The 70,525-nt window shown below is 49.9% G+C and overlaps 2 protein-coding genes across 3 annotated transcripts; both read right to left on the minus strand.

The window, feature by feature from the left end:
• Positions 1-5,747: 5,747 nt before the first annotated feature.
• Optc (opticin) lies at positions 5,748-18,803 on the minus strand. Of its 2 annotated transcripts, none has more exons than XM_052200066.1 (7): positions 18,012-18,803; positions 13,817-14,096; positions 12,160-12,292; positions 10,561-10,719; positions 9,597-9,799; positions 6,510-6,605; positions 5,748-6,114 (listed from the first exon to the last, which is right to left on the minus strand). In XM_052200066.1, exons 1-7 carry the CDS (start codon positions 18,050-18,052, stop codon positions 5,944-5,946), a joined length of 1,083 nt encoding a protein of 360 aa, XP_052056026.1. In that variant the 5' UTR covers positions 18,053-18,803; the 3' UTR covers positions 5,748-5,943. The 2 variants fall into 2 exon arrangements, with proteins under 2 accessions (XP_052056026.1, XP_052056025.1); XM_052200065.1 differs by lacking the exon at positions 18,012-18,803 and adding an exon at positions 15,606-16,974.
• A 102-nt stretch (positions 18,804-18,905) lies between these two features.
• On the minus strand, positions 18,906-30,055 carry Prelp (proline and arginine rich end leucine rich repeat protein). Its single transcript, XM_052200067.1, has 3 exons — positions 29,883-30,055; positions 22,908-23,881; positions 18,906-21,387 (listed from the first exon to the last, which is right to left on the minus strand). Exons 2-3 carry the CDS (start codon positions 23,863-23,865, stop codon positions 21,212-21,214), a joined length of 1,134 nt encoding a protein of 377 aa, XP_052056027.1. The 5' UTR covers positions 23,866-23,881; positions 29,883-30,055; the 3' UTR covers positions 18,906-21,211.
• Between the last annotated feature and the right edge of the window lie 40,470 nt (positions 30,056-70,525).

Genomic DNA, 70,525 nt, shown 5'->3' on the forward strand with positions numbered 1-70,525 from the left:
CAGGACACAAAATTTCTTCGGCTCTCCAAGAGAGACATAACTGCTTCTGCACGTGCCGGGCTCCAATCCTGGTCAGGCTGCGGGATCCCTCTTCCTGGACTACGTGTCTTCACCAGGAGGTGTATCATTCAGGCATGGCTTCTGGGGTTGCCAGGAGCAAGGAGCAGGGTTTGGTTGTTTCCTCTTCAGCACAAGGCGAGAGATGGGTCCAGGCCTGCTGCAAAGCCAGATGGGGGCTGGAAGGGCTGGCCAGCCTGGACAAGGATGAAGGCGGAGGAAGAGGTCTGAGGTGGGCATTATTATAATAGCCTGGCCAGCCCTCAGCTTCGATGGAGGGAAGAAGGAAACGTGGAGCACACACTGGCATCCTCCTCCCGTAGAGAAATTCTTCAAACTCTATCACATCAAGGGGAACCTGGGAGCTGCTGGAGACATGGTGTCTGTGAGCCAGGCTAGAGATGACCTTGAGAGATCTGGAGTGGGGGGGGGGAGCAGGAAGAAGGAAGGGCTGAGAGGATGCAGATGGGAGGGGGCAGGGCAGAGGCAGGCCACTTGCATCAGTCTGCCTGCCTGCCTCCTGGCGAGGAGACAGACACAGGCACAGACACAGGCGAGTGTGGCAGTGGGCAGTTGGGGACAGGGTGTCCTTGAGCCACAGGGCTCTCCTGAGATGAGATGCGTCACGGTGTTCCCCGAGGATGTGGACCCTCACTGTGCACCCCCTTTCCAGTGTGAGGGATGTGCTCCTCAGCATTTGTTCCTTAAAGCACCTTGAGGGATTGGGGATGTGTTTCATATGGTGGAACTATTGTTCTGGGTTTGATCCCCAATAGATCAACAAAGTGCTTTGGAGGGCAGGGGATGGGAGCTGGGGGCATTGAGCCACCTAGCTCCAGGTGCAGGAACTTCTGAGAAATGGTAGCTTCCCTACAGCCCATCTGACTTTTTGTTTTGTTTTTCTTGTGTGTGTGTGTGTGTGTGTGTGTGTGTGTGTTGAGACAACAGCGTTTCAGGTAGCCCAGGCTGGCCTCAAACTCACTCTGTAGCCAAAGATGACCTTGAGCTCTTCTTTCTCTGTCTCTCTTCCTGTCTCCCGATCTCTGTCTCTCTGCCCCTCCCTCTCTGTAACAGAGTCTCATCATGTAGCTTTGGCTGGCCTGGAATTTGCTATTAGATGAGGCTGACTTTAAACTCACAGAGATTCACCTGCCTCCGTGAATCCCAGGCAGTGCCAGGATTAAAGGCACGCTGACTTTGAACTCTAAATCTTCCTCCTGGGGGCTGTGATGACAGGCACAGGCCATTAAGCCTGGCTTCCTATCTTGTCTTCATAAACCCTGTGTTGTTTGTCCTCGTCGTCTCCACCCAGCGCATGGCCTCGCAAAGTTGGAATAGCAATTCACCCCTCTCAGAGTCAGACCATGGAGTTAGTCCCCCCCACCCCCCCACGTGTAAAAGAACTCTGTAAAGTTCACATTTACAGCGTGAGCAACACACAAGGGAGAAGGCCAGAGGAAGGGGGAGCCGGAAGGAAACACAGGCGAGGTCAGGGAGGAAACCTCCTCAGTTCCAGTTGGCTCTAGCCCCTTGCAGTCTCTCCCATCCTGCCTCCTTCCTCTGGCCCTGGGCCCTGCTGGGTAAGCTTTGGGGAAACCAAGGACTGTGGAGTTGAGGACAGCGCGGAAGCTCAAGGCACTACAAGCTCACCTTTGCTGAGAGAGGAGAGGCCCTGCCCTCCTCTCTGCCTCCTTTCTCCATATTCTCAGAGCTGGCAAAGGGGGATTTCCTGAGGTTAGACCCTCCTGAAGGCCATGGGCCAAGGAGAGAGGTGTTGCATTTCCTTCACAAGTGCTTTTGCCAGGATCAGATGGAGTTCAGTCAGATGGTGGCTTATGCAGAAAGTTAGGCGGGCACTGTGCCTCCTGGAATCTGGCAGCAGCTCGATTGCTCTCTGGTGTGGGCTTTTGGGTACCTGGGCTGGTGGCCATGCCTGAGGGACATGAGGACCCTTCCGTTTAATCCATCATGGCTGACTGGCACTGGTCCTCCTGACTGGTTCTCACAGCACTGCCATTTGACAGGGCAGGGCGGGGTGGGGGAGTGATGTCACTCTAGCTTGAGGGATGCTCCCTGCTTGCCCTGCCAGGGCCCAACCCAACTCCTTCTGGTCAGGACAACCCCAGTTTGGCTAGTTCACAGAAGACAGAGGCACAGCAGCTGCGGGGAGCAAGCTGACCCCTCCCCCAAGCTTCTCTGCAGCAGAGGGACAGATGCTCCACTTCAAAGGTCTTCAGGGAGCCAACAAGGGCATTCTTTTTGTGTTCTGGGCTTCCCTAGCCAAAACTAGGAGATGAGTCAGGAGGCAGCTGCAGAGGTGTGGCCTCGGGGAAATCCTATCCCGTGCACAGGATAGCCTCGGGTAAACAGTTTGCCTGCTTGACCTGCACTTGACCATAAAGACTGTCCAAGAGTGTGAAGTAAGAGCTGGCTGTGGGGTCCTGGGTAGATGGACCTGGGTTGGAGATCTGAATGGACCTTTTTTTTTTTTTCCAGTTTGAGTGCAGGCTACTTTCTTTCAGAGACCTGTTTCCACATGGGCTTCAAGGAGATGAACCTCTTATCCAGTACCACATCTGGGATTAAGACTGTGAGGGGCTTAAGGTGTCCATGGCACCAAGTAGCAGGCTCCAGAGCCCAGGAGTTGCCCACCCTCTCCTCTTACAGAACAACAGTGGTTAGAGGATTTTTCTGTCAGTACAAATTCATTGTAGGTGTGTAGACACCTAAGCCATAGTGCTTAAAAGCATAATATATGTATGTGTGTGTGTATATATATGTATGTATTTATATATGTATTTATGTGTGTATACCTATGTATATATATATATATATATATATATGCTCTATTATATATACAAATACCATTTATTAGTGGGTCCCTTCAATGCATGGTTTCTTACAGCTAGGAATCTTCAAACTTCAGCTGTTGGACACCTAAGCTTTTTCAAAATCCAGTAAAGGACGGGAGATACAGGATGTGGGTCTGTGCAGGATTGGAAGAGCCAGAGAGAGGTCAGGGGATAGGAGGTTCTGCAAAGGAAGAACAGGGGTGAGAGGCTGGGAAGGCCCAGTGAAGCGCTGAGGTACAAGCCTGAAGACCTGAGTTCATCTCCTCAGCACTCATGAGGGGAAAAGAGTAGCTCAGGCTGGAGAGATGGCTCAGTGGTTAAGAACATTGGCTTTTCTTCAAGAGAACTTGGGTTTGATTCCCAGAACCCACACAGCAGCTCCCAGCTGTAACTCCAGTCCCGGGGAGGGGCTCATACACTCTACTGTGGACTCCACGGGTGTCAGGCTCACACAGGCCCCACATGCATTTAAAAGCCCCAAACTTGGCTTTTAAAAGATGATTTGTGTATATGGGTATTTTGACTGCACGTATGTCCACGCATCATGTGCGAGCCTCTCCAGGAGCACTGTGGGAATTTCTAGCCAGCCAGTCTAATCAAACCGGTGAGTTCCCAGTTCAGTGAGAGATCCAAGCTCATAAAATAAGGTGGAGATCACTTAAGGAGACACCAGATATCATCTGACCTTCGTGAGTACCCAAACATGCGCATGCCTCTGTCCATACCTCAGCCACATGCACACATGTGAACACAAATGCATCCAAGAGACAAACATGCATATGCTTGTACACACATACACAACAGAGAAAGAGGAGGGTGGGGAGATCTGTTGTAGCAAACTCCTTGGGAAACTAGTGAGAGCTTTAGTGTCTCTAAGAAGAGCTCTTGGCCTTCAGGCTTCTCCCGTGTTGAGGTGTGCTGGGACCTCTAGGAGAGAAGACAGAAGCCTCAGCCAGGCTAAGAGGGCACCTCTCAGTATTTCCCGTTATCATCCCAGAGTCAGTATGAAGAGTCTTGGTCCAAACTTCAGGAAACGTGGGAGACAGGCAATTGATTTATCTTCTTCAGGACTCAATTTGTCCATTGGAGGAATTGGGAACAATCATCCTTGACATGTCTGCTCGAAAGATTGTGTAAGCATCCAAAGTGCTTGGTGAGGTGCTACCCGGGGTGAGGAAAGCCAGATGAATGGCTTCCCTCCCATGTGGGCCGCCATAAGCACCTCTCCCTTCAGGCTCGGAGACCACCTGGGATGGTTGCCTTGACAACTCATGGCTTGGCTGGTTCCCACTCTATCTTTGGTTTCAGCTTAAATGCTAGCCCTGCAAAGAGGCCCTCCCAGACTCTAAGACACAGTCTCCTCTTGCCAGCTCCTGTCGCTTTCGGGAATTCCCTTTGTAGCATGTCTCAGTTGGATAGTGCAATTGACTGAGTGATGACTTACCTTCTCTACTGGATCTTAAGCTCCACCAGAGAAGAGAAGTTTCTGTTGCACACCCCTCTGCCTTATCAGCGGGAACACTGCCTCAGGCACTCGGCAGAGGCAGGTAGCTGTTGTCTAAGATCCTGCCCAGAGAGAGCCAGGGCGGTGCCTGCATCAGGCCCCTTTCCGTGCCTCACCCAACACCTCGGACGCAACCACTGGGGCTCAGTGCCATTGATCACACTCCCCGCTTAGAAAAACTGTGGTAGCAGGGCATGGTGGTACACACTTGTAATCCCAGCAGTGGGGAGGCTGAGGCAGGAGGATGGTAAATTCGGGGCCAGGCTGGGATACATAGCAAGACTCTATCCTTTAAGAATAATTTTTATTTTAAGGTAACAGGAAGGTTGGTTCTCTCTCTCCTCTCTCCATTCAAGGAAGAAGCTGACTAGATACCAGCTGCTGTTGCTTCCTCTCTCTCAGCACCTCGGGCCCTGCCCAGGACCCAAAGCGGGAGGTGATTGCTCTATTTATTGATTTTTGCGCAAGGCTGCCCTCTGCTGGTTGTACATACAGGAGTTCAGTGGCCAGAAACCGGGAGTCTAGGCAGGAGCCAGGAAAGAGGGGAGTGCTAGCCAGAGGGCTTGCAGGTGAGAAGTTAAGCCAGTTCCCTCCTTCTGGGTGGGTCCCTCCGAATGAAACAGGAGAGCGTTTTCCATTGTTAGGAAAAGCAAGAAATGAACGGGTGTACCATATGGGACTGTACTCACCCGCCACGGTAGCATGAGGCCAGGGAGGACTAGGTGACTAGTTTAACCATAGTTCTTTGTCCTTAGGGGTGTGCTGGCAAGCCTTGTAAGAGCTAGCTCTACACACACACACACACACACACACAAACACACACAAACACACACACACATACACAACTAGTTTGGAGCATTCATAGATTTGCATGCTGTAAATCTCCCACTATGGTCAGTTTCAAACACCAACACGATGTAGCCAAATGATGATCTGGGGCACCTGAGAGTTCGTTCCAGTTGTTTTCAGAGTAATAGATTTAACTGCAAGGTTATATAATTTAATTTTTTCATAATGGCTGTGTTTAACAACTGAACTGCAAAATTCTGGAAAATGTTAATTATCAGTCCTGTCAGCCTACCAGTCAGAAAGACCAGGCTCCACACACTGATGGTTCTCCTGCCCTCCCCCTGCCCCTCCATTCTAGCTTCTGTCCCTCCACCGCCTCCTCTTCTTCCTCCCCTTTCTTTCAAGGTTCTCCTGGAATTCTGTGTGGGAAGCTGGGTATGGAGAATGTGGAAAAGATCTCTGCTGTGGATGCTGCTGTTCTCTGAGTCAGGAACCATAAGGAGTAAGGAAAGAGGAGGGAGAAATGCAAATTCTGTGGCTAAAGGCTCTCTCTCTCTCTCTCTCTCTCTCTCTCTCTGTGTGTGTGTGTGTGTGTGTGTGTGTGTGTGTGTTGTGAAACTTTGTAACTGAGGCTCACAGGCTGCCTGGAACTTGGGCTGCAGATAACTTCTTAGGTGCAGGGAGATAATGCTCTCTCAGTGAGCCCCTGAGCACAGTCTGGAAAGAGAAGACAGGTGGCAGCTAGGTGAAGCGGCCCACGGGGAGCCGTGGCAGGCAAAAATAGGCCTCTGGGAAAAGGCTCAGATTGATGGGGTTCCCGTCCAGGCGGATGTCTTCTAGCTGCCGGCGCTCATGTCTGTGTTCCCTGGTGTCACAGAAGGTGTCGCTTTCCATGGTCTCGATCATGTTATTCTGGAAGGAATGGCACACACTGAAGGCTCACAGCCTCCTTTGCAGCTGGAGAAGCTGAAGGAGGTAGAGCTGAAGCCACACAGGGTGAGAGAAGCGGACACTTGTGGAGAATGAGGTGAGAGTGAAGAAATTAGAAAAGTTAAGTGTGTGTGTGTGTGTGTGTGTGTGTGTGTGTGAGTGAGGGGGGGTAGCCGGGAGGCCTTAACAGGATGAGAAGAGACGGGAGGCGGGCAAAGCAAGGCCTCTAAAGCAGGTGAAATACCTACTGTAAGGGAAGGTGATGTTCTAAAAAGGAGCAGAGAACACCATTTCTATGGCCACGCCCTGAATCCCCCTGTTTTCTGCCTTCTGCCCTACACACTACTTTTGCCCTTGGTGTGACCGAGGCTCCTGACCTGCAGGTGCAGGGAGCGCAGGCTGAGTGGCAGAGGCCCAGGGATGGAATCCAGCAGGTTGTCTGCCAGGTAGAGAAACTGCAGCTTCTCCAGCGCCTGTGGGAACACAAAGAATGGGAGATCAGCGGGTCATGTCAGGCTCTTGGCGTGAAGAAGTGCCCCAACAGGCCAGCATCAGGTGGTCCCATTCGTGGGGTGCAGTTGTCTCGGCCTGTCTGTCTATCTCTGTGCCTATCTCTGTGTCTGTCAGTATCTCTGTGTCCCTGTCTTCTCCAGAATCTTACTTTGTACCTCAGGCTGACCTATATATATGGCCTCAGTCTTGTGGTCCTCCTACTTCATGTTTCTGAGTCCTACACCACCAAGCCCAGCGAAGGATGCTGGCTCTTTAAGAAGCTTGCAGATTCTAACTTCATTTGGATGCGGAAGGGAAGCTGCTGTCCTTGAGTGTTGGCGGCTGGGGAACATAAAGGAGCGGTTAGAGCAGGCTGGGAGGAGCCGACTAAGCCAGGATCAGGTCAAAAGAAGGACCATGGGGCATATGTCCTCAGTCTCAACTTCTCTGTCACCGGTGAGAAGTCTCCCAAATGCTCCACTCAGACTGGCTGTGGAGAGTATACTGGCTGGTTCTGTGTGTCAACTTGACACAAGCTGGAGTTATCACAGAGAAAGGAGCTTCAGGTGAGGAAATGCCTCCATGAGATCCAGCAGTGAGGCATTTTCTCAATTAGTGATCAAGGGGGGAGGGCCCCTTGTGGGTGGTGCCATCTCTGACTGGTAGTCTTGGGTTCTATAAGAAAGCAAGCTGAGCAAGCCAGGGGAAGCAAGCCAGTAAGTAACATCCCTCCATGGCCTCTGCTTCAGCTCCTGCTTCCTGACCTGCTTGAATTCCAGACCTGACTTCCTTTGGTGATAAACAGCAACATGGAAGTGTAAGCTCAATAAACCCTTTCGTCCCCAACTTGCTTCTTGGTCATGATGCCTGTGCAGGAATAGAAGCCCTGACTAGGACAGAGAGCAAGCTCGGAGGGTGCCAGCGCGACACAACAGCCTGAGACACACAGGCACACGGAGCATGCGCGCTTAAAGGCACTGTCAGAATCAGGAAGGGCTGATCTGCAAGGACCATGGGGAAGAGATCAGCCTGTGAGGGCTCAGAGAACAGTGAGGTCCAAGCCACCTCTTCCCAGAGCATCCACTGCCTGCATTTAGTCATCCTGTGATCTGTGCAAGTGCTGTGTTCAGCCTTGCAGCACGGCAGGGTCAAGTGGCCTCATCAGCCTCATTTTGTAGAGGAGGGAACAAGATCAGAAGTGACTCACTCGGTGAGCTCAGGTCCTCGGGCTGCAAAACCCCTGCCTTTCCTGGGCCAAAAAAATAGGACTGAGCGAAGGCAGAGAAGCAGCTCCTAATATGGAAATGGTCGAGGTTTCCAGGGCTGGAACAGCCAGAGACCTCCCCGTCTGACAACCCTGGCACTTCCAGCACAGCCGAGAAAGCTAATGTGTGCAGGTTCTGCATCCCACCCACCAGGGGCACGGATACTGTTCTCTGAGACCTCTGTAGGCCCACAGCACACAGGAGACTGGGAGGTGGGGTGGTGTTTCTGAAGAACAGCGGCAGAGCAAGCACACAGCTCTTGGTGAGTGTGGTGATGACGCACTGTCATTTCTGTACTCGTGGAGCTGACGTGGAGAAGAATGAGTTTGAGGGCATCCTGGACTACATAACAAGACCCTCATATGTACACACACACACACACACACACACACACACTATATCTATCTATCTACACACACACACATATATTTACTATTTATCTATTTCATGCGTCTAAGTATGAATTTGCTTGCAAAAATGAGCCTGCACAATTGAGCATTGCTTAAGGACAGGGATGCATTCTGAGAAATGTGTTATCATGAAATTACGTATACAAACCAAGAGGGCTACAAATTTGTAGGTGATTCTATCTTAGGGGGCCAGCACCATGCATGCAGTCCACTATTGATAGAAATGTCTTATGCTTTGACTGTACTTGAAATAGACAGAGGCTGCACATGAGCAACTGGTTTGAAGGTCCTTCCCTGATGCTACAGCCAGCACGTTGGGATGTTTCAGTCTTGTTTATTCTCTCATTGTCTTCAGTGGGGGAATATCTTGGGCTCTGACCAGCCCTGTTCTTTGTATAGCCCTATAGAATTATAGTTGTGTCAAATCTTTTCATCGAATCCTGCCAGTAATCCATTGTGGTAGTTTGAGCAAAAATGGCTCCCATAGGCCCATAGAGAGTGGTGCTATTAGGAGGTGTGGCCTTGTTGGAGGAAGTGAGTCACCGTGGGCTTTCAGGTTTCAGAAACTTAAGCTAGACCCAGTGGCTCATGCTGTCTTCCTGCTGCCTGCCAATTTGGATGTAGGACTCTTAGCTCCTTCCCCAATACTACGTCTGCCTGCATGCCACCATGTTTTCCGCCATGACAACAGATGGACTAAACCTCTGAACTGTAAGCCAGCCCCAATTAAATGTTCTCCTTTGTAAGAGTTGCTGCAGGCATGGTATCTTCGCAGCAATAGAAACCCTAATTAAGACACTCATCACACTGTATCTCTTGTGAATCTGACCATAGAGAGACACTGGCCATTTAGTGGTGAATTTCAAAACCATTAAGATTGTTTGTAGGAGTTGGAGTCAGAGTGAGCTCCACAGACAAAGCGGAGTTTTCAGGGGCAGAGCGGATGAGCTGCTCTACGGAGAGGAGCTGATGATAAAGGTCACCACTAGAGCGGCGTCATCCTCACAGAGGGAAGGAGGAGTTGCCAGCATTGGCTTCTAGTGTTCTGCCCCCATGAACAGGATCCTGGGGCCCGATGGCACCAGGTTTCCTATTTGCAGAGGATGCAGATGCTACCAAGATGGCATGATGTAAAACACCCTTTTCTAGAGAATGTTTAATAAGCATACTGGAAAAAGAAGAAGAAGATGGGAATTGATGTTTGGCTCCAGACAGGAGTTGAGCGCGAACAGCTGTGAGGTCAGGGTACATGGGTATGGTGCACTCTGTACGGCAGCAGACTGACGTCCTGACTCACCACGAAGGCCTCAGGCTGTATCCCTGAGCTCTGCAGCCGATTCAGGCGGACATCCAGGAACTCGATGCCACTGGGCAGCACAGGCAGGGCTGCCAGCTGGTTCTCTGGAAGGATCAGGTCCTGCAGGGCAGGCAGCAGGCGGAGGGCATCGCTATGGATGAAGGAGATGGAGTTGCCGGAGAGGTCGAGCCTTCTCAGTTTTGCTGGTGGATGTTGAGAAGAGAACACTGGATGAAACTGGAACAGACATCCCTCCTGGCCTAGTGTGGCCTGTGCTTGTCTCCATAACTTGGCCCATTCTTTTAAAGAGAGTTCTAACTAGCTCACCTCCTGCGCCAAGTCCAAACCACATGAAACAAGGCCAAATCAGATCTCCTTTAAAAACCATGGCATTCCTCAATAGCTTTCTCAAGAGCTTTGGTTCTATGGTAGTTAACCCACCTTAAACGAGTTGTTCTCACCCCCTAACTTCCACCCCCACCTGCAAGGACAGTAATGAACAAGTTCAGGACTTGCTGCGTTCATCCGGTTCCCCCTCCCCCTTACTTACTTTACACAGAGGATTCCGAGGACCCAAAAGGCTATCCAGCAATTCGAGATAGAAGCTAGAGGCAATCTCCTGCCTCTCACTTCAAGCAGAGAATATGGTGGGAAGTAGCAAAACAAAAACAGTAGCAAAAAGCTCTTTAAAGGCATCAGGGCCATAGAGAAGAGGGTTTAGGGGAGTCTTTCCCAGAGGCCAACAATGCTGGGACATTTTAGAAATGTTGCCTTGAGCAGACCTTCCTTTTCCTGTGCTCTAGATCCTTCATGAGAAGAACTGGCTACTTCTGCCATTTTACAATCTTAAAGGAGAGGAATGGGAAGGATTGGGGCCTCTGTCCCTTGGGCAGCCTGGAGCTTGTGTCTGTACCCTGGCAGTCCTCTCTGCCTCGCCATCACCCTGTCTCGAAGCATAACTCACTCAGCCCTTTGAAGTCTCCAGCCTGGATGTGGCGGATGTGGTTGAAGCGAGCGTACAGGTAGGTGGTCATCTGGGGAAGGGGAGGAATGGTCTCCAGGTCTGCATCATCACAGTACACAGAAGAGCCGAGGCACACACAGACCAGGCAGGTAGGCAGGTCTGGCCAGGTAGAAGACAGAACAAGAGGGACATCTCTGGTCAGACCCTCTTCAGGCTTCTGTGGCCAGTGGTCTTTGCCTCAGTGGATGTCTAAGCCATGGGCATCTGTGGCCTTTAGATGGATTGGTTTCTTTCCCCCAGAATCACCCAGCACATTACACCCAGACAATACTCCTAGTTGCTCTTATCTGTCACTTAGCCCTGGCTTAAATGAGGACTCATCTAACTATCACTCAATTCAAGGCTCACGGGTGCTTTCATCAGACCCTGATCCTTTGTAAGTTCTGAGCTTATGTGGCTCTTTGTAGGATCTCTGTCTGACTCTTTTCCAGAGGACCCTTCTCAGGTGTCAAAAGGTGCAAGTGTAGGTGGAAAAAGCCAGAAATGTATGGAGTAGTCAGTGGTTGCTGCCTCTGTCTTAGGAAGAGGAATTAGTCATGTTCTATGTGGATTCAGGAAGCATAGCAGAGCTATGGACTGTGACGGCATAGCATCTATTTCCTCTTGGGATGTCATCAATATCCTGGTTTTACACTGGAGAACCTCTTCTTTGCCTCTTCTCTGTCTCTGGTGCTCTCTCTGTACCCAATGGTCCAGAAATTCAGACAGCTGACCAATATTAGAGTCCCTTGCTGTCACAAGATCTCAGAGATTACTGAGAGGGAGGTGCTGGAAGAAAGTTCACAGCCCAGACATGAAGCAGCAGAAAGGAGCAGCAAGGGCAGAGACAGAGACTCTGTGCCCTTCTTCTCCCAAGGCTAAGAAAGGCAGGTCCGGCTGAGACCCTTTATGGTCTCTTCAAGTCAGATTGTCGCTATGGGAATGGACTTCCCACGGACGCCCCAGGTCCGTGCTGGTGAATATCCTAGAGGAGAACAGGACACCAGGCACCAGCGAATCCAGAATAAGCTTCACTCCTCCTGTGCCCCAGGCCTTGATCAGAGTCAGGGATGCCACATCCCAGTCCCCAGGAAGGCACTGGGGGAGGGGTTGAGGGCTGCTAAGGAAGGTGAATTTGAGACTGAAGCCAGTGTCTCTGCTTCACTCGCTCCCTGTGCCAAGCCAAGTGACAGCCACAGTTATTTATTCTCTTCTTCAGGCTTTTAATCATCTCTAATCTAATTACCACTCAAACTGTTCCCCAAGTGATGCTGTTAATTAAGGTAGGGTGACTTCACTTGCTTTTCGTCCCACTCAATTTGTGCATAATATTTATACGAAAGTATCAGGGACAGCCGGCCACTCCCCTTTACCTCGGTGGGGATTGGCTTCACCATGACAACCTCCCCCTTCTTTTCCTGCCAGCAGAGGCCAACCCAGACCCAGGACTCCCCGGCCTTAGCCCTCACCACACCCTACTTTAGAACTACCTGGTGCTAGCTTGAGGCTGCTTGGCTTGTGACCTATGAATACTGTGACCTTCTGATTGCACGCACTTACCATGACTGCTCTGGAAGTTCAGTTGGCCAGTGGTGGTAGGTCCAGCCATTGTGAGATGTGGCGACAAAGTCCTTGGAGTCACAGTGCTAGTGGGATTAGTTCTTGTTGGAAGAGTCGGACTGCTTATTTTAGCCTGGGGACACAGCACAAAGCACACCACAGACCAGTCTCTGGCTGAGAAGGATTTAACTGTGGCCCCTGGAAACCTCAGTGACCAAGTTCAAACCGCACAGAGGAACAAGTGGCAGGAGGGAGATAAAAAGATGGAGCAAGGAAGGGACCTTAGTGAGCACAGCACCGAGCGTCTCCACACACAGAGGAGGGCACTGAGGTCAAGAGAGGGAAGAGTAAGGGTTAGGGGCTCAGAAGGTCCCAACATGGAGCCGAAGACCCAATCTCTGGGTCATCCAGGGTGGGGCTCCTTCCTTCCTCTCCGTTGTTCAGGTTGGCACTATCCCCTTTCTCTACCCAGCCCCTGGTCACATGACCACAGGGCAGAGGCTTCTGGACTCATGGACCTTGCCGCGCATGGTCAGTCTCTGCAGAGGATGGGAGAGCTGGGGTGAACTTCAGACTGAAAGACAGACTACGAACTGACAAGCTAACATTTCCTGGTTTGGGGGAGAACATGAAGACACTGCTGACCCTTTCCTCATGAGGAGTCCTTCCGGGAGTGGTCCTACCAAGTGTGTCATATGGAGCAGGGCATCGTGGGTGGGGAGTGTTAGTGTCTTCTTTCACAGTGGCCTGTAAGTGACAAGTTCCCAAGGAGGGATAAGAATTTGTACCTTACGGCTGGGAAGATAGCAGTGTTATAAAGCAGTTGCCTTGCAAGAGGAGGGCATGAGTTTGATCCCCATAACTCTCTACAGCTTGCTTTGGCATGATCTTTGATTAAGGCTCATAATCTCCGAGCTGGGGAGGCTCACAGGCTAGCCAGCCCAGCTTACTGACAAGTTCCAGGCCAGTGAGATCCACTGTCCTTTTTTAAAAAATTAGATATTTGCTTTATTTACATTTCAAATGGTGTGCTCTTTCTGAGTTACCCCTCTGAAAACCCTCTATCCTATCCCCCCTGCCCAAAATCCCCCCCACCCCCCCACCCCAGCCCAATTTCCTGAGTTGCATTCCCCTATTCTGGGGAATCGAGCCTTCACAAGACCAATGGCCTCTCCTCTCACTGATGTCTGAAAAGGCCATCCTCTGCTACATTTGCAGCTGGAGCCATGGGTCCCTCCATGTGTAGTCTTTGGTTGGTGGTTTAGTCCCTGGGAGCTCTGGGGGGTACTGGTTGGTACATATTATTGTTCCTCCTGCAGGGCTGCAAACCTCTTCAGTTCCTTGGGTCCTTTCTCTAGCTCCTCCATTGGGGACCCTATGCTCAGTCCATTGGTTGGCTGTGAGAGAGTCACTGTCTTAAACAAAATGAGATGGAGAGCTCCAGAGAAACATCTAAGGTTGTCTGTCCTGTAGTATTCCAGAACACATGTATGTGTAACACACACACACACATATATACACATATGCATGCGTGAATTTACTTCATATAAGAAAAGTGTTGGGGGCTTGAGAGATTTGTATTATAGGGCAGGTGGAAAGGGATCTGGCCCTGAATCCCGTTTCGTTCAGGAATTCCAAATCATCCCTGTCCTCTCACCTCAGGGATCTGGTCCCCATAGTCTGCAAGCTCCTCATAGCTGCTCAGGTCAATGACTTCGCTGTAGTCCTCTGTGCTCAGGGTGTGGTTCCCCACATGTAGGGACGCATCAGTGTCACCTTCCTCAGGGATTTTCTCTTCTCTTTCTCTCTCTCCTAGGAGAGAGGCTGCCCCTGCCTCCTGCAGCACGAGGGTCAACAGACTCAGGAAAGCCAGGAACTTCGAGAGGTTCTGAGGGAGGGGTAGGAGTGGGAATGGCGGAAGCCCTCTGACGCGCATCCTGTGGGTAGGCAGGAGAAGGGCCAATATTTGAGCTTGCCTTGTGGGAATGGCTCACAGACCTAGCCAGCCTCCAGTCTGCATGCTCGCTCACTCTTGCCCTCCATCACCCAAACTCACTCAGCATCTTCATCTCACAGTCCTTAAAGTCTGTCGATCGGTCTGTATTTGGAGGTATCTTTACCCATCATCCCCACTGCAGCTCACAGTGTGGTGATCACTCACTCGGGTTCCTGCAGACAGCTTCCACAGGCTGCCTTCCTCGTCTTGCCACAGACATGCTTATCAAAGTTCCCTGTCCCCTCACCTGAGCACTGGGCACACTGGTGCATTTGTACCAATATTCCCTAATAAACATCACATATTTAAAAAAAACCAAAACCAAAACCAAAAACCCTTCACCAACCACCCTTCCCCCTCCCAAAACAAAAAACAACCCCCCCCGCCCCCCCCAAAACAGCAGCAGCAACAAAGTAGCCTTAGGAAAACTAAAGAAACGTTTGTTTCCTTTTTGCTTTTGTTTTTGTGAGACAGGGTCTCATGTACCCAAGATTGGCCTCAAACTTATGTAGTGGAGAAGGACTTTGAACTTTTGATCCTTCTGCCTCTACCTCCCAAGGGCTGGGATGACAGGTATGTACTATCATACCTGGTGTATGAAGTGCTGGGTATCTAGCACAGAGCTTCATATATGTCAGGCAAGCTTGCTACCTACTGAGCTCCCTCCCCAGCCTAGCCCTGCTTGTGGTTACTCTAAGGCCGCTTGTTCAGTCAGTCACTCAAACATTCATGGGATTTCTATTAAAGTGTAGTCTGCGGACATGCCTCTGGAGGTGCAGAAACGAATGAGGCCCAGCCCTTTGTAGGAGCAAGCAGTCAGTTTGGAGAGAAAAGTCTTATAACTTAACGTACAATGAAAAAGAACGATGTTAGCTGTTAACATAGACATGTAGCATTTTAGAAATGCATTGTAGAAAGCAGAGGGTTGGTATGAGGTTGTGGACTGTCTTCCCATCAGAAAGCTCGACAGCTATCTGTGTACATATGTGTTTGCGCATGGGTTACTGGAAGGACATGCTGTGCATGCAGATGAGCACAGACACCTGCAGTTCACTCACACGTGTGCAGACAGGTGGAGGGCTGTGGGTCTATGGATACGGAAGTGCCTGCAGCATCATAGCCGGTATGCAGCTGATTACACAGCCCCCCCAAAGCCGTCTGTCTGCGCAGGTTTTTTCTCAACTCCAGCAGGGCTGAATGGTAAGTGCCCAGCAGCAGTAAGAGGTCGTATCTCTTTGTTCCCCACTCCCACTCCAACAGAAATCTATGCTCTTCAAAACTATCCATCCCCAAGGCAGTTTACTGACCACCCGGAAGTCCTTGCAGCGAGTGTCTTTGATCAGAGCCTCACACACACTCTCATCATCCTCTCTGCCCAGTTCCTGCCCCAGTTCCATCTCCATCCTTTGCTTGCAAGCCAGTGTGCGCGAGGTCTAACCTTGGACCTTACCTTTTAGATGCTTTTGGTTCTATCTGGCCCAGCAGCTTCCAGGGAGGCAAAGGCTCTGGTGGAGATGATGACTGCTTGTCAGAGTAGGGGACAGCTAGACACTCTCTCATCTACTGGCCAGGGGAGGACGAGTGAGTACCGGGCCCAGGGATCCATGTGTCTAATTAGATTCCCATTCTTTGAAGTGCCCTGCTGTTTTCCCTTCCTTTTTCCTCAGGGGTCCCTAATCTCATTTCTTCACTCAATGAACAGGAATTCTTTGCCTGAACGTGTGCGCACACACAGACACACACAGACACAGACACACACACACACACACAGACACACACACCACCACCACCATCACCATGGCCATGACTTCCACACTTTTCTTCTCTGGTCTTTAAGGGTTGGTCAGTTAGATTGGGAGTTTCTCAGAAGACTGAGCTGAGGTTTCCCGGATGGGTGGAGCTTGCTGTCCCTGTCCCCCACTTCCACCCCACCCCCTCAGAAATAATGACATTGGACTTCATAGATGGAATTCAAAGAGAAAAAGAGCGTGGACTGGGGCACCCCACCCAACCCTACCCCTAGAGCACCGTGGTCATACACTCAGAGGGAAGCAGGGAGTGGGATAGGATCTGAAGACCAACTTAAGCTCACAAGCAGTGGTCACCACCGACAAGACAGGAAGTTCTCTAACTCCCGTAGGAAGAAAGGACAAGGACAGGAGTGGGGCTTTGGGTTACAAACACCCAAGACATTGTCATCACGCATGGCCTCTGGCCTGGTACATAACCCTTCTCTTCCCACACTGACTCTGCACAGGCCCCATCTTTCCTTGGGATATGCCCCAGATATCCCCAGAAGAGGGTAGAGGCTGGGGAATGTCATCCTGATTTGCTGCCCGGGTTCTTTGATGCTCTCCACCCCTCCTCCTCTCCTCTGGCCATACCCTGCGCCCCAGCTGGGAGGCCCCCTCAAGACCATCAATCGATGGGGGAAAGAGAAGCGATTGGTCCAAGGTTACGCAGGGCCCAGACTGGTTCTACATTTTGAGTGTTTTCTGGGTTCACAAGGCCCACCTCCTTGCACTCTCATCTCAGGAATCCTGGGAACACAGTGACTCTGTGCCCTCAGAACAGATGGCCTTAGCAGAAGCCATCCCCAGCTTGCGATGCCAGGTGAGTGGGCAGACCTAAGAGCCAGACCCCCGAGGACTCCTCAGCTGGTGTGGGAAGGGGATTCCGGCAACCCAAAGAGGCCACCTGGCAGAAGAAGGCGGTTTTGTCTCGGAGATTCCCCCCACCCCCCATCTGCGGTCTGACAGCTTCAGAAGATTGGCTGGGTGGAGGGAGATAAGAATCCCAAGCCAAATGGACGCCCTCGAAGCAGATGGTACATTTGGCTGCCTCCCCCCCCCCATTCTGTTTCTTCAGAGACCCTCGGTCCCCACAGACAGCAGAGACCGTGTCCCCCTCCCACCTCCACGCCATTTATCCCTGCAAGGAATACAGATGAGACTGTTCATTCATTTCCCCCTGCCACCTGCTCCCACGCTTCTCTCCCCCCCCTCGGTGGCACACCCCGCTCCACCCTCCCGCCGCTCCCCTTCCACCCCGCCCCAGTCGCCCCATCTCTCCTGAGCCTCCGCCCCTGCACTCCTAGGCGGCGCAGCCAGCCCTGCACGACGCATGCGCCTGCTCCCACGCACTCCCCCGCCCCGCCCCCATCCCCGAGGCAAATGCTGAGATGCAGGCAGGCTCTCGTCCTACACTTTCTCCCAGCTTCTATTCCCGCCTTCACAAGCTTGCGATCGTTCCCATGGGTTCCGGGGGCGTTGGTGGATGGGAACGTGGACCTGTGTGGGAAGCGGCAGGCGGGCGGGCGGGTGCAGTCCCCGATCCACGAGCCTGGCAAGCGCTGCCCTTTAGCAGAGACTCGAGGGGTACTGATGAGACGGAGGCAAGAGGCCATGTGGACACAGAAGTCTGGCCGGCTGACCCTGCTGCTGCCCTGTGTGGGCAGTGAGAGAGGAGGGCAGAAAAGTTCAGAGACCCGCCTGCCTTTTGGTATTTGCCGCTGAAAACTGGGAACCACCACCCACTCCGATGTGGGCTAGACCCCAGCCTAGCTAGCTACCGGGTTTGTTCAGGCGCTTGTTCCAAGTCATGTGTTTTCTCCTCTTATCTGGCAAAACTAGATTCCTCAGAGCCGGCTCACGTGAGACTTCCCAGGCAGAGGGAAAGGTCGCCTCTGAGTTGCATACAGTTAACATCATTACAACTAAGAGAAAAGAATTAGTGGATACACCCCACCCCCTCATCAAATGATTAACTCCCTAGTGGCGTGGCGTATGCATCATCCAGCTTTGAATTCTTTACTGGGACCTGCCAGGCACACAGTTGGTCTGAAGCCCGCACTTACCTGGCAGGTAGGGCTGGGCGAGGGCATCTGTCAGTTTTCATCTAACACAAGACAGCCTAGGTTAGGAGGGTTGAGAGTCCCCTTCCGTAGCCAAATCCCCTCTAAAGAGAGCCGTCGTAACTATTCTTGTCATTTTGAACTTGTGCATGGCCTGTAGATCTTTCCAGATGATTTGGTCCTTGGCTGTCTTCCCTGGGCACTTCCTGTGCACACAGTGTTTCTCCAATTAGTTAGAAAAGATGGCCATGACACTTCCTGCAGTGCCGTGAAGCTGCACACCGAGAAACCCTCCACAGTACAATATCGGTGGTTTCAAAGAACATGGGTGCTTTGATTTCAAGCGGAGATAGATTTCTGGCCAGACTTTAGGAATACTTTTTTTTTTTTTTTTTTTTTTACATGAAGGTTCTTTTTTCTTTTCTTTTTCTTTCTTCCCACCCCCCCAACCCCCCGGAGACAAGGTCTTACTATGTAGCCTTGGCTGGTCTCAAACTCCTAGAGGGCTGCCTGCCTCTGCCACCCAAGTGCTGGGATGGCAGCCACCACCCCTGGTTGTTAGAGGAGTTTCTTAATAAGGTATTTGGGGTGGGGGGTTTGAAGCCATGACTCAGAAGTTAGAACATTTGTTCTTCATTTAGAGGACTGGGATTCAGTCCTCAGTACCCACGCAGAGGCTCTCAATCATTCATAACTCCACTTCTAGGGGATCCGGTGCCAACTTCTAATCTAATGTGGTGCACAGAATACATGCAGGTTAAATGCTCATCCACACAAACCTAAGAAACACCTTTTAAGACATCTTTTCTCTGCCCATCTTCTCAGCAAGCAATAGGGGGCTGGAGAAAAGACCTCGGTAAGTATCATTGCTGACTTCGACTCATTCACACAGTCCGGTTCATGCTGGGAGTTTTTCATATGACTTTATTTCCTCTGCTGTGAAGCTTGTTGAAATGTGGTAGCTGTATCAGTGAACATGGCCTTTTTGGAGAATAGAATAAGATGTACAGGGTGAGAGTGCATGTATGCACACGTGTGAGTGCACACAGACACACGCACACACACCTGCATGTATAAATGCTAATGATACTGATTGAATAAACTTGTGAGGAGGGTCTTTCTAAACCCCAAGGTAGCCAGCACTGGGTGTGTGTTTCCTGTAAAGCCAGTTTAACTCTTGTCCCTTTAGCTGATGGCTGCAGAGGACAGTGGAGGAAGCTGGTCCAGGTTGGATAATGGGATACTGATGGTGGGATGCCAGTTCAGGTTTGCGGGATCAGTGCCCACCCCCATCCCTAGCAGCCACAGGAGCTGTGATCCCCGTGGGCCTCCCAAAACAGGCCGAGGTTGCAGGTTATCATAGGTGCAGAAGGGGCTTGTCCAGGCCGTAGCACCAGGTTGCTCTCAGCCATAATAATACATTGACTTTAAGCAGGAGCCTTGGAGAAACCAGCTGCAACTAGGAAGGAGGAGGAAGTTGCACAGCAGGGGAAAGAGGCCGTGTGAAGTGGGCTCTGGTTTCAATAAACAGAAAGGGGATTGAGAATATAAATGGGGCTTCTGGACTGTAGGGCCCAGCCTAATCCAATGTCTTAAAACAGTTGTGTGACACTATCCTCGGGGAGATGAAAAAGCCTTCCCCAGCCTAAGGAGGATGGGTCCTGTGCTTCGCTCACTTCCAGAACATTCATCTCCACATACTCCTCCTCCTCATCCACCCAGGGAACTGTGGCAGGGCACAGGCAGCCTTCCTTAGGGGGATAGAAGGGAAGGGGAAGGCAGGAAGCCCAGGTTCTTGGAAACCAGCCAAGCTGCTCACGTGGGCTAGGAAGGGAGGGTGGCAAGTCTTTGGGGGGTAGGGATGCTCTGTGCAGAGAATAAATTACTGCAAGGGGAGGGTGGGCGATACCACTTGTCCTGTGTTAGGTGTGCTCTAGAAGAGGGTACACAGACAGGAAACAGGAGCTCTGAGAGGACCTACTGCCTCAGTTTACAGATGTGGAAGTTGAGAGCAAAAGAGACCTGACAAGGCCTCTGTCAAACTAGCTTCCTTTAAACTCTCAAAGACTCCCCATTCACAATCACTCCTGATGGGGATGAACCCCCAACCTCTGCCCTTCCCTTTAGACACCCATGGCCCTCTTTCCCTAGGGAATCAGGGAATTGCAATATCACCCCACCAGCCACCAGATGTCGCTGATGAGTCGGCCTTAGAGACAGAGGCTAATCCCCAGTGTGGAAGAGGCTTCTGGGAGATTTCCAGGTGCTCCACCTCTTCCTCTGTTTCTCAACAACTGCAGCCTTTGGGGTGGGATGACCAAGTCTCACACATAATAGAGAGCAGACATGATGCCTCTTGGCCCCAAGACTGTCTTCCAGGCCTTGGAGCCTCTTGTCAAGTTTGGGTAAGGGAGATTGCACAGCTTGTCTGTATCCACACAAGCCCAGTTTTGAACTCTGATCCCCTTCCACCCCCCCAGTACCCACCTATTAGCTAAAGTCTAGTTCCTTGAACCACTGTGCCCCTGGCTGTTCCTCTCTGAGACCCAGCCAAGAGGGCCTGTACTGTGTTTGCCCCAAAGGAGGGAGAAGGGAAGAGAAGGAAGGGCTGGAACTTGAAGGGAACCCCGACCTTCCACCCCCTTTAGTCATTCTCCCGCACTTCCTTTCTGAAGAATCAAGACATCAGAGAGCAGGGCGACATCTGTCTGGTGTCAGGAAACAGTGGCAGAGCAACAGCTTTGGAAGGGATCGCAGGCTTAGGAGACCTGGATTTGTCGGCCATCTTGAGACATAGTTGCCCAAATGCAGGAGTTCTCAATGGAACGTTCCAGGGTTCACCTCTGGAATGACTTCTGCTTCTTACTCGGCTAAGACTGAAATAAAATGCCGGCCTTACCCAGGAGAGACTCATGGAGTGGGGGAGTGGGGGAGGGGAGGGGACGCGTCCGTTGGCATACACCTATGTTTCTGAAGCAAAGGGAGACCAAAGAAGACCAGAGGTTTTGGCTGGCAGGATGTCTTTGGACTAGGTGGGGAATCTTGCCATAGAGCCGGAGCAGGTTATATGGTATTTACCATCCTCACGAAGGGATGAGACGAAAGGCAGGGCTGGGAGCAAGAGAGGGAGACAGATAAAAACAGAGGACCCCAGAGCTTGAGCCTTCAAGTGCTGTCAGAGGAGGGCCAGCTCTGGGCACGGCCTAGATGACCACGGACTGCAGGAGGCGGAAGCACATCATGAGGTCCAGCGGGATGGGAGGCTTCAGGAAATTTCCGTCCAGCCGCAGGTAACGCAGGTGTGGCACGTTTTCCAGATCTGAGGAGAAGTCATGGAAGGCCACTAGGTTGTTGGGGCAAATCTGGGTCCCGTTGATCTCTGTGAAAGAAGGGAGAGAAGTTAGCCACAGAGGAACTGGCAGCGCCGGAGAGGAGAAAGGGGGTGTTAGCCATGAGTGTGGACTCTACTGTCCTCTGGACAGGGAGACTCTGGCAAGGTATGATTGTTGATCACCTAATATCCAGGGCCAGGCTATTCATTTGTAAAATGATTTCATTTGGGGATGACCGTGAAGGGTCATTTCCTACAGGAATGGTTTATTCAAGGACTAAACAACTGAGCAATGTGCTTCTTTCTCCAAGCCTTTCTGCCTGATGCTCTCAGAGCTGATTTTACTCCTTAGCCTGACCTTGAACTCCCTATCCTCTTGCCTCAGTCTCCTGAGAGTTGGAATTACAGGCACCATACCCAGTTGACAGAGTTTTGTTGTTTGTTTTGTTTTGTGAGACAGGGTCTCATGGAGTCCAAGATTGCTTTGAACTTCTGATTCTCCTGCCAGGGTGTACCACCGTGTCTGGCCTGACACTTGACTGAATCAAAACTGAGCTCCAGCCTCATGTCCTGGACTACAGTTGACACATCAGACTCAGGACTCTGTGAGTGTTCCTCGGGGAAACTGTCCTGGTTGAGCATTGCAACCTTCCATAGAGAATCAGAAAGCAGATCAAGTTTTTAGCAGTTCTATACCCTGACTACAAAGCAGATCAACAGTTTTTAGCAGTTCTATACCCTGACTACAGAGCTGCCTCTCTGAGTCCCCTTCACACCAAGGCTCAGATTTGGGAAGTCCTTTGCCATGGATGCTACTGGCTTCTTTTGCAGCGGTCAGGCCAGGCCCAGTACATGAGCACTTTGGATCTCTGCTCTACTGTTAGGAGACTAGCTAGCAGTATTTCTGCGTCCGTCTTAGCTACAGGTCCAGCAGCCAGAGAAGCCGGTGCTGATGAGAAGAGATGGAGAAAGAAAATCTCATGCCTTTCAAGCATGGTACTCAGCACACTGCATCCGTACATGATTAAGTCATCCTACCAATTCTGTGTTAGAAGATATAATTGCCATCCTCATTTTACAGGGAAGGAGACATTCCATATGGGTCCGGTATCTTTTCAAGGTTACTCAGATGCAGAAAATAGTGAGGCCATGGTCAAAACTAGTGGGATATTCCCACTTTTTTCTTCAATGCTAAGGGGGACAGAATGTAAGGTCGTATGTGTTTGTTAGAAAGACTTCTAAACTGGGTGGTGGTAGTGCACACATTTAATCCCACCACTTGGGAGGTAGAGGCAGGTGGATCTGTGGACTACAGTCTAAGTTCCAGGACAGCCAGGACTACACAAACCCTATCTAAAAGGAGGAGGAGGAAGAAGAGGAGAAGGAAAAGGAGGAGGAGGAAGAGGAGGAGGAAGAGGAGGAGGAAGAGGAGGAGGAGGAGGAGTGGCGGCAGTGGCTGCTATACCACTGTCCCAGCGGTTCTTCTTGTAACCCCACAGTGGTGCTCCTGAGAAAGTGTGGATGCACCGAGCCTCTGCTCCCCCCTCTGCCCTGCCTCCCCAGCTCACTCTCTATGCTGTTGTTGTCGAGGTACAGGTGTTCCAGCTTGTTGCTGATGGCCGGCACGTTGCTGATCTTGTTGTGTGACAGGTGGAGCACCAGCAAGTTGGAGATGTTGAAGGAGTTTTTGGGGAGCCCTCGATCTGACAGCTTGTTGTAGTTCATGCGGATGAAGGCAAGGTTGGGGAAGTTCTTGAAGTACCCATTGGGGATGGTCTCGATCTTGTTGCTGTCCAGGTAGAGCTGGTGAATGGCCGGGGGGACCTTGGGGGGCATCTTTCTCAGGATGTTATGGGCCAGATTGAGTTGCATGAGGTTTTTGAGGCCCTGGAAGGTGTCAGCCTTGAAGACGCCATCGCTCAGCCGATTGTGCTGCAGATCCAGGAGCAGCAGGTTCTCGAGTTTGCTAAACACTCCGGGCGGGATCCTGGAAATGAGGTTCTGGCTCAGCCTCAGCTGTTCCAGGTTCTGGGGCAGAGCCGACGGCACCTCTTCCAACTGGTTCTTCTCCATGTAGAGGAACACCAGGCTGGGGAGCTTCTCCAGCACTCTCTGGTCCACCTTGCGAATCCGGTTGTTGTCCAGGTTGATCCACCTCAGGCCTGTGGCATTCTTGAAGGATTCCAGAGGGAGCTCAGTAATGAAATTGTTCTGCAGGTAAAGGTAATGGATTCGGGGTGGGATGACGGGGACCTTGCGAAGGTTTCGGCTGTCACAGTAGAGGGCTGATGGGAAGTCAGGAGGGCAGTAGCACTCCCGTGGACAGTCGGGAAAGACAGATGGAGGGCCGGGAGGAAGGGGTGGAGGCAGGTCTGTAGGCTCTGCTGGCTCGTGGGGCTGAGGGAAGCTGGGTGTGGGCCTTGGCTTGGGTTTACGCCTAATCCCAGGTTTGGGTCTTGTCGGCTGGCCTTGGGCCACTGAGGCCAAGATGAGGAGAAGTGGGAGGAGCCAGAAGGATGCCCTCATGATCCAGGTGATATACCTGCAGGAAGGAAACTGGGAGTGATTAGCCTCTTGTGGAAAGGTGCATGTTTGTGGAGAGCACAGGTGCTGGGAACCAGGGGTCCTGAGGCATGTGGGAAACCCTTGGAGGGGGTGGATGGATGGGTGGATGGAGGAGTGCCTGGGGGTGCTCTCTCTAGCTGTGATATGAGAAGATCACCTCAGCTCTTGTAAGGAGAGTGCTTAAGGTCTGCCAGGAGTGACATCCAAACTCTGCTCAACACTTTTTATATCACCCCACTCCCAAGAAAAGTCCTCTGCCTGTCAGAGGGATGCTAGGATATGGTCCAGAGTCCTAAGCAGTGGGTCTGGAAGATTCTGTACAAATCCCATATTCTCAAACCGTGCCAACATCCCTGTGCCTGTGCTGACTTGAGAAGCTTTGCTCCTTAAATCTGTTATAGATGGAGATAGAAATACTGAGAGATTTCTACACACACACACACACACACACACACACACCCACGAGGGTGGTTAGACAAAGCATTTGAAGCAAAGAGGAAAACATCTCACTGCTATAATTGGTCTGTCGTCCACCCACCGTACCCCGCCCCCACCGTGCCTGGGGGAAGAAGTGGCTTGAGGAGACCAGGAGACTGACAGTGAGCAGGGGACAAAAATGCACGAGGTGTCCTGGAAGGGAACCGGTCAGATGCCAGTACTCACCCACTCACCCTTGCTCTGTCCCCTCCCCTGCACTTGGCTTAGAGAATGCTGCTCTTTGCCAGCATGAGCAGTGCCAAGAATTCTTCCCCAGATGTAGAGGCCCTTGGGAAAATAAACAGGAAAGGAATAAAAAGACTCAGGGAAAACACTTTCCTTTCTTTGGACCTGGTATTGTCATTCTGTATACTTTAGAACTGATAATGTTGGAATGGGGTGTTGGGAAGAACTTCCCTGTAGCCTCGGTGACACTGGGATCAAGAGCTGAAGACCTTTGTGGTGGCTCTGCTGACTTGTGCGGTGGGAGCTAAGTTGAGAAGGTCCTTCCTAGCTGGAGAGGCTAGCTCCCAAGGCCAACGCCCCCTTTCCAGCCTGGAGTGGGAGGGGCCAAGGGAGAGGGCGCCTGTATCTTATGTCTATAGCCCCCGCCCCTGATACTTTCCATATCACATCAGGGCTCACCTTGAATCTTCCTCACTGTCATAGCTCTCAGAGTGCAGGCTTTCTTGGGATTCTCAGACGCAGAGTGGGCAGAAGTGTGTTCCTAATTGGTACTTGAGCCCTGTGATCTCGGCCTCCATTTTCCACCTATCCCCTGAGCCCACATCTACATCCAATCTCCCTTTGCTTTTCCTAGGAACTATCTTCTGCTTGCTTTGGTCAAAGGAAAGGAGCAGGGGGTGGCAGGATCCCCAAAGTGTGGGTCAGATATTCGGGTGGAGCTGAATGTGACAGATGACAGGCAAGGTGACAGAGCTCATACCTAATGGGCAGAATTTACCTGTGCCTGTCCCTAACCATATATGCCCATTACATTTATACATAACATATATGCCCATTACATATATACATAACATATATGCCCATTACATATATACATAACATATATGCCCATTACATATACTCACATACACATCACCCACCCACCCTCGACACACACACACACACACACACACACACACACACACACACACCTCTACCTCTTTGCCCCAGCCTGTACCAGTTTGTACACATGCTCAGTGAGCAAACTCACATTCTCAGGGCCCTGTATGCCTGTGTGAGCCTTGTGTGTTAGCCTAGGTGGGAAGGAGGGTAGAATGGAGAAGGTGGGGTCTATCTTGCCTGATATTTCTCTCTCCTGTCTGGGTTTCTTCTCAGACAAACCTCTTGGGTACATCTAGAAGGTCATTTTCCCTGGGCCTTCTGTGACAGGGCCCTGCAGTTCGGTTTGTGGTTTATCTGCACCATTCTCTGAGAGGACTAAGAAGACAGCGCGTCCCTTGAACCACTTGAACTTGAGCCCGCTGCTCAGCCCCACATCACTCTGTAACAGGTGTGCTACGGATTAACATTTTAATAAAGCTTTTAATTTTCTTGAAAATAGAATAGTCACGTAACATAGAAATGAAGGGGGCAAAGCATTAGTATTCCAAAACCTTTTAAGAGCACCAGTTTTTGCAAAACTGATTTGTTTTTATTCTTTTCAAATCTCTTTGTTTATAAATTACCCAGAAGTCTGTAGGCAAAATTACACACACACACACACACACACACACACACACACACTATGAGAAACCTTGCTCCAAGGCCAAAATTAGGTTTGACAGAAATTTCCCAGGTTTGCTCTGTGGCCCTTTGTGCCAAAAGCACTTCCAAGGTGAAGTAATGGATCCTGAGTTAGCCAAACAAAGCTTTCTGGGGCATTCAGCAGAGCCTTCCCTGTGAGACAGACAGCCTGTGCCGCTGGGCTCTGATGTTGGGGAAGGGGTAGGTCTCGCTGTCTTGCTGTCCATGTGCTAGGCAGCCCTGCCTCCACTGCCACGGCTTCCCAGTGGGAAGTCCTACCTGCCTGTCTCAGACACGGGGTGCCCAGGCTAGACTCTTTGAGAGCCCTCATCTGCTCGTTAGTCCTTTGGGTCCTTCTGGATCGCAGGGCTAGCCATGCTCTACCCAGAGCCCAAGAAGGTTCCCTCCAAAACAAGCTCCCTGAATCCGAAGTGGGGACGTTCACTAGGAGAAGAGGCTCGGCCCTGCCTTCTCTCAGCCCTGGGCTGAACCAGAGCTCTGTGCACAGAGTGCACGGGGGACTGTGCTCATTGCCAAGGCCTTTCTCATAGGCACACCCCTTCCTGCTGAGCCGGGCTGGCCTAGGCTTCTGGGAAGTTCTCACTGCAAGGCCATTCTCTCTAGCCACGCTCCCCTGTCTCAGAGGAGCTGAGGCAAACTGGAGGGAGGTAAGCCTACCCCAGAGGGGTTGTTGTCTCAGCAACGAAGACCAGAGCCAGGGTCCTGTGCTCTTGCCTTCCACATCACTAGCTCTCTTAGGGTGGAGTGTCTGTGCTTAAAATCTCTTATGCTTCTGAAAACATACCTCCCCACATCCCGTTCAATTCAGATCCCTATTGGACCCTGCTCACGTCAATCAATAAGTACTTGTTGACCACGCCTCTCACCAAAAGCACCAATCTCTAGCTCTGTTTCTCAAACAGCTGCTGGCTTTACCCAGCCTCGGTTCATGCTCTGTGTTTAGAAGCCTTTCTTAAGAGAGCTTACAATTCAAGCTTCAGTACTGACAGCGTGGATCTGGGCTTGAATCCTGCCTCTGACTCTCCCCTTGGGCCCCAGGCTTGAAGTTTGCATGAGGATGGGATGACCTCACGCATCGCATCGGAAGGTGCGATCCAGAAACGAGACTCAGGAAATGACAGGGACAGTGTGTTTACAGACCAGCAGGTTCTGAGAGAGGCTCCCTGGGTTTAAAGTGAGGTAGTCCTCTTTCCCGCCTGTCCTATGTATCTGTTGTAAGAGCCCAGGGACTGTCAATGTCCGGCTCCTCCAGCGTAGGGCTGAGGTACCTCGGGCCAATAAAGCCCAGGGAGAGAGGGGGGTCCTTCTAAATGCACAGCATGAACTGGGGTTGGGCAAAGCTCGCCTAGTTGTCGGATGTAAGCGGCACAAGCAACTTTAAAATGCAATGTAGGTCAAAAAGTGCTAAAGCCAAGTTTAACACTATTGCAAAGCAAGCACCGTATTCTGGTTTGAACAGGAAGAGTGTAAACAGAATGGAGGTTGTGTGGTTTTAGGGAAGGAATCTGAAAGAACAGGCTCCCCATTCAGGGGGAGGGGGAAGAACTCAGACCCACAGGTGATCTCTGATAACTCACTGCCCCCTATATCTTCCTTTCTGCCTCTCTCCCTACCACCATTAATCCTTGATGAAAGCCAAGAAGAATCCCTGTGATGCTGGATGTGCTTGTGGAGACAGATGTCACCCTGCAACCTATGTCAGCTCGGGACTACTACACAAGCCTCAGTCTCCACATCTAAAAAACAGGCATGCTTAACAAGTTTATTTTGGAGGTGCTAAAGACCAAAACCAGGGTTCTGTGTATATTATGCAAGCATTCTACCCCCTCACTGCAGCTCCAGTCTGGATGCCATGAGGGTTAAAATAGCTGATGTGCAAAGTGCATGTTCAGTGTGTATCAAGGGGTTGTTGGTGCCACTTTGAACTGATGGTTCCCCCCACTGTCAGCCTGGTTGGTTAGCATTTCCCTACTGCTGGAGGAGAAGGGGTCCTTCTCACAGTATAAGTACAGGGTCTTTCACTCAGAGAAAGGTCATTCCCTTTGTGGCTCAGAAGGCCACATTTGACATTCAGAATCAGCTAATCAGAACTCCCCAGATACCTGTGCAAAGCCCACTGTGTGTCTGCGTCCTGACTGACTGACCCAGCTCTCTGCTTTCTGCATAGGTGGGGACTCTGGGTGGCAAACGGAAATCTTTTTGGCTGGTTGTGGCTCCTTCTGAGACCTAGGGCTTCTCTTTGCCTTTTTGTTGTTGTTGTTCCTTCTAGTCTTGAGATGCTTTCCTCACATGCCCTCTGGGAAGGTGGGTAAGCAGTCTGCCCTCTGAGAGAGTAAATGGGGTAGAGCTATGGGGTATGGGGAGAGAAAATCTAGAAGGGATGGTAACAGCCAGTACCAGCTCTTGGGTACCTGGAACAGGTAGTCTAGCAGGTAAGAGGAGATATACTAAGGTAGCTTCCTTTCTTTGTAGAATGTTCTCCAGAAGTATGGTTGCCCAGGCTTATAAGGATGATGATGATGATGATGATGATGATGGGGTTAGTAATCACAAGAGAACACCTTGTTCCCTCCTGTAGCCCTCACTGTTGGGACTGTAGGGGCTCCTGTTTTAGGACATCACGTAGCCCTCTCTATGTTGAACCCTAGGGGAATTAGGGGAGTCTCAGGATGTATTAACACAGCTCCAAGACCTCCTGGGTTCATTTGATGGGTCTGTAGTGAGTGTCTGTCCATGTTTTTAGTAAAGCTCCCATATTCCCTGCCTACTGCCCAGGGCCCTCTGAGGATCAACTAGTGTCCCCCTTCTTACTGCCATAGGGCCCCTCTACTGCAGGAGAGGGGGGAGCTATGCAAATAGGGCTCCCAGGTTCCCCTCCCCCCTTCCTCTACTTCAAGTCCCTTACCAACTGACTGGTCAGGATAATCTCAGGAAAACTTCAGAGAGAAAAGTGTTCCGGACTACCTGTGGTGGGGAGGGGGAGGGGCAGGGGGTGGAGAGGAAGAGAACTGCTAACTGGGAGTTAGGGCCTCCAAGGCTTGCAGGCAAGGTTGACTTCTCTCTGAAAGAGCCAAGTGGTTTGGGGGAGGGAGACAGGAATTCGGGCTGCTGAGAGGACGCTGTGCAGGCTGGAGAGCCACTTTTCTCTCCCTCCTGCCTGATTAAGCTCAAGAAAAAGAAAGAAAGAAAAAAAAAACCACTGGATTGTTCATGTTCTCCCTGACCAGCCAAGACGCAATTGGCTCTGTCATCTCAGCAGGAAAACGCTGTCTCTATGGTCAGGCTGCTAAGGAGGCACCACGTGAGAGTAAGAGACAGAACTCTGTGTGTGTGTGTGTGTGTGTGTGTGTGTGTGTGTCTGTCTGTCTGTCTGTCTGTCTTCTACAATGCATGACAGTACATGAAAGGTATAGAGAATTAGGTTCTAGTGTCTGGTTCCCATGACAACACCTGCAATTCTGCTGAAATTCCGTGTGCGACACAGCTCTGCGTGTTCCACAAACATCCGCACTAAGAAAGTTTAACTTCAGCAGCGAGCAAACTCAAGGAGGCACGATGTCGGAGAGACAAGAGAGTGTCAGCAGGAAATGAGGAAGGCCATAACTGAACTCTTCAGGGAGGAAAACTGAAAAGGAAGCAGGCGAGGAGGGAGGAAAGAAAGGTTGGACAGAGCTAGAGGGAACCCCTGGAGGAAGGAGCCTTCTAGTCCTCTCCCAGCAGCCTGAACTTACCTGCACACACCTGCCTCTCCTCTGGACTCTGGGGCACGCCTCTGTTCCTCCCACCCTTTGGTGGAGCTGTGGCAGCAGAGAGCCAGCTAGAAGTTCTGGACTCCTAGTTGGTGCGTGTCTGCGTGTGTCTGCGTGTGTCTGCGTGACTTTCTTCCACCAGATCCTATTGGGGTGGGGAGGTTAGGTTCGGGGAGGGAGGGGCAGATCAGAGGGGGGAGGGCAGGGAGGAGGAGGGAGCAGAGGAGAGGGGGAGGGCGCTTGGGAAAGGAGGGATGACAACAATAAAGTCTTTATTTGGCAGCCAAAACTCCACAGACCTCATCCACACCCGATGCCCGCTAACGGCTCACTTTTAATAATGTTTCCTGCTGCTGCTGCTCTGGAGAAGGACCATTTGACCCGTGTTTGGAAAATAAGCCAAATCAAGAGAGGGAAGCACTTGGAAAGACCTCTGCTTCTGTGCAGGCAGGGTGGGGTCGCTGGGTCCAGCCCTGGCCAGTTGAATTTCTAACAAGCGCCTTACTTCTCTGGTGTCAATTCTTCAACTTACTGAGGAGCTGTGAGACACTGCAGAGCATACATGGTGACAATATTTCCCCATCATGGTCTCCAGGAACTTGCTAAGGGAGTGGAGACTCACTGTGCAGTGAGCTGATGTGAGAAGAAATAACCACTGCTTTGAAGGCCAGAAAGTCACTCTGGCCCAAGGGTCACACAGCAAAGTTAAAGCAGGTTTCTAATTGTAAGTCCTCAAGCCATTGCTCCTAGTTCATGAGGACAGTGTTGGGTCTCTTATTCCAGCTCTGTGTCACGCTCAGGTGAGGTTTGGGGGCTGTGTGGTCACCCCACAGAAGCAGGAAGATCCCAGCCTCCCCAACGCATATTCACTTCCCAGAAACCATTTCAAGAGTCTCTGTTCTCTGAACAATGCTCCCCCATTTGAAAAGTCAGGCACACTGGCTTGAAGGAGCATCTGGCACGACTTCCAGCTTAGAACCTCAGGGAAACACTCACTCAGACACTGTTAGGTCAACAGAGACCCGCAAAGCCCACAAGGGACTCTTGTCACTGTCCCCCCACTTCCCAAAGTCCCCGTCTCTTTCACTCACAGGAAATGGAATGTGATCTTAGGCAAGTCACTTGATTTTGAGATGGCTGTTTCCCTGTCTGTGTCTCAGGGAGTTCTGGAAGATAAGTAGCCGTGCATGAGGCACTTTAGACGCTGGCGAGACAGTGGCGCTTCAGAAGGGATCGTAGTGAATCATAGCCAGAGAAGAGGAATAAACGCCATTCGCTGCCTGCTTACCTGCCTTCTTGCTGTCCCAACCCCCAAAAGCCTGTGCTGGTGGGGAGGGTCAGTTTAGGGCTTTGTGCAAGCTAGGCAAGTTCTCTACCACTGAGCTGTGCCCATAGCCTTCATAGACACACACAGAAGACTATCACATCATTACCTAACACCCAGATCAAGAGTTATCACCTCATGTTGGTGTGGTGGCTCCTGTGGGTAATCTCAGCACTTAGGGCCCGAGGCAGGAGAATTGCTACTAGTTTGAGGCCAGCATGGAAAACTGAGTTAGACATTCTCAAACCAAAACTATAGTAAATACTATGTAAACAAATAATAATTATCCCCTCATGCCAATGCAGTTATGTTTTGGAGTGTTTGTATTTTTTATTTTATCTATTTGGCTGCTTTTAGCTAGGACAGGAACTTCCCACACCAGAAAATGTGCAGTCCCCTCTGCTGCCTTAACCTAGAGTCAGGGCCTTGCCTTCTCTTAACATGGTATACCTGTATCTTCCCATCGTTGGAGACACCTGAGATAGCCAACCTGCCTTCAACAGAGGACAGAACAGTTCCAGATCGGGGACAGAGGCCTGAACTGCTGAGACCTGACGTGAGGCTTGCGTGCTGTCACGTTCCCTCTGTAACTTCACTACATTTGTAAAACTCGAGGTTATACTAACTGACCTCTGAAGTCACTTCCAACATTGTAAAATAATGTGGTATTAGGACTCTTGGGTTAAAATGTCAGCTCTGCCCCTTTCTTGATACCTGGCAAACAGATTTGACCCTTGGTTTCTTCAGGTGCATGTATTAAAATAACCCGGTCTTCCTCCTTGCTTATCCCCGGGTTCCAGAGAGGCTTGCGGGAATCAGGGGTTCAGGAGCATAGTTCTCACAGTCAAGGTTTCTCCAGAGTAAGTACCCTCAGCTCCCACGGTGTAGGAAACACACAGCAGGTGACATGTTCATCTCCTCCTCCTGTAGCACTTAAAGCACTCCTAGGAATGCTGGGGGAGTGTGGGAAATGTAGTTCCCAGGCTGCAGGCAGCCACCAGGGAGAACCTGGCAGCCTGGCTGAGGTAGGAGAGAGGTGGCCCCCTCCACTGCGGTGGGTTTCAGCTGCTTCCCAGAGACTTTGCCTGCCCACCCTGACTGCCATCCTTCTGAGGCTCTCTGTCCTCTCACCCTCCTGGTAATGGCTGCCTTGGCCACTGCAGCAAGCACTACAGCCAGAGAAGAAAGGGCAGACTGTGGGACATGACACCTTATTCCCTGGCGTGCAGAGAAGAGGGGCCCAGCTTCCCACCCAGGAAGGGCAGGGTAGGCATTAGGGGTTTTGGCTCAGACCTCAGGTTGGTCACCAGATCCCACAGAAGCTGGCCAACCTTCATCTCTCACAGAGGCTCCCAGGCTGGGGTGCACAGCAGGGGAGAGGCTGTGGGAATCCTGGGGTATCTGTCCCTCTGTCTAGCTGGGGGGTCCTGGGCTTCTGCTGGGAAGAGACAGCAGCCTATACATCGTTGGGAAGCCAGCGCACCCACCGAGGGTTTGGCACATCTAGGTGCTCAATAGAGGGCCTGTCTCATTACGATCAAGAGGGTTAAACAAGGGCAGCCTCTGTCATTCACTTTTTACAAAAAAATGTCTTTAAAAATGAGTCATAATTCTTACAATTGAGAATCTCAAAGCTATAGGAGCCATGTGGGCCCATGGCCTGTCTCCTTACCAGCCAGGCCCCTCCAGGAGACACCAGTATGCAGTTTCTTTGCCCCTCCCCACTTCTTCTCTGCTTCTGAGGATCTAACTTAGGGCCTGGCCTACACGAGGCAAGCAATCTATCACCGAGCTAGATCTCCAGCCTTCTCCAGTTTGTAATGACAGGTATTAGAAGCGCTTGGTCTAAGCCTTGTATTCTTAAATGAGTTGCATGGGCACAATGCCTAAGCATAACATTATTAATTTCAAATTTTGTATCAAAATATAAAAATTTATACCAATGAAAACCTTAAACCTGTATCAATACATAAATTCTGTACCAATGTAAGAAATTATAATCTTAATTTTTCATCAATCATAAAGATTTCTACCAGTGTCAGATTATGGCTATACATTGCTTTTTTTTTTTTCTTTTTTTCTTTTTCTTTCTTTTTTTTTTTTTTGAGACAGGGTTTCTCTGTGTAGCCCTGGCTGTCCTGGAACTCCCTCTGTAGACCAGGTTGGCCTTGAACTCAGAAATCTGCCTGCCTCTGCCTCCCAAGTGCTAGGATTAAAGGCGTGTGCCACCACCACCAGGCCTTCATTGCTTTGTTTAAGAAATTTAGTAATCTATCCCATATATCTAATTTTTTAAATAATATTATTCTATCCCCTCTTTTGGTCTACTGCTACTTATGTTAATTTGGTTCCCCAAATTACACGGGGGACCTGTAAGTCTGCACACAGGATGCTGAGGTCCCTGCCCCCAGTTGGTTTGATTGGTAATTAAAGTTGCCAGCAGCCAATGGGGGGGGGGGGCAGGGAGACAGAGGCGGGACTCTTAGGGTTCCCAGGAGAAAGGCCTGAGGAAGGAGCAGGAAAGGGCTAATCTCCAGGAAAGGGGTAGCTGTCATGCCTGAGGAGAAAAGGACAGAGACAGCCAACATGTCAGAGCTGGGGAAGAGCAGCCCTGGGGGCCCCCAACTGGGTCTAGGACAACAGCGATGGAATATAGGTTTTAGTAAGTAATGCCTCAGGAGTATTGGAGGGGAGGTGTTAGCCACGTGTTTCATTCAGGAACCCAGAACATTGGGACAGGTAACACAGAATAAGTAGCCACCACTAGGTCATTTAGAGAAGAGTTTAATTGACAACTACAACAATCTTTCTCTTCCTCCTCTTCTCTTCTTCCTTCCATTTTTCTCCCCTCCTGTTCCTCCTTCTCTTTCAGCTGTTCCCCCTGCTCTTTCCCCTTCTCCTTCCTCCCTTCCCTTCTTCTTCTTTTCCTCCTCCTCTTCCTCCCTCTCTCCACGTCTCTCCTTCCTCTCCATCCCTTCCTTTTTAGAGACAGAGTTTCTCTCATAGTCTAGGCAGGTTGCAATCCTCCTGCTTCAGCCTTCTGAGCTGCTGGCTAGGCAATACCAGCACCTGCTTTTGATCTTTCGAATTTCCCCTCCCAGGATGCTTTGCCAGTTACCCCATGTTGACAGACACAGTTCTTTTCTCTGTGTTTCTCCTCCCCCAAGTTCATTTCACCAGTGCCTCCTGATGGACATTTGGGCTCTTGATTTTTTTCATTGTTGTTATTTTGAGACGAGATCTCATGTAGCCTATTATGGTTGGTTTGAATGCCAATTTGCCATAAACCGGAACCATCTGGATAGGGAGCCTACCCTGAAGACCTGTCCCCAGTGCCTTAACTGATTTGGGAAGCCCCACCCCGATGGTGGGTGGCACCTCCTTGTGGCAGCTCAGTTTAAAAGGGCACCAGAGGGAAAGTGTCTCTCCTGTTGCTAGCACGGCCTTCCCTCTTGCTAAGTTGCTTTATTTCTGTTACTGTTGCTGCTGGTTCCTTCCCTGATGTCAGGCCAGTGTTCCCAGCCTTCCATGGTGGACTAAGGAAGCTTTCAGGCTTCCAGAGCCAGATTGGGAGTGCTGAGGCACCCAGCTTTGAGGCCCGAGCCTAGTGGCCAACCCACAGTTAGAGAAAGCCACTGTGAGGTTACTTCAGCTGTGGAGGCCCAAACAGCTCTCGGGTGTGATTCAGTTGTTATTGCTATTTTAGCGTAAAATGATTTAATAAATTCTTTAACATATATAAATTCACCCCATAGGATCTGTTCCTCCAGAGAATGCTAACTAGTACACAACCCATGCATGTCGTGATGTAGCCAAGGATGGCTTTGAACTCCTGATCCTCCTGCTTCTACCTTCCAAATGCTGGCATCATAGTTATGTACCACAATGCCGGGCTTGGGCCCCTCATTTTTGAGGTGAGCAGTACTGGGCTTAGAGGCAACCATATAGAACCAGTCCTGGTTCCTGCTTCCTCTCCAGGCTTGTTTGTGTGCCCATGTGCGGGTATTAATTATAGTCCATCAGCTCATCAGAGGCAAATAACCCCGCCCAGTTACTTACCTTTCCTCCACAGTATTGGGCTGGAGAGCTTGTCTCAGCACAGTGGCAGATGTTCCATGTCATCCTTGTGTCCCTGCTCTGGGCTCATCTGTAGCTGTATGAAGGTAGACTTAGTGGTGCTGGACCAGTCGGGCAGGGTTATGGTGAGGGTGTGCATTCTGCTCCTGGCTAACCCTGCTGCAATGCTCGCCCAGCCTTGGTCTAGCCCGGCAGTTCTTTCATCCCTTCCCGAACAGCTGTTTGTAAGGGGCAAAAACCCTCTGCTGGGTGATCGTCTCCTTTTGAAAGACCCAAAAGTCGTGTCCCTTGCTACCTTTTGTTTTGTGAGGGAGAAGTCTGCTGGCCTCTCTTGGGCCCCACTGATCTCCCGCATTCTTCCTCACTCAGTCCCCAGCCTGGGAGATTTCTTAACTCCCTTACTTCTGGCCAAGATGGCAGTCTATACCCAGAACCCCTCAAGGGCTTTGGCTTGTGGAAAATGGGGCCAAAGGTGCATCGTAGGCTGTTTCCACTTCCTTCTCCCCATAGACCTCTCTGCTTATGTCAACAGTAGGAGGCAGGGGAAAGGCCAGGAGGGAAGAGGTAAGCATTCCTCAGGAGCACAGGCAGGCTGAGGATGCCTGGGTCCCTTTTCCCTGGTTGTAGACTGTCCCATCAGTCCTGCAAAGATGGCAGGGTAGAATTGATCACACACACACACACACACACACACACACACACACACACACACATGCATGGCAACCTTAGGCCGTCCCAACAATGCCTGCAAATCTACCCAGCTTGCATGCTGGACAGCAGCCTAAGTGAGCTCCGCTCTGAGCCCCAGGTCCTCAGGAAGCCAGGCTCATGGGTGATGCTGGCATTCAACATGCCCAGGTAAGGGCTTCCCAGGTTCCTGGATGCTCTGCTTGCACCATACACCCTAGTCTAATGTAGTAAAAGTCATGAGTCACAGCAGTGACAGATGTCTAACTCTAGGATTCAGTCAGGGCCTGCTGTCATGCTGAGCTGGCCTGCTTTGTTAAACTGCTCTGTGCCTTGGAGTTAAGGAATGACTGTCTCCCAAGGGCATGGTGCAGGACAATGACAAGACCGTAGTCAGTCCTTAGACATGTTGTGGTCAGCTATGTCCCATGTCACAATGGGAGGGGGGCAAGAGTAAAGTAACCATGTCAAAGACTACCACCCATGATTTGGGGGTCCTTGTACCTGCCAGGAGCAGCAATCCTAGAAAGTCCTCTCAAGAGTCTGTGCATGGCGGGTGAGCCTCCCAGTCCTCTGCACGGGAAGAACAGGAGCTGCACTAGATCTATGCTCAGATACTTTGCATCTAGTCTGTAAGTTCAAGGTGACACGCCCAGGGACAGCAGAAACATCCCCCGGACCTGTGTATCTGCTCTGCCTGCTCCTGTCCCCGTGCAGCCATGGTATATGCAGAGGCCTAAACACACTTCTGAAGCCTCAGGGCTTGGGTTACTGGAGTTTTCTATTCTTGTTAGTCTGTCTTACTATTAACACACGTGTATTGGCACGGGTGTGTGTGTGTGTGTGTGTGTTTAAGTGTGCACGCACGTGCGTGTGCGTGTGTGTGTGTGTGTGTATGTCTATTCCCCTCCACATTATTGCCTTGAAGTTAGGTCTCTCATTGACCCAGAAGCTGACCATCTGGGCTAGGCTGGCAGTCCAGCAAGCTCTCGGGACCCATCCGTCTCCACCTGACAATACTGGAGTTACAGGCACACGTAGCCACACCCAGGCTCTTACTTGGGTGCTGGGGATTTGAACTGAGGTCCTTGGGCTTGCAGAGTAGAACTCTTACCCACTGAACCATCATCTTAGTCCCACATACTTTTTGTCAATATTGAAAAGGAATCTTCACATTGGAGGCTGTGAGGAGCAACCGACCTAGTTCCAGATTCTACTCCTTAAGTGGATGTAACGGGAGAGCTTGTTACCGCTCTTGTCCCAGTACGCCTAGACCCCCATTCTGTCAGGGTCTCTCCCCTGTGGCTTTAAGGCTGCTTGTGCCTCTCCTGCTAGGCCACTGATGCCTCCAGACCTGGTCCTCTGTTGCAGTGTTCTGATGAGTACCCATCTGTCCCCCACCATCTTGACAACTCTTGCTAAGTGGCAAGACAGGTCAGGCCAACTTTCTGTGGCTCTCTGTCCCTGTAGCAATGGCTCTCTCTGACCCTCCAGGACAGGTGCAGCACCCCGAGGCCCAGCCTGCACATTCCCACTGGGGCACATCTGTGGGTTTGTTTATGAGGTGCCAGAGATAGAACCCAGGACTCACATGCCAGGCAGGGCGACTCCATTCACACCAGACCTGCGTTTGAGAGGCCGTCATAACGTTCTGATCTGTCTCCTTGGCTGTGAATCTGAGACCACAGAGTGCAGGCTGAACGCCTGCTGTGTCCCTGGCCTGCCTACCCAACACTTTTTCAAACTCTAGACAGCAAACACCGGCTGTGCCACGGAACACTCCAGACCACCTCCCCTGCAACGCCTTTGCTCGCTATTCCTTCAGTCTAGAAGGTCGTCCATCCCACAGTGCCACTTCTTCCAGGACATTCCTCTCTCCCCAGGGAATCAGTGACCCCTCAGAGCCCTCATGTGTTCCAGCTCGGCCCTAGTGGGTGCCATCTAAACCCCACGCCACTGCCCATAGCTGTTCTCCTCTCTATCTTGTCTGTCAGTCTCCATGGCTGCTGCTAAGCCTGTTTGGCCACTCGGGGCCCCAGAGACTGCTCAGGTCTGACATGCATCAGGGTCTGAGTCTTGATTTCTGCCCAGCAGTGCTTGGGCAGCGAGCCTCGGAAGGGCAGAACTGGATTCCCTCTTGTGTGTCATTTTCGGGAGTTGTTATAAAACATCCTTTAATTTTTTTTTTGTTGTTGTTGTAGTTTCTCACTCTCTCTTTATGACCCAGGAAGTGTGTTATTTCCTCACATATAAATCTGACTGTGTGGGTCCCTCGCTTAAAATGCTGTAATATCTCTCAGTTGTTTACAGAATGAAATCAAATGCCTTGGCCCCTGCAATCTGAACCGACATTCCTGTCATTCTCTGAAAACCAGATTTTTGGGAATCGTGGTGATCCGTGGATTTTCATGTCTTTGGGTCTTTTCCCAATCTGAGTTTCCATGCTCTTTTTCCTTCTGGTCTCCATCTGAGGAACTCCCATTCACCCTGCAAAGATCAACTCAAAGCCTCCTTTGCATGTTGCAGGACCTACAAGAAACAAACCCAGCTCCTGGCAAATCAGCAGTAACAGTGAGATCAGAGACACTTGTGAGTGCTTATTCTGAACTAAAACTTCACAGTCTGTCGGTACATTTCGCCCTCATACCCCCAGGAGGAGGCCTCAGCTCACCCCTTCTTTAAATACAAGGAAACAAAAGGCAGAGTGTCACACTAGTTAGGAACTGCCACTTATACGCAACTTGACAAGAGTGGACTGAACCCAGGCAGGCTGCCTGAGTCCCGGCTGTTTCCGATGTTCTCATAAACATGTACAGAATAAATAAATAGTAATGCAGCTGTCAGCTAGGTCCAGTGTGCGATAGAACCCTGCTGCCTGCTGGTCCCCTTCCACACATCTTTTACACGCCTCTCATGTCACCTGCTCTGTGGGTCTTCTGAAACAAAAGATCATCTCTTCAGCAGGTATCTATCACCAACCCTTGCCCACCCTCCCTCTCCGGCCCCTCTTTTGGGGGTGGGGAGGGGCACTTCTCCTTCCCTTGGCCTGTTTGTTCAGCTCTGCTGTCCCAATTGGTCTCCAGCAGAGCCTGCCCTCTGACCTTGAGTGGCACAGGGCCATGTTCTGAGCCAGGTCACAGTGCTGTGCCTGAGGCTGTGGACTTTCCCAGCACTGCTGTCTACAGGGTTGGCTCCAGCTAGAGCGGAAGAGGAAGTCATGCATGGCGGAGAGGACAGGCCACGGCAAGTTCAGGCTGCCTCCATGTCAGGCTCCTGCTCCTGTTCCAACCTCCAGGCTCACAACGGCCATTGCAGAGCATGGAGCAGGTGACACTGGGGGGGTGTGAGCTGGGACAGAGGGAGAGAGGTCAAAGCCACTTTAGAGGTCACAGCTGTCCTATGTCTAGGTTTAGTCTCTAGAGAGTTGAGCCTGTTAATCCTGCTGGTCAAATAAGACCACTATCATAATTCTGAGCCAAATTTGAAGTGAGTTTTAATTAAATACTGGCCAGGTGGATGGGCTCTGGTCAGGTCCTTACCCAGGATCCCAGGAAATGGCCACGCGTCCTGTTTTACAGAGGCTTAACTAGGCAAAACCCATAATTTACCGAATTTCCCATCAGGCCCAATCAGAAGCAAGCATGCATCCTGATGTAGTTCCTGCCCATGTACCTCCTGCCCATGCGCGATCAAGCACATCCGATGCAGATGGGTCAAAACAAACCACAGGTCAAACGGGAACTTAATTGTCTTAACTGCAAACAGAATGCTTAACCTGCAAGGAATATTTTTCCCGTTTTGACCTCACAAGCCATTGTCTTGGTCATCACGTTGTATCTTGCCTCCTCCAGAAGCGTGACCCTCCTGAGCTGACCTCTGTTCCCAGTCTTGCTTCCTGGACGGCAGGCCTCCGCCATCTTTAGAATGGCGGTCCCTGGAGGCTCCTGTGCATCTCTTGAGGACAGGACTGATGGGAGGAAGCACTCTACCCACTTCACTCCTTCACCTCAGGCAGGGTCCCAGGAGTGTAGCAAGGGCCCCATGGAGCAAGCCAGTCTCCAAGCATGGGCTGGACAGATGGGACAGGACAATCTGAGGGCATGGAGACAGCGGCTGTCTGGCGGAGGGTAAGAGTGAAAGGTCAATGCCTTTTCCATTTGCACTAGCGAGAACTGTGAAGGAATCCAGAGCATTGTTAGGTAGCATCCCTGCCAAGAGACACCATGTTTCCCTTGTGGTGTTTACACAGGCCTTGGCTCCGGCAGGAGAGAGTCCGGCCAGGAGCGATCTGGCCCCAGGCTGTGAGCTGGGCACAAGCGTTCCCCTTCAAGCAAGTCACTTCTCTAAAGCAAGTACCCTCGTCAGGCCGTAAGAGGTTATTCAGGGCTTCCTTTTGTCCTCCTACTGTGTGCCACCTGGACATGCCCCTCGCTAATCACAGGGCCTTGGGCCTGCCTGTTGCATCCCATGAGGCTGTTCAGGGCGTTCAGGCTGGAAAGAGTGATGCTACTGAGGGAGCGTCCTAGCTTGGCCCACCCCAGGTGCGTGGAATTTTCAGGCCTGGTGAGCCAAGCCACAGAAGGAAGGCAAAAAGGCACAACATGTTTTGGAAGGTGGCTGGCAGCGCCGGCTGTCTGCCTCGTGGGCCAGGGCTTAGCAAATGGCCGTAAGCTACAAAGCGATGTGGGGCCCGGGGGTGGAAGGCTCAGGATGGTGGTGGTTCTGCTTCCACAAAGACTCCAGAAAGGAAGCTCCTCCAGCTCCTAACCATTTCCCCAATTCAGTGATAGCCTAGCTCTTCCAGATGAGAGGGCCCTGCCAGAAAGGTCTTCCTATCTGTCTCTCCTCCTTACCCAGATTGTCATGGATTGTTACGGACACCTTCCCTGGTCTAAGGACAAACTTGGCTTTGAAGGGAATGTTGGGCTCGTGGGAGACGGGTGCTGGGTGAATGGCAGAGTAATGTCACCAGGCCGTCATATCATCAGTGTGACTCACGTGTTGTTCCTCATGAAAACAATGGCTTTCTGGGCAAGCAAGTACCCTTGCAAGGAAGAATAAAGGGACACAGGGAGATGGGGGGACAGGGAGCAGAGGGCAGGGAGCAGAGACCTCCGTGGCTGGTTGTGTCAAAGGCAGGATGGGCAGAGGGCTCTGGGTGAGTGAGGCCCTCATGCCCTGGCACTGTGGATGAAGGCCTTTCCCAGCCCTCCCTCCATCTTCCTTTCATTCTTCCATCACCTCCTCTGCCCTCTGTCCCTCTCTCACTCCTCACCCCTTTTCTCATTTCTTTCCCCTGCTGCCCACTTCACAGTCTCTTGCTTCTTCCTCGAATTCAGACAGAGGCTGTGGCACTCCTCAGCTGCCGTGCTGCAGTGTGTGAGGCCAGCCACAGCTGTTGATGAAGTCCCTCTGAGCTCCAGGTCTCTAGGACCGAGCAGTTCCGCACATCCTGGGCCCTTCAGTCCCAGATTGGCTCCCTCTTCTAGAGCTGGGTACATCCCCACTCTCACAGCCTCTGGTGCCTGCATTAGGACCCAAACTCCTACGCCAACCTCTCCCTTTTACCCAAGCCTGCCTCTCTTCTTCTTCAAGTTCTTCACGGCAACTTACCTGATATCTTCTTTCACAAAGATCCCGAAATGGACCTCAGAAAACAGTCTGCTGTTTCAACTCTAGTTTCTCCTTTAGCAGAACCTGTGAGGGCTATGGTGTCTCCTTGTGTCCTGTACAATACCCTAATATTTATTGAGTGCCTGCCTTCCCTCAATCTTGAAGAAAATACAGAAGTCATAGAGCTAGAAAGATGGCTCAGTGGTTAAGAGCACTTGCTGTTTTTCCAGAGGACACAAGTTCTGTTCCCGGCACCCATGTAGGACAGCATCCAACTGCCTGTAACTCCAACTCCAAGGGGTCTGACTCCCCCTTCTGGTCTCTGTGGACACTGCACTCATGTGCATAAACTACACACACACACACACACACACATATGCACAAACACACAGACACACAGACACACAGACACAGACACACACACAGACACACACACACACACACACACACACACACACACACTCACAGGTATTACTATGAAGGACAAGGATCCTTAGTCCAACCCCACTGCATACTTGTGGAATGCATGAAGGATGTGCGAATTCTATCCCTTCTCCTATTTCCCATTTCCTTTCCTACTTGCTTCTAAGCCTGAAGGCTGGTCCAGCCTGTACTGTCTAAAAATACCCTTAATTATGTCCTGTCCTAAATGATTCATTCCTTTGTTCTCCTAGTATTTGTCTTGTCTCCCTAATAAAAATAAATTTCCATTCATTAACATATGCACCAAGAAACTCTTAACATGTTGCCTTATTTAAAATCGTACCCCTGTTTTAAATACGAGGACACCGAGTCTACTAAGTCATCTGTCAAAAGTCACACGGCTGATACCATAGAAGACCTGTGTCCTGTACTTTTTCATGGCCTTAAGAAGTGCCCTTCCCCCTCAAGATACCAAAAACAGAGCTGAAAATCCTTGCTGGTAAGAAATGGGTGGACTGAGGCTCAGCACGGGAGGGACTGATGCCCCTCTGTCCCTTGGAGGGTCTAGCCCAGTCTCCCTCACCCATGTTCTCTGTGTCTACTCTGATCTCCACTCTAGGCTCTTGGCCTGCTACAACTCTCCTCTCCACCTTTGCTGCTGTGTCTCCCTTCCTTCTTTCCACAGACACGCCCACAACCACCTTCTGGTAGAGAGAGGAATCTCTGGGCTTCTCAGTCTTCCCTCGCTCCTTCTCTCTGCCCATTTCCACTGCACTTGGGTTTAGTCTGACTGACAGCTCCACCCAGCACCCTGTCTCCTGGCCTGTCTAGCAGTCACACAGCTCCTTAGCGGTGACTCATACATGGCCCTCCTCCCACGGAGGGTGGGATGGGAGCCCTGCCGCCCTGCTGCCTTGCTGTCCCGACACCACTGAGGGCCAGCACAGAGTCTCTTGCTCCCCAGTTACCCATTCTTCACTGCAGGCAAGAGATACTGTTTCCTTAGCTGTGTTTTCAGTCATTTGCACAAAATAACAGGTACCCATGGATGACGATTTTGAGTCCCCATAACCAGCACCCCAAACAGATGTGCCTATTCTCTCTTTCTCTCTCCCTTTCCCTCTCCCCCTCCCTCCCTCCCTCCTACTCCTCACTTGGTTTTTCCAGACAAGGTTTTTCTGTGTAGCTCTGGCTATCCTGGAACTCACTCTGAAGACCAGGCTCTGAGATCTGCCTGCCTCTGCCTCCCCAATGCTAGGATTAAAGGCATGTGGTGCCAACACCCAGCTTTAATTTCTTTGTCATTTTAAACTTGGTGTGAAATTATACCTGTTTGTGGAATACAGAATGATTGATGCTTTGGTCTATTGTGTACTCGAACTGAGCCAGGACCTTTAGGAGTGAGTGCTTCCATTTCTTACGCCTTGGGATAACACCATCTAAAGTATACACAGTGGTTTGCTCAGCTGGGTTTGCATTGCCCGCTGGGAACAGTGCAGCAGGGGAAATGAGAATCCCCGGGTCTATACAGACTGCGCATTTCATTTCCAGTCGTAGGGTTGGTGCATCAAGTGGCAGTTTAACTTTTAATTTTCTTAAGGAACTTCCACACCACATTGTTTGTATTTAGAATACTCCCAGAACTGGGATTGAACATCCTTAATTCAAAACCCCAAACTTGAAATGCTTTGAAATTTGAAACATTTTAGCACTGCGGGGACACCCTAAGTGGTAAGTTCCGTGTTTGAACCTGTTCCAGGCACAAAATTATTAAAACTATGGTGCAGATTACCCCGGCTGAGCACAGAAAGTGTGTTTGAGCTATAAGCAGGTTTTGTGTTTGTACAGGGTCCCTTCTCTAAAAAACCTGATTTTGTATGAACAAATGTAAAAAAAAGATCTAAAATTAAATAAATCTAAACGCTTGTAGTCGCAGGTGTTTAGGATAAGGACGCCCACCTGTACTAGCGTGTTCGAGCCTTCCTTTCCTCAATCCCTGGGGACACTGTTGCCTGCCATCATTTAGTTCTGGACCTTTCTAACAGATGTGAAGGATAGCTCACTGTGGCTTTAATTTGTAGTGATTGATGATGCAAGATTAGATGTAAAATAGTTCTGTCCCCACAAAAACTCCCATGTCGTGCGTCTTAGTTATATTTCTATTGCTATGATTAACACCATGGTAGGAAGCACCTTGAAGAGGGAAGGGCTTATGTCAGTTCACAGTGGCAGTCTATCATGGAGGGAGGACGGGTCAGGAACTCAGGGTAGAACTGAAGCAGAGACCATGGAGTCTGCTGCTTACTGACTTGTTCCCCATGGCTTGCTCAGCCTGCTTTCTTCTATACATCAGGACCACTTGCCTAGGTATGGCACCGCCCACAGTGGGCTGGGCCCTCCCACACTAATTGTTAATCCAGAAAAAGGCTCTCCAGCCACGCCTACAGGCCAGTCTGATGGAGGGATGTTCTCAACTGATGTTCTCTCTTCCCAGATGACCGTGGCTTTTTTTTGTCGAGGTGACAAAAACAAACAAAAAGAACTAATCAAGCCCTCTTGCTAATGGGACAGTACAGTACTGTTTCATAATAACTTTCCATTTCTTGTTCATCCCCAAGATCCCTTATTAATGCCAATATTATAATATAAAATATCCCAACTTAAAAAAATAAATCTTATAGTGAGGGTCTGAGTACTTGTGGAGGAGACCCTGCCGTGGGAAAGGGGGATGTGAGGGGAGGGGCATGTGAGTCCTTGTTCGGGTCTGGCGGCTGAGAGGCCTGTTCCGCGGGGGTGGGGGGTTGGGAGGTGGGAGAGCGGGGAGGGGCACATGAGTCCTTGTTCCCGTCTGGCAGCTGAGAGGCCTGTTCCATCCCTCCAGCACGGTGGGTTTAGATGGAAGGAGAGGCAGCTCATGATTTTAAAGCTTTATTGTAGAAAGTAGAGGGAAAAGAGAAAAAAGGTAGGGAAGTAGCAGCAGGCCATGTGTGGAAAGAGGGGGCAGGGAGTGGGAAAAGAGAAAGGTAAGAGGGAGAGTTAGAGAAAAGAGAAGAAAGTGAGAGAGAGAGAGAGAGAGAGAGAGAGAAAGAGAGAGAGAGGCACAAGAGAGAGGGGAGGGGCCGAGCATCCCCTTTTATAGTGGACCAGGTAACTGTGGGGCGGGCCAAACCTGGCTGTAGCCAGGTAATTGTGGGGGTGTGGTACCAGGGGCTTGGGGCAGGCATTGCCCTATGTGACCGATGGCCACAGAATTATGGAGTTGAGGGCCTCGTAGTGTCAGCCTAGCGTCTGGGAGCCTGGGCAGTTGTCTTCCGTCCCTCGTGGATTAAATCCACTGGGTCGCCGGGGATCAAACCTAGCTCAGCCAGCCATAGACTGCCCTTCACGGTCTGACATTATAGCATTTAAAACTTCAGGCTTGGGGCTGGAGAGATGGCTTCATGGCTGTGAGCACTGACTGCTCTTCCAGAGGACCCAGGTTCAACTCCCAGCAACCACACGGAGACTCACAACTCTTTTAAGACATGCATGTGGAACACAGACATATGCATGCCAAACTCTAATATATATTAAATGAATAAAAATTTAAAAAATTCAGTTTTCCAACGTCTCTTTAAAAGTTCAGAGTCTCTCTAAGATAAGACCCATGGTTACGGGTTACTGTCAAAAAAAAAATAAATAAATAAAAGTCACTTTCTTACTTCAAGAACACAATCACAATGTAAACAAACCAAAATCCAGCAGTGGAATAATTCAGCGTTTAACATCTAGGACCCACTTACTGCCATCTGGTCTCTGAAAGACCTGACAGCTCAACTTAGGCTCTGCTCCCCGCGGCATACCCAGCTTGTCCATTGGGTTCAAGCAGGCTCTGCCCCATTGCCTTTGCTGTCCTTGGTGGTCATACTGTATGGTCTTGGCTTCTCCAGTGTGCAGGGGAGGGGGCGTCTCCATTGTAGCTGGGCTGGGCCTTCACCATAGCCAGCCTCTCCTGGCCTCTCTTTGGGGAATCCAGCCTGTCACATGGTACAAAGCCTCAGGCTCTCTCCATGTCCCATTCCATCCTCGGTTTCCCACAGCAACTGAGGCTGCCTTCACCAATGGCCTCTCCTGGCCTCTCCCAGGGTCAAACCTCACCTGCTCTACATGACTTCTTTAAATCCGGCAGCTCTCGTGCCACCAAAACCAGTAACACGTGGGAGACGCTTATACATCACCAAGGTTGGCTGCCAGCTTGAGATGCAGCCGTGGCCCCGCCTCTAGAGCACAGCTTGGTATGATGATCTGGAGGAAGAACTTGCCACATTGTTTCACCTCAATAATCCTGATCTCCTCCTCCTCCTCTTCCTCCTCCTCCTCCTCCTCTTCCTCCTCCTCCTTTTCTTCTCCTCCTCCTTCTTCTTTTTAAGATTAATTTATCTAAAATTTTTTCAAACATTCTATTTTTAATCATATTCTCTCCCCATCTCTCTCTCTCTCTCTCTCTCTCTCTCTCTCTCTCTCTCTCTCTCCATGCAGTCTATTTTGTGTTGGCCTACCCTGGAGCATGGCTGATATAGCCAGCGATACTCCACTGGAGAACATGATTTTCTCTCACCCAGTGAGTGTCAGTTGCACATAACTTCTGTGAGAGGGTGTGTCCTCCCTTCTCCGAGCAGGGATTTTGTTTGGTCTGAGCATGTAGGTCCAGTACACGCCGTCACAGTCTCAGACAGCTCACATGTGCATCCATCCTCCTGTCTGGATGACACTGCTTCCTTGAAGGCATTCGCTGCCTCTGGGTATTGCAGTTCTTCTCCTAGATCTCTACACGATGTCCTCCATCCTCCTCTCAGGCCTTCCTCCAGGTCCACCCTCGGGAGCGTAGATCTGTCTGCCTTCTCTGAGTTTGCAACATTCATGTGAAATGTTTCTACTCCTGCTCCCCAGTTTGGCTTAGTTTTTGCCTTGGCAATTACTATTAACACTGGAAAGTCCATAAATATACATGTGTGTCTCTCCATTTAGAGTATGTGTTCCATGTGGTGTGGTTTTGTCTGTTTTTGTCAAGTGACAGCTCATATCCTCTAAACTACACCTGGCATGTAAGTAAGCCCTTGACAAATAATTCCTTTGTGTTGACTTTTATCTGACCTGTGCCAGAGGTATTTAAATTTCTAAAAAAATCAGTTAAGGGAGTTAGGGGTTTATCCCAGCCTTGCTGGCATCTTGGAGACAGTATGTGGGCCTGAGTGGGCACAGTGACATCTTAGATCCTAGTCCAACCCAGGAATGTATTTTTGTTTAGCTCAATAAAAATTATATTAGCTGTCAACATTAAAGGATGGGAGATTTCACATTTTTAAAGCCCAGATTCCAGCTTCTCTGGAAAAATCCAGTGATCTCACAGTCCTAGGGCTGCACTCTGAGTCTGAGCTGGCAGCAGTCAGGGTGCCCAGCAGGGTTTGTCCCTCGCCCTGCCCCTGCCCCTGTGGTTTCATTCACATACATGTCCTGGAGCTGCCTGGTCTCTTGGCTTCGGTCTGTGTACCTTCAAGTTTCTGATCCCCATCTGTGACTAAAGGTGATAATGGGCCTGTACTGGATGGGGAGACTCATCTGGGAAGGGCCCGCCCATGATGGAGGAGTTGCAAATCCCTGAACACCATGAAGCAATCGGAGGCCACATCACACCCCTTCCCATAAACACCTCATCAGGGGCAGCTGCTGTGCTCTGTGCCTCTCCTGAGGATCCCACCCAGACATTCTATGCAGTGGCTTCCTGCTCTCTGATAACATCTGGTTCCCATGCAGTAGGCCCAAGGCTCCTCTGTCCTCAGCTTGTCCGAGGCCACCTACACAAGCTCTCTCTGTCATATCCCAGTGCAGTCGAGGTTCTATGGCCGCCCCCCCTCTAACAAGACTCTCCTGTACTGGCCCTTGGCAATTGTGTCAGAGAGGCTCTGTAGCAGGCCCTAGAGCTGTGTCTGAAGGTGTGGCCCTGCCACCACAGTGCCCACCAGCATTGCCACCAGAGCCCAGTGTGGCTCCCAGGGGATCCCTGTCTGACACTAGGCAGCGAGAGTGTGGAGAGGTGGAGGCCATCACCATGCCCACAGTGGGTTTGGGGTAGGAACAGAGACGTTCCTGGGAGACATGGGGAATGTGTGAGGAAGCCTCAGGAATGCCGGGGGGGTGGGGGTGGGACGCTGAGTTGCCAGCTTTTGGGACCTTGTGTGCCACGTTTGTGGGGCCTTGAATCCCAGCTTTGAGTAAACATGTGGTGAGTTGTTGGCTGCATTGCCTGGGAAGCAGTTTCAGCTTCTGTGGGTCTGGTATTCTGTCCTGTGAAGGGAAGTGTTTTGGTCTTATTTATTTATTTTTGTCCTACTTCCCTCTATTGTGAGGATCCCAGGAGGTCACGAGAACCATGTGGTCACCTAACTTCTAGGTGTGGCCAGGGTGGCCTGCACACTACACAGACCAACTCACTTATGCCTCACACCGGTCCAAAGAGATGGGGCCCTTAGCACCCCCATTTTAGAGATGGGAGCACTGAGGCACAGCAGTTGATGGATTGACCATAAAGTTGTACCTAGTGAGTGACAGTGAGAGATTTGGGGGCCAAGACATGCATCCTGCAGTTCATTATTTCTTTAAGTTCTGACAATGTCACTTCTACATGAGACAGTGCTAGGGCAGCCCTAGAGGTCTTTAAATGTCAGGCAGTGCACATGTCTTGCTCTGATTGATAGGGGTGATTTTGGGGGAAGCCAGAACTAGCACACAGGGCAAGCAGAGGATTAACATGAAGGCAACCAAGTATCAAGCTGGCTGCGTGTCCATGGGTCACAGGCGCTGCCACAACTCCCCACTTACTTTCTTCTGCTCACCAAACAGGTTTCCAAGGTCAGTGTTTCATGGACTTTTTCCATGGGGCTTGTAAATACCCCTTCTACTTAAAATTTTTTGCACATGTACATCAAGGTCCATGTCTAGCTGCAAGGGAGTCTAGAACCATGGTTGTATTGTGAGAAGGCAGGGGAATAGATTAGATGCAAACAGCACTTTGAACCTAGGTGAGCTGGGCATTGCCTGGAGTGCTAGCACCCAAGAAGCACCCCAGTTTTCCCCAGATGGAAGTGCAGTGCTACAAAACAGGACAAGAAGGCAGGAATGGAACACGCTGTGAAAAAGAGTTGCAGTGAGAGGAAACGGGGTAAAAACTGTAAATATACATGTATTAAACTGAAAAAATTATTTTTTTTCGAGACATAGGTCTCACTAGGTAGCCCTGGCCAGTCTGGAATGTGATATGTAGATCAGGCTGAACTAGATCTCACAGAGATCCTCCTGCTCCTGCCTCTGCCTTCCAAGTGCTGGGATTAAAGATGTGTACCACCATGCCTGGCTTAAAAAAAATAATTTTTTAGTTAAAAAACAAACAAAAAGATGTGTGCCATAGAGAGGCGCCATCTTTAGAATGCCACTCCCCAAGCTTGCCGACTGGGAAACACAGTTCCTACATTTTCCTTTCCCTCAGAACTTAAGCAGGTGTTGCCATGCCATCCCTAGGGATCCCTTTGACCCAGGGGAACACCACGGAAGCAAGCTATGGGAGAAAAATATTCTGAGTGACTGGAGTTGCAGCTCCAGAACAGAGCAATGGTGATGTTCCTTTAGGGTGGTTTATATGGTGAGCTAAAGAGGGTCACTCGTATGTGCTCACATTTATGTGCAGGAGGTTTGGACCTTTGGTATGGTAGCTCCTTCCACCCTGTACAGTTTTTCTGCCCTGCCCTCTGTGCAGGTCTCAAGGGAGGAGCTGAGACCAGACATACACCTCGAGAGAGTTCTTATCTTGTGGGTATCAAGCTCCTTGGCCCTGAGTAAACTCTGGCCAGGAAATTTCCACGCTACCTGATACTAATGAGCAGGGACCATGAATGCTACTCCAGCCGGCTCCTGCCCCAGCCCCAGCTCTCCCACTCATCAGCTGACACTACAGATGGGAGCAGTGGGGATCACCCCCAGCCTTTGCTTTCTCCAAGGGCACATAGCCCAGGAAGACGCAGAAGGAAGTGCAGATTGGTAAAGGTAAGGAAGATCACCACCACCCTGCAGAGAGCTATCTCACCTTCCTTCCTTTGACTCTCTAATTTGCTTATTGCTTTGTGTATGTGAATGTGTATATGATATTTTTATTTTTGATATATTTTGATGTATTTCTTCTCTCTTTCCTTCTAATAGTCAGATTCCTCCCCTCTGCATTTCTCACCCTTTCCTTTTTCACTTGTTAATTGTTCCAATGTGTTTGCTTTCTGTCTTTTCTTTTCTTGTAAGTTTGTCTTCTTTTTCTCTTCCTTTAAAACTTGTTGGTTTAAAAGGCCATGCGGATGTCCCTAGGCTGCCACCTGAGGCCCTGTTGATGTCCGAGCTCTGTGCTGAACTGGCCTTATCCCTCACCAGATGCAGAATAGAAGAGCTGGCTCCGCCCTTCACCAGCTGCAGCACTCCAGAGAGCTGGCATCATCCAAGGTCTGCTGTGTGATGGCCTGGATGTGGGAGAGATCACACACACACACATATACACACACACACACACACACACACACACACACACACACCTGTGTGTCAGGCAGGCAAGACAGCCCGAGGATACTGGGAGAGTGGGAGAGCTGGCCCCACCCCTCACCTAGGCAAAGTGAGAGACCTGGCCTCCACCCAGGGCTCTGAGTTGGCTAACCCCAACAGCTGCCCCATCTACGAACTGCTGAAGCATGCTAAGTGGCTGGTCCAGCAGATCCAAAGCTGCAGGACCTCCATGGTACAGGGCAAGAACAGAATATCCAAGGAGTCCTGGAAAGAATCCTGTATTGATGGTGTGGCAGAAGCCAGAGGCCTCAAACCAGACCAGTGAGTCATGGCTGGAGTGAGAGGTTGCAAGGGCACAGGGTGGATGTGAAGGGAGAGGGACATGAGTGGGACTGAGGTACATGATGTCATAATCAGTGCTTGGTTTTTCCATTGTGTCTGTATCTGGTTTCTTGCTCTTTGTTGTTACTACATATTTGTTTTCCCCTTTGTACACGGTCTGGAAGATCAATCTTGGCACCCTCAGAGTGCTATGCAGATGTTCTGCTGCTCAACAACACGACCAACCCAGCTCTCTCTCTCTCTCTCTCTCTCTCTCTCTCTCTCTCTCTCTCTCTCTCTCTGTGTGTGTGTGTGTGTGTGTTCTCTCCCACATTCAAGCCTGGGGATGGAGCACACAAAAAGATCTGCTCTGATCATCCACCTCCACAGCATCAGAAGGGAGAAACAACAAAAAGGCCACAGGCGCTGTTCTCAGGAGAGGCCAGTGTAGCTCCCTCCTACTCACCTTCCAGTTGTTCATTGTCAGGTAGCCTGGTGCAACTCACATACTCCACAGTCTACTTCACAGCTATCCAGTCTGCTAGAAGATGCTAGGAGCATGCTTACAAGCAAAACCTTCAGGCTCCAGTACACTTGACACTGTCAAAATATGCTGATTGCCTCCAAGGAAGTAATGGAAAATCCAACTGAAGATGCATTTGGTAGTCCACAACAGGATACACTGCACCCTTGGAAAGGTTCTCATGGAATAACAGGAAAGATATCTGTCTTAGTTAAGGTTTCCATTGCTATAAAGACACCATTACCAAAGCAACTCTTATAATGGACAGCATTTAATTGGGGGGTGGCTTACAGGTTCTGAGGTTCGGTCCATTATCATCAAGGCAGGAAGCAGGCAGGCATGGCACTAGAGGAGCTGTCAGTTCTACATCTTGTTCTGAAGGCAAACAGGAGAAGACTTCCAGGCAGCTAGAAGGGTCTCAAAGCCCACCTCCATAGTGACACACTTCCTCCAATAAGGACATATGTCCTAATAGTGTCACTCTCTGGTCAAGCATCTTCAAACCACCACAACATCTATCCAACAGGTCCCAGTTTCCACGCAGAGATATAAGAAATCTGGAAAACACAGGCAACAGGGAGCTCAAGTTCTATAGTTCTCAAGCATCTGATTTCAAAACCATTGAACCAGATAAAATGCCACAAGGAATTCAGGAGAATGCCTTAAAAATGGAATCTCAAGAAAATATAGAAAAATACTAAATAAATTAAAGAAATCAATAAAGTCTAGAAGTGAGAAGTTCAAGAAAAAGATGAGAATTAGAGATTTTGAAAAAGAACCAAACAGAAATCTCACAAATAAAGAGCTTAATAAAAAAGAAAAAAAATCAGCTGGGCAGCAGTGGCACACACCTTTAATCCCAGCACTCGGGAGGCAGCGGCAGGCAGATATCTACATTTAAGGCCAGCCCTGCATGCTAATGCATGTCTATACCTCCAGTATCTGGGAAGCAGAGGCAAGATCTCTGCAAGTTCAAGGCCAGGTGAGTCTACATAGCAAGATTCAGGCCAGCTCCGGCTGCACAGTGAGATACCGTCAAAAAAAATATATATAATGATTATGTGCAAATATCAGCACAACCAACTCTGAAAAAACCCAAAAATAAAAACAAAAACTGTCGGACATTAAGTGACAGGCCCCAATATAACAGTATGTTAAAATATAGTGGTATCCTAATCTTACTAATAAACAGATCAAGACAAAAGGTCAATAGAATTCAACTGAGCCATAGATCCAACAGACTTACCTGGCTTATCTAGATAAAGAATAGCCACTCTTTTCGGCTGTTCCTGGAACTGTTTCTTACTAGATCATGTATTAGGACATAAAGCAAGTCTCAACAAAGGCAAGAACTATCGAAACAATCTCTTGTTCCTTCTTAGGTCACAGTAGAATGAGACCACAGCAGCAGCAAGAGGAACCTTATGAACTGTGCAACACACAGGATTATTAAACAATATGCTTCTAAATAACCAGAAGTTGTTGCAAGGATCAAATGAGAATTTTTTTTTAAAAAAAAATTCAGAGTCAACTAAGAATAGAAAATTATAAGAGCTCAGTGTGTTACAACAAAGGCGGTTTTCAGAGGTAAGTTTATGGCAGTGTCTCCCACATTTAAAATAACAAGGAGTCAGGCACACTGGGCAATGCCCTCAATCCTAGCACTGAGCCATACACCCTTAGTCCCAGCACTGAGAAGGTTAGACAGGAGGATTGCTGCAAGACAATTGGCTAACATTGTAGCCAGCCTGGGCTACATAGTGAGTACAGGACAGCCAAGACTATATAGGAAGACCCTGCCTCCATAAAAGTAAATAAATAAATCACAAAGGTCTCAGCCATCTCAAGGTCTTAGAGACACAAGAGCAGGCCAAGCCCAAAGCAATGGATGGAGATAATACAGAGGAGAGCTGGAGTGAACATGGCATCAAGAAACAATGAACTCAGAACAGGCTGGCAAACTCATAGACGAAAGAATCCATATTAACTTAATAGAAATGAAGGCAAAGCCTGGAGATCACCACAGACAACACTGACATAGGGAGGAGCATTTTGAAAATTAATATTCCAGTAAGCTGGAAAATAGGGAAGGAATAGGTAAGTTTCTAGACATATATGATCTAAGAAAATGAGACAAGGAAGTACAACAACAACCACAACAACACCTAACATGGCTGTAACAAGTAACTGAGTGGTGCAGTAATGAAGAGTCTCCCAACAAAGAAAACATCAGGAGCAGATGGATTCATTGTTAAATTTTACCAGACCTCTAAAGAAAAATGAGCAATATTGTTCCTCACAGAATTTTATAAAATGAAACAGAAAGACAAGCTTCCAGACTCATCCTTTGAAACCAGTATTATCCCAATACTAAAGCCCAACAAAGATACAACCAAAAAAGAAAACTACAGACCAATACTTTGATGAGATGACACAGACGCAAAAGTCCTCAACAAACTACATTCAATATTACATTCAAAATCCCACGCACCATGGCCAAGTCGGATCACTAGAGAGGTGCAAGTTTGGTGGATCACACACAAATAGATAGATGTGTGCTAGCATGCAAACAGAGCCAAGGGCAAAACCCATGCAATTGTGTCCATGGATGCTAAACAGAACAAACCTTCAGCAAAACACAGCTTCCCTCATGATACCTAAGCCATGTAGAAACTATAGAAAGATTGTGTCTTAACATAATAAAGGCTATATGTCACAAACCCATAGCTAACATCATCAAAAAGTAAAAGCACATCCTATAAAATCATCAATGAGACAAAGATGTCCACGCTCACCCCTCTTATTTGATAAGCAACACTGAAAGTTTAGCCAGAGCAATGAGGCAGCAGAGAACCTTTCAGTAAGAGGCTCTGATTGAGAAGGAGCTGAGTCAGGTTGTCTCTACTTTCAGACAACATAGTCCTGTAGAGGAAGCCTTATACACTGTTGCTCGGAATGAACATTAGTGCAGCCATTGTGAAAATCACTAGGGAGGGTCCTGAAAAGACCAAAGTTAGAACTGCTATGTGGCCCATCTGCCCTGGGTACCTGTCTGAAGTCAGCATGGAGCAGACACTTTTGCCATGACTGGAATCGCCTTGCCATGGAATGAGCTGCTGCCCACCAGAAGGTAATGAATAGGTAAAAAGACAAGCCACGAGGAAGAACTAAGTTATTTCCTTTGCAGGAAAATGGATGGAACTGGAGAACACCATGGTAGGTAAAATAAGTGAGACTTGGAAAGACACGCATGCAGTCTTTTGGGGGGAGAAGGAGGTCTGTTAGGGAAAAGGAGGGGCTCAGTAGAACAGGTAAGAAAGAGTGGCTTACTGATTACAATCACTTGTCCTCTTGCAGAGGACCCTACTTCTGTCCCCAGCACCACATGGCGGTTCACAGCTGCCTGTAGCTCCAGTTCCAGGGGACCTGACACCCTCCTCACAAGCTCCACACATGTGGTGCACATATATGTGTGTATGAAAAACATCCATACACATAAAATAAATATTTTTTAAAAAGTTGAAGAGAGTAAAAAGGTGGTGCTTATATATCCAACACACACATATTTATTAAAATGTCACAGTGAAACTTCCTTTTGTACAACTGGTGTCCATTAATAAAATGAACTTAGACCATAGCTATAGCCTGTGCTAACTGACTAGCTGCCAAATACAAATTGCTTAGAACATAAAGTCATATTATGAAATAAAACAGATTTCCCAAAACAGTCAGCATTCCAGAAATTATGATTCAGTCATCAAACATTCTGATCTATAAATAGGCTTGTTGGTTTACCTCACTGGGAAGTTGAGAGGATGGTAAAGGGGCAAATACTTGCAGAACCCTTCCTTATAGCATAGCAGCTTGATGCAGCCGAAACATTGCATCACTCTTATAGCGCTTGATGCAACTGAAACATTGTATCGCTCTTATAGGACTTGATGCATTGGAAACATTGTATCACTCTTATAGGACTTGATACATTGGAAACATTGTATCGCTCCTGCTATCCTAGATTCCGTGGAGAGGAGTTGACTGAGACAAGTTTGTGTATTTAAGGACTTTCTAGCCAAATGCATTTGAGAAGTAAGAACACACACACACACACACACACCCTATACTTGTGGTGTCCCAACAGGGTGTGTCTGGAGTCCCAGAAGCATCTTCTCTCACAGTTTGGATTCTCTCCACTGGGTGGAGGCAGAGCCAGGGCATCTGTGTTCTGTTAGAGGTACACAGGAGACTCTCAGGCACACCCAAGGTGCAGGAGACCGTTTTCAACTATGGTGGATGACATACGGATGTGGGAGCCTTGGGTGGTGGCTGATTGACTTGGACTGAGTCAGTAAACAAAGAGGACCTATCGTTCACGTAGAAGGCTCAGCATACAGTAAACTAATAACACCGAGGCCTGGCTTGTGGCCCAGTGACGGAGCACTTGCCTAGCATATACAAGGGCTGGGGACTCAATCTCCAACATTTCCAGAAACATTTTAAAATAGTTGAAGATTTTTCCAGAAACTGTCAGGGTAAGTCTGCGCCCATGGAGTATAGATTGAGGAGGATGTGAAGGATCTAAGAGAAGCCAATGGATGACAGAAAGGAACCAACAGGTATGACTCTGGGTCAGGGGTCATTTTATTTTCCAGTCAGGACTTGGAAAAAGAAAAGACACAACAAAAACTTTCTACAGCAAGAAAACACATTGATGTAGAGCCTTGCCCACAGTCTCAAGAGGGTTGTGGACATTCTCCTTTACTTCAGATCTGACCTCTGCCATGCACAGGCTGTGACCCAGCAGTGACTGTGACACACAGAGATGTGGAATACAGGGAAGATCTGGTTCAGGCGAGGATGAATGAGCTGCTTGGGGACAGGTTGAATTTGAGGTGTTTCACATTCCATACCAGAGTGGAACTGTCTCGCAGGCAGGTGGGTGTGTCGGTGTGGAGCAGAGGGAGAAATACAGGCTGGAGACCCTGACCGGCACGGTCTGCAGGCTGGTGGTAAAGAACTGGGGTAACTACGGCTCCCTGGGGAAGAATAGGGTAAGAAAGGCAGAGCGTGGCAGGGCGTAGTGTGAACAACCGTTGCACAGGGCATCCCTTAACTGTCTTTAGAACACACTAGTGGGGGAATCGAGGTCTGATTATCACCTTTTTACATTCTGGGGCAGGCAAGGATGCTATGGTTAATGGTCCAACACAAGAGCAAAGACCCAGTGAGGGAGGTGCAGAAGCTATAGTCTTGCTCCTCTAGGTAGGAGTCCAGAGCGCTTTGGCTGAGGAGGCGGCTGCCCTGGTAGGCTGCGGAGTAAGCTCATATTCGTTATCCTGTGCCTCCACAGACTGGAAGTGCTCAGGGCCACTCCCCTTCCTCTAGATGGGGTTTCTGAGAAATGCCTCATTCCAGTCAGCACAGTGTGACACAGGAACACACCCCAGTTGTCACAATGCACCAACCCTTGCACATATTTCTATCCCTGGTAGCCAGGCTCAGCCCCTCCTGTGCACATTTAATGTATCTATATGAGAGGGCCACCTAAAGGATGCAATTCAAAAACACTTTTAGCAGGAGATTTAACAGAGAACCTCTTTTTTTTAGAAAAAAATTATTCAAACTGGAGACTATCCTAGGAAATGATGGACATATGGTCACCATATGTTGGTCAGGGAATTTTTCTGAAATACTAACTTATGTTCTTTCCTGGTGGTTCCTGGTGCTCTTTTGTTCTCTTCCCCCATAGCCTCAGAAAGGACTTTATCTGCAAAACAGAAATCTGTCTGCCCAGACTCCATTGCTGTGCCTAGATCTCACAGATCAGAAGATCAAGTGAGAACGACCATGCAACCTCTCCCTCGCCTTCCTAACAATGCTCAGGTGCACTGGGAAGAAGAAGGGAAGGAAACAGAGGCACAGAGGTTGACAAGGTTTGGAGCCAGGGGTTCTGCATCCAATTCTTCAGCCAGCTACTGGGTTGAGCATCCAAAAGGAACAAAAATATCAAAAGATTAAAGGCCAAGGTTGCAAAGGTTGGTCTGTGCCTTTTGCATGTGACAAGGACTTCAGTGGATGTACTACACACTCTGTGTGTGTGTGTGTGTTCCCAGGAACTCCTTCCTGTTGACTCCAGTGTGTGGTAGAATCCTAGAGTCTTCACTGAAAACTAACAGAGGAAGCCGCTAGCCTGAAGGGACCCCAGGACAGCTTTCCACAACTGAGAAAGCTCAGCTACCCAGGCAAGGTACAGGGATGGAGGGCTCAGAGTCGGCTTCAGTAAGCAGGTGGCACTGCCTTCCGATGCCCTGGGGTATTTACCCTGCAATCATCAGAACCAGGAGGAAGTGGGAATCATTCCTAAACTGACTATGATGCTGCCAGCTGAACTAACTAGAAAGTCAAAATATGGAACTTTTATTTCTTAAATAAAATGAAAAGGTTACATTTCTTGGGTGACATAAATTTGGCAACCATGATACATACATTTTAGAAGGACATATATGAAAGATCTCTTTCTCTCTCTCTGTATGTGTATGACAAGCTTTTTTAAAAAAGTAAGTAGACATGTAGACATTTAGGAAATAGAACTCAGGTAGTCACTATGCTATAAACCTGAGTCTTTCAAAAGAAGAGAAAGTCATTACTACCCCACTCTCTTAAAAAAAAAAAAAAAAAAAAAAAAAAAAAAAAAAAAAAAAAAACAAGCCAGGAAAAAGAGGGTCTGTAATGTTAGCAGTCATTTCCCAAACATTTAAAAAAAAGATTCCTGTGAATCTAGTCATTCATTCATCTCAGGCAAATGTGGAAAAGCTGAAGGCATGAGCAATGGAGGAAAAACTCGCAGAACGGGGCTGGGGATGGAAAGTGTTGTGCAATGGCCTCCAGTGGGTGCCACCTCCGTTGGTGTAATGGTCATGGAGAAAGCGGCTGTGTTTTGGTGACTGCTGCTAAAGGGAGCCAGGCAGAGAGCGGAGAGACTGGCTCCCTTGACCTTGGTGTAGCCAGTGTTCTATTGATGTCGGGATCAGACACCTCATCCTGCCTGCTTTTTGACGGATTCTCTGGCAAGTCTTGTACACCTCCTCCTGCCCTGATGACTGTTTGTGCGGTGAAGACCCAGCGCCTCCTGCCACTGGAGACATTGCTGTGCGAAGGACTCTTGCTGAGGCAGAGGGAGGGAGCCACTGCTGTCTGCTCACCATCATGACATCTCAGAAAGCAAGGGGATCTGGCTGTAAAATGAGGAGTGGTTCAAGGTCACTTAGGTCACACAGTATGCTCTGTCCCCCAGGGAAAACTGCAGCTCACCTAGCCCCTGCTCAGGCGGGAGGGTGAGCTCAGGCTCTGGGAGCAGGGCGTGATTAATGCTTCTCTTGGCCTGGCTTCCTCCAGTGCCTTTGACTTTCAAATACACCCAGGGGCACGTGCACGCTCGCACGCACGCTCACATGCACGCACGCATGCACGCACGCACACAGGCATGCACACAGGCATGCACACAGGCATGCACCACATGTTTGCTCTCCTGGCTCTCCGGAGGATGCCTCAGGACCCCCATAGCTGGCTTTAATTTTAAACTTGCCTTGAAGATGTTTCTCTGACTCTGGGAGGTAGGGAACAGTCTCCTGAAAGTCTCTCCTCATTGGAGCCAATAAATGGATAGAATAGGAAGGGAGACAACCCATGACATCCTATAGTTCTGGAATTTATCAAATTTAAGCACACTTTTGAACTCACTGGCCTACTTCCTCTGACCTTGGGAGATAAAACCAGAAGCATTTTACCCAGTCTCTCTGGGCTGACTCTCTCTCTCTCTCTCTCTCTCTCTCTCTCTCTCTCTCTTCTCATTTCTCATTTTTTATATCAGTAATTATCAATTTATGGGTCCAGACGTCTTGGGGGGAGGGTCAGATGACCCTTTTCATAGGGGTCACATATCAGCTATCCCACATACCAGATATTTGCATTCCATTTCATAACAAAGTTACCGTTATGAAGTAGTAACAAATTTAATTTTATAGCTGGGGGGTCACCACAACATGAGGAACTGTATTAAAGTGCCACAGAATTAGGAAGGTTGAGAACCACTGCTCTATAAAAAGAAAGAGAAGAGTGGATTGTAATGACATAAGAGACCAAACAGTGACTGTTTACACACCACCTTCCAGCACTTGCGGTATGCCAGACCCTTAATGTGGCCTGTCTTATACAATTGCCCAGAAGCCTGATGGGGAGGGACGGGTTCCAAAACAAAAACTACTACCCACTTACCCAGGGTGCATAGCTCTGAAGACACAGGCTAGGGTTTCAGGTCTGCCTGACATCCCCAAGCGTTCAGTGCAAACTCACATACTTCCTGTTCTGTAGAGAGAAGGCAGAGAGATGCAGCACTTATAAAGCCAGGGAAAGAACTAGACCAGCACATAGACAGCAGGAAAGGGAGGGATGTCTGTTTTGGAGGTGTTGATGCCTTGTGGAAAGGCTGACAGTTCAATTGTTTAATTGCTGTTGTCCTTACATCTGGCAAATTCTGTCTTTAAAGGTCATGGCTGCATAGAGCAGTGGAAATGGGAAGTTGGACAAAGGTTGGCGAGTTAGGGTTAGATTGACCCCCTCTAAATAAAGGAGGGCAAGCAATCACCACCCTGTCCCAGCCAGCTGCAACCTATACTTCCCAGACCTTTGCCTGAACCCTATTCCGACCCTGTCCAAACTGCCACACTCCCTGACACTCCCACCAGGGAAACTGTGGGGTGAACAGAGGCCTGAACAACAGCTCCAGGGCAGTTACCATAGCTACCCTGTCTCCAGAAGTCAATGGAAGAAGTGACACACAACAGTAATGACTGGCCAAGAGGAAGCTGGGATCCCTGTCCAGTCTGTGAGCACTTGTTCCAAGGTTTGCTCCTAGCACACCCTCTGAGGGGTCTGAAGTGGACAGGAAGGGTTAAATGACTCAAGATGGCAGAAGTGTAGACATTTTGATGAGAGAATCACTGAGATTAAACAGCTGCACAGCAGACTTTGCACAGAGCTGAAGTCTCCAACTGTTCCTTCCTGTGTGTGATACCAGTTCAGTCAGAGGCCTCCTAGAAGATGCTTGGTGTGGTGGGAGTCAGGATGAGGTCCATCCTGTCAGAGGACATGGATGCCTCTGAAAAAGCATCTTACCAGAAATGAGGAAACAATCTGCTCCCTACCCCGGGTCTTCTTAGAGGGATGGCGACAGTCGCCAGTCTAAGTCAGACTGGACCAATGTAACAAAACACACGCTGGAGAGTTTAATCAACAGGCATTTACTTCACAGAGGTCTGGAGACTGAAAGCCAGGGTATCTGCTTGGGTGGGTCCCAGCAAGCGCTTGCTGTCTGGCTTATCCAAGCGCCATGTTCTTGCTAGGGCTCACAGACCTTTCCCAGGTGCAGTGGTGTGTGCTTAGAGAAATTCCCTCTTCCTTCCCTAATAAGGTCACCAGCCCTACAGGGTTGGGGCCCCACCCCATGACCTCATTTAACTGCCATTACCTCCTGTACCCTGTGTCTTCAGATATTGTCACTTTAGGAACTGGGATGCAGCATGTGAAGACAGAGGGACTCGTCAGTCCCCAGCACATTCTCTCTTAGCTTGCTTTCTCTTTCACAGTGTGGCTTCAGCAGCACCATCACTGAGGCAGGAGGTTGCCGGTTCTCCCTTATTCCAGCCCTGTGTGGCAATAATCTACCTGCTCGCTTTCAGCTCCTGGTTCCCTGTAGGGAGACAAAGAGAGCACTGATACATCAGGTCAGTGAGCTGTGCCACACCCTGCTGAACCTCAGAGTACAGCAGCTCAAGACAAAGAGCCAAGTGGTGCCACTGCAGGAAAAATGGACGCAAGTGGAGGGAATCACAGTAAGTGGATTAAGCCAGTCTCAGAAAGGCAAATGTCCTTCGTTTTATCTCGTTTGTGGCTCCCAGATTTTATATAAACACATAAAATAATATGTAAGTCAGTGTGTGTGTGTGTGTGTGTGTGTCCATCTGTCTGTCTGTCTAGGAAGACTGGGGTACTGACAGGAGGTGTGGGGCACAAAAGGGAAGGAGAGAGAGCCAGAATGAGGCCATCCTACAATGTGTGCACGTACTAAAACTTTGATATTTTTCTTAAAGGAGTTCTGTAGCTTAAGCCAATCATTTTATAACATTTCTGGATTTCGTGGGTCAGGGATTGGGACAGAGCTTGCTTCTACTGCATGTGGCCTCACCTGAGGTCATTTTAGTGTTCAGCGGGTGGCAGGCTGACGGGGCAGGGGAGTACAGAAAGCTTCCTTCACAAGGCAGGCACCTGGGAAGGGTGGCCGAGTCTGTTGGTCAGAGCACTCACTCCGACATGACCCAGAGCTTCAGTGACCTCACAGGGTACAGGAAGAGATGCGAGAGGGACTTTAAAATGTCCTTGAAAGTTCCAGAACATCACATCTCCTGGATTCCTTTGATCAAGTAAGCTAACAAGACTCACACAGACCTCAAAAGTAGGAGCAGACATTGGTGGTCGTCTAATTTACCACACAGCCTGCATCAGCCTGCTCTTTGTTGCTATAATGAAATATTTCGATATAGGCTATTTTATAAGAAAAAAGAAGGCTTATTCTGGCTCGTACTTCTGGTTTATGGTTGAGAGACTCCATCTGGTATCGGCCTTCTTGTTAGCAGAGTTCTGAGGCAACACTGAATTTGACATAGTCAGAGAGGAGTGCATATGTGTGCATCCTCCTGTCTCTGCTTATAAAGACACCAGGATTCAAATATGGGGCTCCGCTTTAATGACCCTATCAAATCCTGACCACTGCCCAAGAGCCCCGTCTCAAAAGCATCACTGAATCAACTTTCCGGTCTCTCAATACTCAACAATGAAAAGAGCTTTTACCACAGGAAGCCCATGGGAACTAAACCAAGACCTTCTCCACAGAAGGAGCAAGTGAGCGCAAACTCAGAGGTGACAAGAGTCCCAAGGAGAAACAGAAAGAATTTTGAAATGTCTTTGCCTGTCTCATCTCTGAGAACACTCCTTTGGCTAAGGCCTGTCACAGAGCCAGAGAGAGGTAGAAAGCCGTGTAGGGTTTTAGGGCGAGGAGATGAAGAATTGGAACCTCACAGTATTTTTTTTTCCTTGAAGCTCAGGCTCTTCAGATGACTGTCCTCTGTAATAGTTAAGTTCACCACCGTGTGCGTGTTACAGGCTCAAAGGCGCAGAGACCTTGTGGCCACACCTTTATTTTTGTCCCATGTCATTTGCTCATCTTAGCGCTGTCAGAGTCTCCTCCCACGGAGGGGTGTGATTTCCACTCTCCTCCTTTTAACTGGTGAGGCCTGGCCTTGCTCTACCCACTGGGAGTTCTACAGAAGTGATACAGGATGACATCTATATTTTAGCTGGGCTTTGAGGAGGGCCTGAGGTTTTCTCCTGTAGCCAAACTGCCAACTGAGCAGACAAACATGGAGGTTGATTCCCCACCCCCACTCACACCGCCAGACACTGCAGCACCCCTCCCCTTCCCTCCTGCCTCCACCTTCACGTAAGTAGGCGCACTTCCTTCCAATGAGCTACATCCCAGGCCCAGAGGCATTTTTAACTGTCAAGACCCAGAGGCCACACCCAGCCGCACAATAGAAATAACAAACAAAAACAATAATCACAGTTTTCTGTCAGTATAGGTGACATGATTTGTTATGCTTCATTAGCTACCTAACATGGACCTATTCATGAGGCTGAGGCTGAGACTACAGCAGATATGGAGCAGGTAGGGACCTAGAGAAACCTATGATGCCTAGAGGACCAGTGGACACTAACGCAGTTAACAGCACCATCCATGTATTTGGTGTGTGTGTGTGTGTGTGTGTGTGTGTGTGTGTGTGAGACCACGTGTGTTCCTACTTATGTGTACAGTATGGCACATTTAATACCAACTTTGTCAAGAGGAAGAGATACGTAGCCTTATTTCCCAACCGAAAATTAGGACAATTTACTAATAGTGCCCACTGTAGCTTGGCCTTGGAACAAAGTGTTTGGAAGCGTGGATAATCAGAATAATCTAGAAGGTATGATCTGTTGGCCTTGAAAGAGTTCCGTGGGAAGGAAGCTTTGGAGGAAGGGCTCGCTGGAGTGACAGCTACCGACCGTGAGGCGGACATCATTCCTCTGTGTCCAGTGTCTCTCCTGCCTAGGCTCTCCTGTCAATGCATTTTCTTCTCATCTCTCCAGGATTTTGCTTAGCTAAATGGTAAATGTGTGGCCTGTGTTACAGAACAAGAAAGGGAGAGAAGAAAGGGAAGGGGTGCATGGGGACATGGACAGGGAAATGATCCAATACGGAATATAGAGAAATCAATGGGGAGGGAGATGCAGCCAGCCAGCCGCTTTAGGACCGGACTTGGGTGCTGGCCCTAAGCCCTCAGCATTGCTTTGGTGCTGGTGCATGGAAGGAATGGGGTGTGGTGACTCTGAGGTTAGCTGGGCCAGCAGCTATGGGAGGGAAAGGCCAGGAGCCAAGGAACTGTTCGTTTGTTCCAGGCCTGGAAGTCAGTTCAGTGTAACCTATGACCTGGAGAATTTGGGCTGCCCCAGGCCCAGCTGTGTCCAGATGTAGAGCCCACGGGCTCAGACGTGTCAAGTCCTGTTTGTTGAAGGCTCACTGCGTTCACTTCTACAGCCTGACCCGAGGGTGGCTCTGGGAAGGGAGGGAGGAGCTGGACCTTCTGTTTCCAAGTTAAGGCAGCAGCTGAGGCTTCAAGAAGAAACGGGAGCTTGCTGTGCCTGACGTGGCCTGGGATGCAGAAGGAGAGCCAGGAGAGAGCACTGTATGGGGAGGAGGGGTGTGAACAGCTGTGTCTGTTCCCCAGAACTTCTCAAGGGATTGAGCTGGGACAGGGGCTGCAGGATCCTAAGCCTGTTTGTGTTTTAGACTTAGCACCATTCCACACAAGTTGTAATTGCTCCATGAATCATGTCAGAGGGAAGGAGGGAAGAAGGAGGAAGGGGATTGCTGATTCTCTAACTTCCCCTCAAATCAATTGGCTGCTTCATTAAGACACGGCAGTATTCTAACTGAAATTGAATTTCTACTAGAGTGGGTAGGCCTAGTTCAACTCTAAGCTTCTAGAAGTCTGGGCCTCAGGTTCTATGTCTCCACTGCTTCAGCCTCTTTATTCTTGGATGGACTGCTGATTGAGGGTTAATGGGCCTTCTGGAATCTGATGGAAAGGCCTGAGTTCAAATCCACACACCACTGCTTTGCCATGGCGCTTTAAACAAGATGCTGAAACTCCTTTACGTTGACTTAGTTTGCTATTGAACAGGACAGGGTCAGACTACAAAGATGGCTTAGTGGTTCCAAGCACTTGTTCTCGCAGAGGAGTTGGGTTTGGTTGGTAGCACCCACACCAGGCAGCTTACAACCATTTGTGACTCCAGCTCTAGGGCATGCAGTCCTCTTCTGACTTTCTTGGGCATTTACACATACTACACACACGCACAACTAATAATAATAATAATAATAAAATCTTAACAAAACACAGAAGGTGAGGTCCCTGCTGTAGTAAAGTCTCAAAGAAATAAGGCGGAAAAGCCTGCACAACACCCACCTCACAGCACCCTGGGAATGCCAGTCCCCTCACTGTCCCCGGAGTAGACACATCCTCATACTGCCAGCACTCCAACTACCCCCTACTCCAGCCTAGTGTCTCTGGCCCGTGACCTCCTGACCTTTTCCAGGCTCAGTTCCTGCGGCTGTGGCTGCCTGTGCCCCCTTCGCATTTATTTCTAACTTCACCTCATCTTTGGGCCGGGGAGGTTGACAGTGTTCCCCAGGAGGACTGCTCTTTAAGAAGGGAGGGCCAGCCAAGAGCCCAGGATCAGCCACAGGGACAGACGGGACTTTCTACAGGGTTTGGGGGGAGGAGGAGTCAGAGGCAGGGGATGACGGAGAAGCACTATCACACATCTCACCAGCCTCTACCTACAGCCTGTTATTTGCTGCCAAATAAGAAAACAAACAAACAAACAAACAAGTGGGTGCTCCCAAGTTCTACGGTACCCCAGGGTCCCCAGGGCCCTGCCTCCTCTACCTATCTATCTTGTCCACATGACACAGGCTGAAAAGCTTTGCTGACCTCAATCTGCCCTCCTTGCCTGCCCAGGGCCATCGACAGAGTTGGGGCCCTTCAGGTATGGTAGATATCTTGGCACAGTCACTGCCAGAGGAGAAGGATCACACACATGCCCAGACCTCATCTGATCAAAAGGGAGTTGCTTCTGTCCTCAACTGCATTGTGCACAGTTCTTGACTTGGAGGGGAGTGACCCAGAGGCCCAGGCTGGCCTGATATGAGGTCAGCCTACACTGACAGTAAGTGTATGTGCGGTCAGCCAAGAACCCAGGCCCAGGGCTCCAGCCACATGTCAGAGAAAGGGCTCTGGTGCAGACTGAGACTCGCGCCATGGAGGGTACGACACGCTGTGGGGACAGGGGCCTCAGAATCTTCTTTTTCAGTGGCTCACCAGTCCTCAGGAATAGTGAGAGAAGGGCTGGCTTTTTGTCCACCAAGGGGCACCCGTGCACCACGAGGAAGGTCCGAGAGGCGCTGCCAGCGTGGCTCTGTCCAGGGTGAGGAGCAGAGGCTTGGGGAGGAGTCGGTTTGTTTTTAAGATTCCCTGGCAAGCACCTCTCACATTCCAGAACACAGAGAGGACCGTGGACCCCTGCTTGTCCAGAGGCATCTGGGGCTGGCAGCCAGCCCAGGCCTTTCCTGTCCTTTCCATTCCAAAGGTCTCTGTTCTGCTTCTGCGACTCTCCTTGGTGGAGGGCTGTACCGAGACTGGGGAAAGCAGGGAAGCTTCCTGCTTAATTCGATGCTCTTGGGAAGCCACATATGTCTAAACATTCACTGAGCACCTGCAAGGGTCCAGCACTGTGGCAGCCACTCAGAAAGTGTCAGTGAAGAAGCCCCGAGGTCTGCCTGTGGGTCCGTTGACCCATAAGGTGCACACTTCAGAGCCTGAGTAGCTGGGTACATCAAGGAACTCAGGAGAAACACTACTGAGGGTCTGGCTGCAGGATTCGGGGCATCATCTGCTAAATCACATCCAGGAGCTGATACTTCACTTATCCTATGAGGAGGGAGGGAGGCTCAGTACACATTTGTTGAATTGAAGGAACGAATGAATGAATGAATATGTGAGTGAATGAAATGAGGCTGTCCAAGATGACTTCTTGGCGGAAAGATGGAAGGCTCACACACATGTCCAGATCCCACTTGATCAAAGAAGAATTGCTCTGTTCTTAAAGTGACCACACAAGAGAAATGGATGCTTGATAGATAGTTCATCCACAGAGCAAAAGCATTGAGACTCCAAAGGGAGAAGTCATCAGAACAGACTTCACACAGTCCCAAACGACTTCAGTCTCCACTCGCACAAATTGTTCTTCCTGTTCTCTAAGTGGAAGAGGCAGGCTGAAGAGGGCACGGCTCCCAATTGCTTCCATGCCTCAGTAGAGCGCTGATGACTTCCGATTACTCTTGGAAGCATCCTCTGTAAGTGGCAGTTTCTCATTAGCTCGTGAGCTTCCTGGACGGTGGTCAAGCCTGAGTCTTTTTGTATAACTGCATTGCCAGTTAAACACGATGCCAGGTATACGGTGAGTTTAGTAAGTAATCATTTCTTGATTCCATTAATGGATCACTTGCTGATTAGACTCACTGATTAGACTCGTGAAAGGTTGGCGCGAGGCAGCACTTCCTGTCTCTGGCCTCAGGAGTGGATGGGCTACAGGAACAGGTGTTCACACCAGGAGATGACCCCAGGTCCTTAGCACCAAGCGGGGAAACAAGGTTACAAAGCAAGCAGGAGGCAGGTTCTGACTAAAACCCACGTTTATTGATGGAAGCAATGTGAGGAGTGCCTGCCCTAAGCCCTCATTTAAGACAAGAAACGAAGATCAGGAAACAAATTATTTGTTCAAAGTCCTGTGACAGTGTCATCGCCTGCACATCAGAACCTGCTGTGATGTCTTGGTCTTTGGGGCTCAGTGCTCCCTGAGTACACTATGCTGATCTTTCTTAGACATTACCTAGCCTTTCCCTCAGGCCTTCTGGGGGGCAGGCAGCTTCAGCTCCTGCAGCAGTCTTCACAGACAGAAATGAAACAACTGCAGAGAGACTGCAGCTGCCTCCTCCTGGCTGTCAGACCCAGCCCCGCTGCGGGGACAAGGTCATGGAGAGGAGTTTCCTTCCTAATCCCTCTACCACGGGCCCAGAAGACCCTCAGGCCTCCCTCGACTCTGTGGGAGGAATGGGTGCGTCCAGCTCTGTATCCAATGCCCACCACCCCCTCCCAGAGCTGGGCTGGCTTGGACTTGAAAAATTCCAGGGCAGGCCTAGACAGCCTGCCTGGCAGACAAACTCGGGTGCGGAGCCACCACAAGAAAGGCTCAAAGATTTCATTTTAATCCCCAAACTCCTGGCTCAGAGGGGATCTCATAAATCAGAAAGGGACTTTGTTGTTTTTTTCCAGTGATGCGTCCTTTCTCCTGCCGGTTGGCAATCTTCCCTCTCAGGCTTTCCCTCTCTGCTTCCTGGAGGTGGGGAGGCAGGAAGGGGGCCTGGAGAGTCAGGGAGGAGGGTAGGCAGGCCGCAGGGAGGCACCACTGGTTAGTCTGGACCACCTATGGCTGTGCCACCACTTTCAGACTGACTTCATTGATATTCAAGTTGGGGAACAGCAAGAAGACAGAGCTGAAGTCAGAGGCAGGCCATGGAGGCCACAGAGGGTTGCTGCCTCCATCTATGCCCAAGTCCCTTCCAGCTTGCTGGCTAACCCAACCTCTAGAGTCTATCCCTCCACTGGTCCAGAAAGGATTTCCAGAAGTTTCCATATAGTAGCTACATATGCGCTTCAGAACATGGACTCTAGCTCAGAGGCTGCTCCACACCTTACCAACTCTGGGGTCTTTAGCAGGTTCCTCAGGCCATCTGGGCGCCCAGCCTCCCCACTCTATATAGAGGAACACCATCCCAGTGCCTGCCCCACAGGGTGATGGCCTGCTGATTCATATGTAGCCAGTGTTCAGAGCAGGCCAGTGTTTACTTAACCAAATGGTCCCAGGGCTGAAATAGAGGAAAACACAGCTGACAGCCCATCTCTCAGCATGCATCAAAAGGATGCTCTCCACGCTGCCTCTTCCCCAAGCCCTTCATTTGTTCCCAAGCCCTTCATTTGTTCAGCAAACATTTATGAGAAACACACCATGGGCCTCTGTGTTTGGTCTGGGGTTTGCTATGAGATCAAAGCAAAACGGTCTCTACACTCGTGGGATTTATAGTAAATGCACAGACAGATGCGTGCTTGGGAAGGTTTTTGTTTTGTTTTGTTTTTAGCTGTGACAGAATCTCCTTATGTGGGCCTGAGTTTGCCCTTTTGGCCCTATCAGAGCTTTGGTGCTCATAGCTCAAGTGGGGCGTAAAGCAGGAAGGGATTAGGGCAGCGACTCAGCAGGACCTACTGGGTTTGGAAGTCCTCTGTTTGCTGGATGGAGAGGGGCTTGGTGTGGGCAGGTGACTGCAGAGGATGGTTGGGCGGAGTCTGAGGGTCCAGCTTGAGATCTGCCGGGGCTTTGGGGTAGAGAGGCAGCTGTGGGATGGATAGGGAATCAGGGGGAGCTGTGAAAAGGGGGAGGCCTGGGGAAGGGCAGAAAGGAACCTGGGGAAGGGGTGCCTGGGGAAAGGGGAGCCCATGGAAAGGGGGGCCTGTGGAGGTGAACGCCTGTGGAATGGGGAGCTTGTAGAAGGGGTGTCCTGTGGAAGGGCTGGAAGGCTTACAGTGTCCTGTGCTGCAGAGCATTCTGGGCTTTAGGGGTGTGAGATTTGGTGTGCCTCCGGTGATGATGACATTTGGACATGGGAATGGATTTTGGGGTGCACGTTGAACAGTCCCCTTGCTGTGGGCTGTGAAGCCTGAGAAGATAGAAAGTAGGGCAGGGGTGCACATGTTCCTCCCCATTTCTGAAGGCGTCTCTTGAATGTGTCCACTTTGTGGTTTGAAAAGCCTTGTGTTGTGTCTCAGCCCAGAGGCCAAGAACGCTGAGACTGGGCTCAGGGCTTGGAAGACAGAGCTGGCCCTGCTTGTCTGCTCCCAGCACTTCCGGGTTCTCAGGGTCTGCCTCAGCTAAATCTGGGCTCCATGGCTTACTAGCTAGGATGGTATCTTGTGTGAGTCCACACAGTACCTGAGTTTTCCCTTTGCAAAATGGCAACTCTAGGGTGGTATGTAACTATGTTCCCTTGAGGGTAGGGTCTAAGCACACTGTGAATATTTCATCTTGTGCAGCATCCTCCCTGAGTCACACTGTCCCCTGAAAGCCCCGCACTTACTCCTGCCTGCTCCTCTAGGCCCCACCTCCATCATTCTGAGTGCCACAGCTGCATTTTAAATGCCAGCCCAGGCCCTGACAACGATTTCTGGTCAGCCTTATTTTGTGAGCTGCAGCCTGTGGCGCCAGCCTGCCAGTCTCCTGTCTGTTTTGATAAGGGAGAGAGAGGTCGTGCGTGGGGAGTTCAATTTTGCGGTCACAGAAAGGGCCATGGACTGTACGTTTACCGACATTCTAGCATGTGATGATTGGCCCCAGTCTGGGGAGCTGAGAGAGGTCATTCAGGGGCTGAGATGGAGCTGCTGGATGATTCTGCACGAGCAGCCTCCTCCTCTTCTCCCAGGTCAAAGGCTGCCTTTCCTGTGAGTTTGAGATACAGGACTAGAGAGATTGGCTGTAAGCCACTTAGCAGATTGGCTGGTGTCAGGCCCAGGGCGTGAGCCACGGTCCAGCTCTCTGCCCACGAAGCCCCTTTACTTCATGATCTTATCTCTTTCCAAACTGCACTTGTCAGAAAAGAGCATGGACCAGGCACCGCACTGCCCCACATGCTGAGTTCAACTTCCACCCCTGGTGTGCCCGACATGAACACTCCTAAACTTTTCTGTGCAGTGAAGACGGCACAGCCCCTTCCATTCTGGTTGTGGGGACATGCACTGCCTTGACTCTGTGACCTTTCTAAGG

The sequence above is a fragment of the Apodemus sylvaticus genome, chromosome 12 (assembly GCF_947179515.1).
Source record: "Apodemus sylvaticus chromosome 12, mApoSyl1.1, whole genome shotgun sequence".
Lineage (NCBI taxonomy): Eukaryota > Metazoa > Chordata > Mammalia > Rodentia > Muridae > Apodemus > Apodemus sylvaticus.

Coding starts and splice junctions, on each gene's coding strand:
- Prelp (XM_052200067.1), bottom strand. CDS start 23,865: ATGAGGGCATCCTTCTGGCTCCTCCCACTTCTCCTCATCTTGGCCTCA. Junction 21,388..22,907: donor CGACAACAACAGCATAGAGA/GTGAGCTGGGGA, acceptor CTTCTTTCACAG/AGATCAACGGGACCCAGATT.
- Optc (XM_052200065.1), bottom strand. CDS start 15,715: ATGAGAGAGTGTCTAGCTGTCCCCTACTCTGACAAGCAGTCATCATCT. Junction 14,097..15,605: donor GAACCAAAAGCATCTAAAAG/GTAAGGTCCAAG, acceptor GCCTACCCACAG/GATGCGCGTCAGAGGGCTTC. Junction 12,293..13,816: donor ATGGGGACCAGATCCCTGAG/GTGAGAGGACAG, acceptor CTGTGTCCCCAG/GCTAAAATAAGCAGTCCGAC.